This window comes from Vigna unguiculata, chromosome 4 (assembly GCF_004118075.2).
Source record: "Vigna unguiculata cultivar IT97K-499-35 chromosome 4, ASM411807v1, whole genome shotgun sequence".
Classification (NCBI taxonomy): domain Eukaryota; kingdom Viridiplantae; phylum Streptophyta; class Magnoliopsida; order Fabales; family Fabaceae; genus Vigna; species Vigna unguiculata.
Genome location: NC_040282.1, coordinates 31,181,798 through 31,242,745, shown reverse-complemented (window position 1 = coordinate 31,242,745; position 60,948 = coordinate 31,181,798). Strand labels below are relative to the sequence as shown.

At 31.7% G+C, this 60,948-nt stretch overlaps 3 protein-coding genes across 5 annotated transcripts; 2 read left to right on the top strand and 1 right to left on the bottom strand.

The window, feature by feature from the left end:
- Positions 1-10,970: 10,970 nt before the first annotated feature.
- On the top strand, positions 10,971-13,338 carry LOC114182400. The gene is made up of 4 exons (XM_028069269.1): positions 10,971-11,057; positions 11,153-11,450; positions 12,437-12,562; positions 12,824-13,338. The coding sequence occupies exons 1-4, from the start codon at positions 11,007-11,009 to the stop codon at positions 13,105-13,107; spliced, it is 759 nt and encodes a 252-aa protein (XP_027925070.1). The 5' UTR covers positions 10,971-11,006; the 3' UTR covers positions 13,108-13,338.
- Positions 13,339-22,142: 8,804 nt separating this feature from the next.
- On the bottom strand, positions 22,143-25,982 carry LOC114182506 (polyadenylate-binding protein 5-like). Of its 3 annotated transcripts, none has more exons than XM_028069389.1 (8): positions 25,890-25,982; positions 25,494-25,755; positions 23,770-24,551; positions 23,608-23,685; positions 23,357-23,446; positions 22,915-23,157; positions 22,637-22,822; positions 22,143-22,558 (listed from the first exon to the last, which is right to left on the bottom strand). In XM_028069389.1, exons 2-8 carry the CDS (start codon positions 25,726-25,728, stop codon positions 22,343-22,345), a joined length of 1,830 nt encoding a protein of 609 aa, XP_027925190.1. In that variant the 5' UTR covers positions 25,729-25,755; positions 25,890-25,982; the 3' UTR covers positions 22,143-22,342. The 3 variants fall into 3 exon arrangements, with proteins under 3 accessions (XP_027925190.1, XP_027925189.1, XP_027925188.1); XM_028069388.1 differs by having other exon boundaries at positions 22,283-22,558; positions 25,494-25,779; positions 25,890-25,976; XM_028069387.1 differs by having other exon boundaries at positions 22,283-22,558; positions 25,494-25,735; positions 25,890-25,976.
- Positions 25,983-50,195: 24,213 nt separating this feature from the next.
- Positions 50,196-53,096, top strand: LOC114182605. The gene is made up of 2 exons (XM_028069503.1): positions 50,196-50,758; positions 52,602-53,096. Exons 1-2 carry the CDS (start codon positions 50,390-50,392, stop codon positions 52,812-52,814), a joined length of 582 nt encoding a protein of 193 aa, XP_027925304.1. The 5' UTR covers positions 50,196-50,389; the 3' UTR covers positions 52,815-53,096.
- Positions 53,097-60,948: the final 7,852 nt, after the last annotated feature.

The window sequence follows — 60,948 nt, the reverse complement described above, 5'->3', positions numbered from 1 at the left end:
ATACTATATACATAAGTATATAGACATATCTTCTCATTTCCATGCATTCATTTCTTCACATAATCACGAAAAACAAATGGTAGTGCTTCTCCAAATCCATGCGCATAAATAGTTGGTAAGTGGAAACAAATAGAGACTCAATTTCAACCTACCTTCATCTCTTTCTCAACCATTATTTTAATTTTGTGTAATTTTAAATTTACAATTCAATATTTAAATATAATGGTTACAAATTTTAAAATAACCCTAAAAGCAACAAGTGTCATGAAAAAAAATTATAAATTTTATAGCCAATGCATTGTATAAATATATATTAGACATTGTAATTAATGTTGTAAGAAAGAAAGATAATTGAATATGAATCTTATTATGCATTAGTTATAGGTATTTACATATAACAATATCATCTAAATCAGGTATGTATTTATGCACAACATAATTACAAAAGATTTAATAACCTAAAATAACCTAATTACAATTGGCTTAATTTTAGGAGAATCATTCTAAGCCTAATCATAAGAAATCAATTAGGTTAATTACATGAGAATAATTATGATTCTATCAAATGCTTTAGATATTAGTAATTTTGGGTCATGCATATATATGATATATAATTAAATGTGTTAGGGCCATTATTTATAAAGCCAAATAATAAAGTGATCTAACTAAATTAAAGATTTGGCTAAAGGCATATGTCATGAAAATAAATATTTTATAGAGACCATTTAGTAATTTCTAATTTGATGAGGGGCCAAATTAGAAATGCTAAAACTTAAGTAATTCAATTTATAAATGGTTGTGGTCCCCTTTGAGAGCACACAGAGTGATAACCTACTTTTCAAGTTCCTGTTCCTTTTCTCTTTATCCCCATCAAGAGAAAAAACCAAAGGGAAATAAAGGTGTTTTATAGGAGGAAGATCACTGGATCAGTAGTAGTGCTCTAAAGAAGGGAGGAAGATCACTGGATCAGTAGTAGTGCTCTAAAGAAGGGAATATTATCGTTATGGCCAATTCAGGTATGCTTCCGTTTACTATTTACAACATGATTATCAGTATGAGATATTGCTTATGATTGATCATTAGAATCAATATTAGGATCATATTCTGTTTTTGCTTACATGTGGTATCAGAGCCATCCTTACTTGATTCATGTCTGTCTTTTAATAATTTAATTAATTTCTGTTCAGAACCCTAAATCCCTAATTCTGAACCCTTAATCCCAATTCTGATTTTGGGAGAAAAACCCCAAATTGAGAATCCTAAGGTTTCTTAAAAACCCCAATTCAGCGCTACCTTCTTCCTCTCTTGCGTTTCTTTGCCGCCTTCTTCCTCTCTTGCGTTTCTTTGCCGCCTTCTTCCTCTATCAACGGTGACTCTTCCTCCTGCGAATACACCTTCGTTTCTGGTTTTCTGCAAGTTTGTGGAGGTGTATTCTGCAATGGCGTCGTTCTGTTGCGCGAGGGTCTCACAGGCGCGTGTTCTTCATCTCCGGCGAGAATCGCGACGCCGATCTGTTATGCACGAGGGTTTCACAGTCACGGCTTCCATCTCCTGCGAGGATGGTGGTCTGGTTCATCGTCGCAAAACCCCCTTTTCTTCGCTGGTTATGGGTTTCCTGCAGGTTCTGGTTTTTTCTACGCGTCAACGGTGGTTCCTCCAGCGGTGCAATTGCGCGACCTCTATTGCGATGACGGTGGCTTTCTGCAACGGCGCGAAGGTGCGTGAGGGTTTTGATTTGGCTTTGGTTATTGTTCACACGGTGGCTGTTTATGGTTGTTCCGCGTTGCAGATCTGGTGCCCTATTTTCGCGTCGCAGTGGTGGCCAGCGCCGATCAGGTTCACTACGGCAGTTTCGCAGGTCACGGTGGCTAGGGTTCAGGGTTCCCATATGGTTCTGTGCGTGTGAGAGAAGAAGATCGAATAAAAAAAACCTAATTGATTTAATTAAATTAATTTTAATTCATTTGAATTTTGGGTTCAAATAAGATATTTTGAACATAAGGATTTATATTTTGGAATATAAATAATTTTATTTATTTTATATATTTTTTGGTTGTTTAATATATAAAATAAATATATTTGATTTTGGAATAAATAAATAATCAAATTCTGGTTTTATTTAATATTTTAAATGAGTTTATTGAATCAAGAAGTCACCAAAGTGACCTCTCATAGTTCATGAAAAATGTTAAATGTTGGTGTTTATGTACGTTCATGCAGGTATTGATCGTCGGCCCAAAGGAAGATTAATATTTGGCTACATTGCATACACACTTGTGATGATAAACATGTGATAATTATAAGGATTTGCTTTGTCGATGATAAATTAATTCAAAGATTAGTTTGTTGTTGGACGTGCTTTATTATCAATGTTTGATCATTACAACAAGATATCCCTAGTAGTTGATATTACTGTCCAATGTCCAAAGACTTGATATTAATGGTGCATTGGGTGTTTTGGGATGGGTTAAACCATTATTTGAATATATATTTATAATGATTTATTTTATTATGTGAGCATAATAAGTTAATTCCTCTTGTTTTATATTAAGCTACAGTTGCTTCTATATCTACCAATGTGAATTCTGTTCCGATCCTCAATGGAACAAATTTTAAGGACTGGAAGGAGAACATTAAAATTATCCTTGGTTGCATGGATCTGGATCTTGCATTAAGGACTGAGCAACCCTCTGCTCCTACGGTGTCCAGTATTCTTGAAGACAAGAGGGATCATGAGAAGTGGGATCGCTCAAACCACATGAGCATAATGATCATTAAGCGCGGCATCCCAGAGGTGTTTAGGGGCACTGTTTCTGAAGACATAACAACTGCCAAAGAATTCCTTGCTGAGATTGAGAAGCGCTTTGCAAAAAGCGATAAGGCAGAGGCAAGCACTCTTCTTCAGAACTTGATCTCCATGAAATATCAAGGCAAAGGAAATATCAGAGAATACATTATGAGCATGTCTAATATTGTTTTCAAACTCAAGGCACTAAAGCTTGAAATCTCAGAAGACTTACTCATTCATTTGGTGTTGATTTCTCTTCCTGCACAGTTTAATCAGTTTAAAGTATCTTATAACTGTCAAAAGGATAAATGGTCTCTTAATGAGCTCATTTCATACTGTGTGCAAGAAGAGGAAAGACTAAAGCAAGACAAGACAGAAAGTGCTCATTTTGCAAGCACCTCAAAGGCTAAGGGCAAAAGAAAAAGATCGGAGGATCCCAAGAAGGAAGCTGCTAAGGGTCCAGAACAAAAGAAACAATCTCAGGAAAGCAAATGTTTCTTTTGCAATAAGACTGGACACGCAAAGAAGAAATGTGCGAAATATCATGCTTGGCGTGCAAAGAAAGGTATGTTTCTTACTTTGGTCTGTTCTGAGGTCAATTTAGCATCAATACCTAGTAACACTTGGTGGTTAGACTCAGGTGCAACTACTAACATCAGTGTTTCTATGAAGGGTTGCCTAAACTACCGGAAGCCAACTGATTCTGAAAGATGAATATACGTTGGAGATGGCAAATCGGTAGAGGTGGAGGCTATTGGGCATTTTATATTATTGTTATGTACTGGTTTTTATTTGGATTTGAAAGACACTTTTGTTGTGCCGTCATTTAGACGGAATTTAATTTCAATTTCTTATTTAGACAAATCTGGTTATTCTTGTTCATTTGGAAACAATGAATTCAGTTTGTCTTTTAATTCAAATATTGTTAGAACTGGTCCACTTTTGGCTTATGATAATCTATATTTGCTTGATATTGTGACCACCTATAATGAAACCCTCAATACAGAATCTCATGGTACTAAACGTAAAATTGACAATACTCAATCAGGAGCATTATGGCATAAGCGCTTAGGTCACATCTCTAAAAATATATTTGAACGACTTGTGTCAAATGGAATCTTGGAGTCCATTGACTTCACAAATTTTGATGTTTGTGTTGAATGCATTAAGGGCAAACAGACCAAAGTGAAGAGATTAGGTGCATATAGAGCTTCAAACGTCTTAGAGTTGATTCATACGGATATTTGTGGGCCATTTCCTACACCTTCTTGGAATGGTCAACAATACTTTATATCATTCATAGATGATTACTCAAGATATGCATACTTATTTCTTATACATGAAAAGTCACAGTCTTTGGATGTGTTCAAATCTTTTAAAGTTGAAGTTGAAAATCAACTCAACAAAAGAATTAAGTTTGTTAGATCTGACCTGGTGGTGAGTACTATGGAAGATATGATGGATTGGGTGAACAACGTCCAAGACCTTTTGCCAGGTACCTAGAGGAGTGTGGAATTGTTCCACAGTACACCATGCCAGGATCACCCAATATGAATGGTGTAACAGAGAGATGAAACTGGACTCTTAAGGATATGGTAAGGAGTATGATTTGTCATTCCACCTTACCAGAGTCACTCTAGGGAGAGGCACTAAAGCCTGTAGCTTATATTCTAAACAGAGTACCAACTAAATCAGCTACCAAAACACCTAATGAGCTTTGGATTGGGCGAAAGCCTAGTCTAAAGTATTTCCATGTGTGGGGTTGTCCAGTTCAAGCAAGGCCTTATAAGCTAAATGAAAAGAAATTGGACTCCCGAACAATAAGTAGTTACTTTATTGGTTATTTTGAGAGATCCAGGGGATATAAATTTTATGATCCCATATTAAAGACAATTTTTGAGACAGGGACTACTACATTTTTTTAGGATATTGAGTTTGGGAGGAAGAATCAGATTAGGAAATTTGTTTTGGAGGAAGAATCGGTAAAAATTCCAGAACCGATTCAAACAGTTACTTTTGATGAAGTAAGTTCGGAACCTCCATAAAACATTGTTGATGAACCCCATACATAAGATGATTTGGTTGTTCGTGAAGAACAAACTCAAGATCCTCAACAACCTATGCTTCATGAGCTAGCACCTTTGCGAAGATCCATGAGAGAAAGGAGAAGTGCCATTTCAGATGATTATGTTGTATTTCTCCAAGAAAATGAAGATCCTAACAATGGTGTGATGGAAGATGACCCAATCACCGTTCGTCAAGCCATACAGGATCCTAATTCAGAAAAACGAATTGAAGCAATGAGGGAAGAGTATAAATCCATGCAAGACAATAAGGTTTGAGAACTTGTCCCATTACCAGAAGGTGTGAAACCCATTGGTTGTAAATGGTTATTTAAGACCAAACAGGATTCTAACGGTAATGTGGAAAGGTATAAGGCTTGTCTTATAGCTAAGGGATTTACTCAAAAAGAAGGGATTGACTTTAAAGACTTTTTCTCCAGTTTCATCAAAAGACTCTTTTAGGACAATTATGGCTCTTGTTGCACATTATGATTTAGAGCTTCATCAAATGGATGTCAAAACGACGTTTCTCAATGGTGACATTGACGAGACGATCTATATGGTGTAACCAGAAAATTTTGTGTCGGGAGACCCAAAGAATATGGTTTGCAAATTGACTAAATCCATTTATGGACTAAAACAAGCATATCGTCAGTGGTACCATAAATTTCATCAAGTAATTCTCTCATTTGGCTTCGAGATGAATCTTGTTGATGATTGTGTGTATCACAAGTTTAAGGGGAGCAAGTTTATTTTCTTGATCTTGTATGTTGATGACATTCTGTTTGCCACTAATGATATAGGCATATTGCACGAAACTAAGAAATTTCTGTCAAAGAATTTTGAAATGAAAGATCTTGGTGACGCCTCCTCTGTATTAGGAATTCAGATACACCGAGATCGATCTCGGAGTATTCTAGGATTATCACAAAGGAGCTATATCAATAAAGTTCTTAAAAGGTTTAGCATGCATGAATGTAAATCTGGGGATACTCCAGTTGCTAAGGGAGACAAGTTCAGTCTCAATTAGTGCCCAAAGGGAAATTTGGAAATTGAGGAAATGCAGAAGATTCCTTATGCGTCAGTTGTAGGGAGTTTGATGTATGCCCAAGTATGTACGCGTCCAAACATAGCATACATAGTTGGGGTTCTAGGCAGATACTTAAGCAATCCTGGAATGGACCATTGGAAAGCAGCAAAGAGGGTCATGAGATATTTAAAGAGAACAAGAGGTTATATGCTCACATACAAGAGGTTAGACCAGTTGGAGATCACTGGGTTTTCTGACTCGGATTTTGCAGGATGTCAAGATAGCTTAAAATCTACTTCAGGTTTTCTTGGCGCAGTGTCAAGCAAACCCTTGTAGCATGCTATGAGGCATTTAATCACGGGATATGGCTGAGAAATTTTGTCACAGGGCTGAAAATTGTGGAAGGCATTGAAAGACCACTTAAGTTATATTGTGACAACAAATCAGCTGTATTGTATTCCAACAACAATAGAAGCTCGACTAAGTCAAAACACATCGACATTAAGTTCCTAGTTGTTAAAGAAAGAATACAGAGTGGACAGATTTTCATAGAACATTTAGGGACAAACTCCATGATTGCAGATCCTCTAACCAAAGGACTTCCACCCAAGGTCTTTCATGAGCATGTTGCTCACATGGGTGTTTTACAGTTTGAGGAATCTGAGGTTTAGTGGGAGATAGTCATTTTCATATGTTTTATGTTCTATGTTTAATTTCTTGTATGCATACATTGAACTTTCAGACATATTTGGTTATTTATATATGTGGTTTTAATTATTACACTTTGTACATTAAGTTTTTTATATTGATCTCATTAAGTTAAAGTTTGGACCAGTTGAAAATAGATGTTTATATACAGATCACCTTCACATATTTTTTTATGCTACACATTTCATGATGAATCCATGTCATTTGATTGTGTCAGGATTAATGATCATTGTTGGTTTTAGTTGTGATTGATGCAATGAAAAACTGGTTTGGTTCTACATGTTGATATAATCAATGGACGGGACTTTTGGAGTATGCTCGAGTAATATAATGGCAATTTTGATCTCATAAAGTCTAACACATTTATAAGGTTGTAAGGACATATATATTTGTGACAAGTGGGAGATTGTTAGTAATTTTGGGTCATGCATATATATAATACATAATTAAATGTGTTAGAGCCATTATTTATAAAGTCAAATAATAAAGTGATCTGACTAAATTAAAGATTTGGCTAAAGGCATATGTCATGAAAATAAATATTGTGTAGAGACCATTTAGTAATTTCTAATTTGATGAGGGGCCAAATTAGAAATGTTAAAACTTAAGTAATTCAGTTTATAAATAGTCATGATCCCCTTCTGAGAGCACACAGAGTGATAACGTACTTTTCAAGTTCCTGTTCCTTTTCTCTCTATCCCCATCAAGAGAGAAAACCAAAGGGAAATAAAGGTGCTCTACAGGAGGAAGATCACTGGATCAATATTGCTCTAAAGAAGGGAATATCATCATTATGGCCAATTCATGTACGCTTCCATTTACTATTTACAACATGATTATCAGTATGAGATATTGCTTATGGTTGATCATTAGAATCAGTATTAGGATCATATTTTGTTTTTGCTTACATTAGACTCATACTTACTATAAACATCTTTTTGCAACATATCTAGTGATTTCATTTTTAGAAACTTTTCTAATGTTAATATATGATTCATATATTAGAGAAGATTAAATGTAACTCACAAGTATTTTATTCTTCCAAATTAGTGAGATATGTAATTACAGAAAATGTGACAATGTCACTTAATATTTAATCAAACAATTGTAGTAACTTTAATTATATCAATCGAAGTTAGAACATTAAAAGTGTTTCAGAGGTAAGGATGGAACATCTACCAAAATAATTGGCGAAGTCTTCTAATATTCACTCCAGTCATTTAGTCATTCGTTCGATTCCTCCATTTATCTGTCTGATCGGTTGTACTTGCTAAAGACATTTTGATGTTAAAGTCAGCAATGATTTGATTGGGTGAAAGCAATAAGTGTTATAATAAATGTGAGAGAAAAGTCTCAACAACCATACAATAATTACAAAACTGCTTGATTTACTTAGACGTCATTCGATCAGGCTTACCAGACAGCGTCACATCTAACTTGCATAAAAGGACACATGGTGGAATTCTAGGGGAAATACAACTGTTGGAATTGGAAGGGAAAACCATTGGTAACCAGTTGGTGTTACATATCTTCACAAGTAGACTCTATGGCATAATCATGTGATTGTTAATTACATAAATGAAAATATTCTTTAAAGTATTCTTAATCGGCCGACTGTTGGTCGACATGTTACATCAACTGACAAACCACAACGGTCAAGGAGGTCATATCCTACCACAGTTAGTCAGTGGTTGATCGACCAACTGGGCCATATAGTACAAAAAGTAATAAATATAAAAACTAAAATATCAAGATAATCTAAATATTCAAGTTTAATAATTATCTTTGATTCAATACATTAAAAAAGTTTTAAACAAAAGATTGATACAAGTTGATTTTAGAAACAAATATTTGAAGAGTTAAATATGTTTTTTCGTTCTTAACTTTTGGTGAAAACTAGAATTAATACCTCTTCGAAACTTTAGCCTAAGTTAGTCTCATTTTTTTGAAATGCGTGAATTTAATCATTTTAACAAAATTTTGTTAGGTTTATTTGACGTTTCAAACGCATTTCATGATGACATTTGAGTTGTTTGTCTGTCTATGAAAAACATTTGAAACATTAAATAAACTAAACAAAATTATTAAAAAAATCCAAATTCATGCATTTTTAAAGTTAGGGAACTAAATTTGGCGAAAGTTTTGTGGATGAACTAATTCCAATTCTCACATGGAGTTAAGGAACAAAAACATATTTAACCATATTTAAAAATAGAAAATAGATTAATTTAAGATAAAAGATTTATAATTAAAATAAGGGTTAAATATGATTTTGGTCCCTTGACTTTCAGTAAATCTTGGAATTAGTCCATTTCAAAATTTTGAACCAGTTTAGTTCTTCATCTTTCGAAATATGTGAATTTAGTCCTTTTAATCAAATTTTGTTAAGTTTATTTGACATTTCAAACGCGTTTCATAATAGTATTTGACTTAACATTAAAGCAAAAATGTGTCAAACAGTATAAAAAACTCAAATACAATCCTGAAATGCGTACGAAACATATAATAAAGGTTTAATTACTCGGTCGGATGGTACCCACTTTGGTACATGTGTGTCAATCTGGTACCCGCTTTTAAAAAAATATCGATTGCATCCCAACTTTTAAAAAAGTACTTCAATTAGGTTCCTTTCAAACGGAGTTGACTAACGTCGTTAGTCAACATGCCACATGTCAGTCTGTGGTTTTTTTTATTTTTTTAAATTTTTAAAATTTTTTTTTTAAAATTTTTTTAAATTTTTTAAATTTTTTAAATTTTTTTAAATTTTTTGAAAAAAAAAATGCCACGTGTCAGGTCCCTGTGTGTGACACGTGGCATTGTTAGTGCCACGTGTTAATGTCACTATCAGATATCATTGTGTTGATTTCGATTTAGTCCCCATATATGTCTTTTTGTTTCAATTTAGTACCTACTTATGTGTATCTGATTCAATCTTGACCTAATTTTTTTTAATAATTAAAATTCATTTTTTATAAAATTAAAAGTAATTAAGTATAAAAATTTTACAAAAATTAAGTATTTAATATTTATATTAAAATTTAGTGATAAAAGTCATTTTATTAAGTCATTTTTAATAAAAAAAATTAGTATAACATTCAGACAAATAGAAATTTTGGTTTAAAATTAGTAAGAGACAATATTGTTCTATTTTGGAAAAAAAATTAACAAAACATGAGTACTTAATAAAAAAGTAATTAATAAAGTAATATGTTAAAAAGTCATTTTTAATAAAAAAATATTAGTAAAACATTTTATACAAATAATAAATTTAGTCTAAAAAATATTAATAAAACAATATAAATATTAGTACTTAATTTTGCAAAAAAATTTATACTTAATTAGTTTTAATCTTAAAAAAATGGATTACAAAAATATTTTTCTTATTTAAAAAATTGAGACAAAATTGAATCAGATACACATAAGTGGGTACCAAATTGAAACAAAAAGACATATATAGGGAATAAATCGAAATCAACACAATGGTATCTGATGGTGACACTGACATGTGGCATTGCAATGCCACGTGGCACTGACTCACACAAGGGACCTGACACGTGGCATTTTTAATTTTTTTTTTCAAAATATTAAAAAAAAATTCAAAAAATTCAAAAAAAATAAATAAAATAAATAAAAAAAATCATAGACTGACACGTGGCACGTTGACTAACGCCGTTAGTCAACTCCGTTTGAAAGGGACCTAATTGAAACACTTTTTCAAAAGTTGGGATGCAATTGACATTTTTTTTAAAAACGGGTACCAAATTGACACATTTGTACCAAAGAGGGTATCATCGCAGTAATTAAACCTATAATAAACCTACCAAAATTTGATTAAAATGACTAAATTCACGAATTACGAAAGATGATAAACTAAATTGGTCCAAAATTTAAAAGTGGACTAATTCAAAAATTTAATAAAAGTTAAGGGACAAAAACATATTTAACCCTTAAAATACAAAAGAAAGTAGAAAATTTAAAATATAATTAACATGTTCGTGCTCTCAATTATATCTTTTGATTATGAAATAAATTATGCTGGAAGAAATTACTGACCTTCTGCACTTAAGATATTAATTATTACTTTTGTCTACGATTAATCCTTATCAATATTATGATAAAAAAAAATCTTATAATAGATTTAAGTAATTCTCTTGTTGTTGCGTTTTTTTTTTTAAACATTGAAAAGTTGGATATTCCATACATATTCAAACGCCTAAATAATAGATTCATTCAAATAAATTTTCAGTAAAAGAGAAATAATCTCAAATCTTACCATTATCATTTCTGAAATGAAAATATTTAAATATAAACATTTTGATTTGAAAACTATCATTCAAAAAACTAGGCGCCAAAAGAAATATATAAATTCCCCCAATTTTACCTGAATCGTCTGAGAACAAAACTCTCTTTGCATCAAATGTCAACGCTCTTCATCGCTCTCCAATGCTATCAATGCTCCACTATGCAGGTACTCTCTCTCTCTCTCTCTCTCTCTCTCTCTCTCTCTCTCTCTCATTCTCATTCTAATTCTAATTCTATTGTTTATTCGGTGAATGTGTTCAGGTGAAGCAGAAGAAGAGCAGCAACAAATGGAGTTGCGCGGTCTGTAATCAGAAGCAATCGGTTCGAAGAGTCTTTGCCCAGGGATTCATGGCTAAGGACGTCCGCAAGTTCGTTCAGGACTTCAACATGTCGCGCCAGTCCTTCGACGACGGAGAATGGCCTCTCGCCGAAACCCTAGATCCGGCACCGGAAATCTCCGACGGCGAAGTGAGCCGCCAAAAGAGGAGGAACGATTGGTCTGCCTACCTCGACCAAGAGGATCATCACACTCTCGAGGAGCAACAGCTTCATCATGATGGTTTGTTTTACAGATTTATACAGTCAATTGGTATTCTGAATTTTAGAAATTTGTTTTTAGTTAAATTTTACTTATTTTCTTGCCTTAGAATTTCCTGAAAATAAAGGCTGGCTTTGTTCTAAACTGTGTTTTTGTGGTTGTCATTGTGACCGACTATTGCGGTTGTACAATGTTAAACTTTTTGTCTGTACCAACCATGAGAAAGAATTATACAAGTATTTTAATTGTTGGTGTATATTATAGGGTTTGTACTTAACATTAGAAAGTACTATAAGATTATTTTGATCATTGCTGTATCTTTTACTGTTTATGAAATCTCCCACCAATGAACAAACCATAAGGTACCTCATTTGCATTTTTTCAACATTCCATACTACCACACTAGTTTGATTGGTGACACTTATAAATTCAAATATAAATTAAAAATTGTTGTGAATGAGGTGACACTTGTAATTAAAATGAAAATTGAAATTGGCTGTAGGTGAACTGCAACAGATTGTATGACTGAAATTTGGTGGTTGCTGTTATGGACAACTCTACAAAAGCATTATTGTGGTCATAATTGTGATTGCGGATCGCAGTTTAAAATCATATGGTGGAAATTTAAAAAGAATAGATTTTAGAATATAATTTAGAGTTTAATGTTTATATTCAGGTAAAATGGTTTTATATTATCATCCAATCTCATTCATTGTTGGTAAGACTAGTTCTGATTATGGTAAAAGTGAAGAAAATCTTTTCTCTTTAATTCATTCATTCATTTGGTATAAATATATTTACAGAAAACATCTAATACTGAATATAAATTAAACTGGAGAGGTTTAGTAATATTAATTGTTTTATATATGTAGTATGTATGTATATATAAATTGTAATGTTTTTAAGACTATTTTTTTTTTTTAATGTTAATACTATTTTTAACTGGTCTTATATATAGTGATTATATATAAGTTAAATTCCAAATTGTGATGGATTGAACTGCACAGATGATTGCGAAAAGCTTGTAGTGACTGAGTTACAGAAGGGTATGTTCAAGAAGAGCAGGGTGACGGAGAATAATGCTGCAGGAAGTGACAAGTTTTTCAAGAAGACACTTTTCCTTAACTCTCAAGGTGCATATTCCTTTATTCTACAATGTGTTTCTGTATACCTTTTTTTTTATTTCACTTTGCTTAGGAGCACTACCAAGAATTATTGGCTTGTTACTTTATTTGTGAGATTTTATCTACTTGTGCTTTAGGGATTAAGGGTAAACAAAACAAATATGTTGTAAAATTTCATTATGTCATTAAACTAAAAACATTTTAGATTATTAATTAATTCATTAAATAACTTGGACTTTGTGTCATTTATGTGGTTTCACTTTGATGCAGAGGATCCAGTTACACAAAGAGCTACATCAATGATTGAAAACAATCCAAAAAGAAGAAAAAATGACGTGACAGTATATGATCAGGTGACTCAAAAATTCAAGCAAACAAGCACTGAGATAGCCTCCAAATGGAGCAGATACTTAAATGAGTACGATGACAATTCAGAGTTTGGACTGAATAAAAGCTTCAACGTGGACAAAATTTCAGGTCCATGCAATAACATTGTCTTAGAGACCATAGCTAATGAAAGGGTGGAAGATGATATTCACCCGGATTTTATGTGAATTGTATCAATATTTATGATTGTGTGGACCAATTACTAGAAAAAATCTCTACTTCATGAAATGAATATAACAAAGCATCCTACAAATGAATATAAACAGTACTACTTTTTTGGGCTATTTGTATTGTTAGGTTTGTATATATTAGAAGGGGAGATAAAAATTTATGATCTAATTACAATTTGTTAAGATCATGAGCACACTGCATACTGATTGGAAAGAAGGGAGTGTTTGTATATATAGTGTTTATTGTTTAGATTGATTTATTGAAACAATGATTCATTGAACTTTTTTTTATTTGAAATATTCATTGTGATATAGGAATATTAATGTGTACATTTTGAAATAATGAATAATTCCTGGTGCTATACACTACTAGGAAACAAAATGAAAGAAGAGTATGAATGTTGTAAAAAAAAGGACAATTTAAGTTTTTATTATTACTTAATATAATTTAAATCTTACTTATTTAGAATGCGTACATGTTAAATTGTACAATAATGTTTTTATGTAAGAAAAAAAGAGTGAAATTTGAAATATAATAAATAAGATTTGTTCAGAATCAATATTGATATGTTAAATAAAACTTTTTGGTATCACTTTGTATTCTGTAAGGAATATTTGACATACTTTTAATGTTTTTCTATTATAAATTATTATTGTAGTTTTATTGTTTCTTTCATAGATAATTACATTTACAATTAATCTTAAGAGGTCTGGTGTAGTTCTTACAATTTCAGGTGTGTTTGATTTGGCTTCAATTTATGAATGTATTCTTCAAACAATTAAAAATTTGAGAAATGTCTAAAAGGAAAGAGCAGAAGAAAACAAGTAAGGCTATAACATATGAAAGAAATGAATACTATTGAAAGCAAAACTCTAACATATACAGACTTGAGCAAGACGTATGCTATATATAATAGAAACAAAAAAAAAAAAATCAGAAAATTGCACTTAAGTGCAAACAAGGTGTCCTAGAGGGCAGCAAAGAAAACTATAAAAACAGTCATTGTGTTGAGTGAGAGGGCGAAATGGCGAGCGCATGAAACAGAATATGATTTTTTTTGCTGAATTTTGAGTCTCCCTCAAGTTAGGAGTAGATAATTGAGCACTCCCAACTTGGAGCAAAGTTGATGAAGGAAGAGTTTTGGTTAAGATGTTAGCTTATCGAAGGTTAAAGCATATGGATAGAAAATATGTTAAATCACCCATATTTTTTATCTTAAAAGTTTGATCAAGCAAATAAGTAATATTATTAATTTCAGAAATATCATTTCCTACCAAAATAACATCATCAACATAAATAAAAAAAGTTGGTACTTTTAGCTAGAAAATTTTCGAATAAAGATTGATCAGGGGATTGTTTTGAGCATATGTGAGAAAAGAAAATCATAAAGCTTAGCATAACATTGTCCATTACTCTATTTAAGGCCATAAAGAGACTTGTGTAAATGACACTTGATTTTCTTTACTATGTTTCAAACTTGGGGAAAGTTTCACCTAAGCTTCTTAATTTAAATATCTATGCTTAAAATCATTATTAGCATCTAATTGTTTATAATGCCAATTATGTATACAATCTAAACACAAAAGAAGTTGAACAATGGTTAATTTAGTTACATAGGAAAAAGTATCAATAAAATCCAATTCTTCTAATTGAGAATAGTCTTTTGCCATAAGACAAGCTTTATACTTATCCATAGAACCATCGTCATTATATTTGACCTTATATACCCATTTGCATCCAATAATAATTTTGCTTTTAGGTAGAGAAGTGATAGTCCATGTTTAATTCTTTTATGAGGCTAGATGCTCTTCACTCATTGCTTTTCTCCAATTTTCTTGTTAAGAAGCACTTTCTTAATTTTCTGGTTCAATGTTAGCATCAATAGAAAGAACAACCTACTTAAAAGAAAGTGAAAGTCTGGCAAGAGATAGAAAGGATTGAATGGGATATCTGACTTTGTTTTTAGTGTCACAAGATGCTATGAAAATCATGAAATTCTTCAATCTCAGTTTCAGAAACATTTTGATCATTGAGAATCTCAATGGTAGTATTAAATTCTTCAAGAAAATAGTTAGTGAAATTAGCTTGATCATTGAGACAGATAGGTAAAGGAATCCACGAAGAAGTATTGTGTTCCTTAGAAGAATGTGTGTGTGGAAATTGATCCTTATAAAAGACAACATTCCAAGAAACATTGATATTGTGAGACTAAAGATAATAGACAATGTAACCTTTAGTAATTGGTTTAAAACTAAGAAAAACTCAGTTTAAGCATGTGGACCAAGTTTATTTTTGTTAGCAATGATAGTAGATATGTAACATTTGAGTCAAATCAAACACTTCATATAATATTTCAAATGGGGAAAGATTTTTAAGAAAAGGAGTGAGAATAAAATTCATCAAATGAACCACAAAATTGAAAGCATAATTCCAAGATCGCATACAAAGGTTAGATTGAAAAATTAATGCACTAGTGACATTTAAGATTTTGTTTTTTTATCGGCAAAAATAAATATATTGAATACAAGTAACATTTAAGATACGTTGATGTTTCCTTTCTACGATGTCACGATGTCATTTTGTACAAGAGTTTCAATGCAACTTGTTTGATCATGTTGATGTTGAGTTTCAAAATCATCCATGATCATAACTAATGACTCCATCGAATTTTCCAAATTGAATTTCGTAAACGCAATGAAATTAACTAAGTTTATAAGGGTTTCAACCTTGTTTTTTCATAATGTAGAGGCATGTACATTGAGTATGATCATCAACTATAGAGAGAAAATATCCAAATATCAACATGAATCAATTTAAAGGGTTCACATGCATGAGATGTGCTATGAGGAAAAGGAAATTTATTTTGGTTTACAAGATAACAAATGTCACATTTAGTAGACTCAATGAGCTATATATGAGGACGTTTTTGTTTCTTAATAAGTCTTTCATCAGAAGGGTGACCAATCTTAATATGCCAAATGTTATATTTCATAGAATTACAATGAATAATAGAAGAATTAACTTTTTTTATATTGTGTAGAAGTTTTAAGCATATAAAGACCAACATTATTGTCAGCTAAACCAATCCTCTCTCTGGTTTTCTGATCCTGGATAACACATAAATTTGAAGTAAATATATACCTTCATAACTGAGAATAAAAAACTAGTTTAGAAATATAAGTTATATGCAAAACTAATGTATAAGACATCTTTGAAAAAAAAGCATCTCTAAGCATGAGTGACCATAACCTTAGACCCATTAGGTAACCTAAAAACAATATAGGTTGTATTTGGTTATAAGAAATGAAATTCAAGAGAGAAGAAGATAAATAACCAGTTGTATATGAATCAATAATCTAGGTGGTTGAAAGTTCTCTTTGAAATAATTACACAGGTAGAAAACTTGCAAGATGTAACATAGTCGAATGGGTTAACCACATGTAAGTTTTCACTACAAAAAAACTATCAAATTGTGACCAATTTTATGACAAAAAAATATGTTTAGAGACTAATTTAGAAACAAATTTTCTAACTAGAGACTAAATTAGAAATCAATTCTTTTGGTAGCCAAAATCTAGGTAACTAATGTTAGTGACCAATTTAGAAACCAATTCATAATAGAAACTATTTTAGTTTCCAATTTACCAATTATAACTTTTTAAAATTATTTTAGTTACCAATAATTTTTAGTTTAAAAATTGATATTTAAATTCGTTATTATAGTGACTAATTATTTTTTGTCACTAAAATTGATCATTAATCAAGAATTTTCTTATAGTGTTTATTATTGTCAACATTAGACACAAAAAATGCTTGTAACGTCTGTTATTTTTAGCTTTTGACGTCTGCAAAAATACTGACGTAATATATGGTGACGTTAAAATTCACGTCTGAAAAAAACTGTCGTTAGCTAACATCGGAAAATAAGAACCAGACGTCCCTTTACGTTAGTTAAATCCGCACTCGACGTTCAACTCACGCCAATAGAGGAAAAAAAAAGGCTAAAATTGACGTCTGTCAGTGCAAGGACAAACGTCAATTTCAGCAGTTTTTTTTTAAAATTTTGACTGTATTTACATATTCTCACATCTGAAAATCAAAAAATTCCTAGAACATTTACAACAACGTGGTAATTTTAACTCATAATTGTAAAGTTGTCTAAACTTTTACAATTACCACAAAACTAAAACATTCATCAAGAAATTGTTCTACAAAGTTTTTAAAATAAAATTGTAATGTTCTAGGGCCTAACTTCATTGTTCCAATCAATATGTTGTCCACTCTTGTCTTAGTGTCTGGATAGTGTCTTCCAATAGAGATGATGTATTCTTGAAGCGCTGAAAAGATAATACAAATTCATTATGCATGAATATCATTTGTTTAAAGTTTGATATGATTTATAATATCTTAAAGATATATACATATATTATTACCTCTATCCATTCATCTTTAACTGCAGCTCGAATGATTGTTCTTATCCAAGACATGACATAATACCCACATTCCCATGAATCTTCTTGCTTGTTACACTAAAGATGACAAGGAAAATAAGCACATATCAAGTTCATAAGTTGACATGCAAAAATAATAACTTGGTAAATGAATGAGTTACAACCTTTGGGTATAATACTTTAATCTGTTGTGCTCTGGCTTACCCATAACTCTAATGAAATTTTGGAAACATAAAATATAGGTTAGTTTTAATAAGTAAATACATATGATATGAAAAAAAAAGAGTAACACTTACTCTTGTAACATGTTTTTCAAAGCATTTTTAATCTTCCAATGTAATAAGCAAAACCATACAACCGTGCATTGATTTGGAATGATGACCAATAGTTGCCAATGAGACATATCATCAATCACAACTACTTAGTTGAATAATCAACAATAATTCATAAAATATTACAAGCAATAACACCTACCCATCAATGTACAGCGCAATGTAAATCTCTTTGTTTGACTCAGCCATCCATGTTTGCAAATAACTTTTCACGTGATCAGGTGAATTTGCAGAAGCTTGAATGGTCTGAGGTTCAATGAATCCATACATGGAAGCTCGGCATTGTTCCACAATTACTTTGTCTATGTACCTACGATAAAACAGTTAGGTATAAATTAAAAAGTACCATTTTCAAGTTCTAAATGTGAAATACAATTAAATATCTTACATACACCATAGTTGTAAAATTGAAATATTTAACATCTTGTCACCCGTAACGATCTCTAGTGCATCATTTAGATTGATGTACAATGAAACATGATAGTGGAGGCCAAATACTCTTAACTCTCACTCTAGCACTATCGATCCTCTCTTCAATTTGTGTAACCTAACTTTTCTTCTTCTCCGCGAGCCATCTGCCGGCCAGCGCGACCTCCGCAGGTGAGTTTTCGACCTTTAATCTTGTTGGGTTTTCATTTGTGCACTGATTTAAGCATTTTGAACTGATTGGATTTCGTTTTGGTCTCCATTTTACATAAATGCAGGGTTTTCCTTCTTTGCACCGTGAAGCTTTTCGCTGGCATCCCACCCTCCTCCATCTGCATCCTTGTTTTTGCTACAAGAGGTTAGTTTTTCATTTTCCTCTAATTAATGTATGCGTTTATTTTGTATATTTTTTCGGTTATTTTTTTTATTACGAAAACTATGATTTTTGATATATTTGGAATAAAAGTTAGATTTATTATAAGATGTGTTGCATGTTAAAATGATTTTAATGTATTTTGTTGATTTTTTTGGCTTATTTTTTTTATTTTAAATTTTTTGATAGCTGATAAATTTGGAATAAAATTTATATTTATTATTATATTTGTTGCATGTTATCATTTTATATGCATTGTTATTTTATATGTGAAGATTTATTATCATTTTAGTTCACAATTTTGAGCAAACCTTAGTTCCATTTGAGATCTAGTACAAATGATTAAATTTTTAATCGTTTGTATTAGATCTTGAATTGTCCGGTCGGACAGTTTGAAAAAATTTTACAATTCAATTTATAAAATTGTTATTTTTAAACCAACTCTAACATTTGTCTATAAATTATTGATATATAAATAATTGAAACAATATTTAAATAAAGTTTAATGCAAAATATACATTTAAATAAACTTAATTTTGTTAAAAACATCAATTATAATAAAAATACCATTGTAAAATTTATATAAAAATTAAATTTGATATAGGGATGAAATTGATTCAGTTTTAAAAAGATTGGGACCAAATTGAGACAAAATAACAAATTCATGGACTGCATTGAAACTTTTCACATCTAATAGTGACACGTGGCATTGCCACTACCACATCACAATCTCTACCACGTGACACAATGTCAGATTGACACGTGGCAATTTTTATTATTTTTTTAAAAGATTATAAAAAAATAAAATTTAAAAAAATTTAAAAATTTAAAAAATTAAAAGATTAAAAGATTAAAAATTAAAAAATAATAAAAGAAATAAAAAAACCACGTGTTGACACGTGGCACATAGTTAACACTTACTACTAACGGAAAGGATCTAATTGTAACGAACTTTTTAAAATAAAGACTTAATTGAGTCAAATAAAAATGAGGGGACATACTTGAGATTTGGCTACAAATGGAAACCTCTGAAATGATTTAACCTTATATATATATATATATATATATATATATATATATATATATATATATATATATATATATATATAGTTTGAGAAAATTCTTTAAAATTTATTAGTTTACCCTTCTTCTGTGTTTTTGTCTTGTGTTGTTTGTTTTCCTCTTGCGATGATCACCTATTTGTGTTTAGAGTTAAAAATATTTGGTATGTATAATTGATATATTTATATAGTCCGATTATTTGTAAGACTGTATTAATATACTTTATACATTTGTTTATTTGTTTTGATCACTAAGGTGAAACATCATATTTTATTAGTTTTAAACTACTAAAATTTGGATGTTTAAATTTTAAACATCATACTATTATTATTGTGATTTCTTTAAAAAATATTATTATTGCAGAAATGACAAGTTATCTGATTAAAGAATTAGAAAATAAGTGTGAAAAAAGTTAAAAGTAATACATCTCATAACGTTATTATAATTTCTATTAAAAATATTATTACCGTGAGGTAATAACAAAATTATCATATTAAAGAATTATGAAAAATTTCAAAACATCGCGTTATATTTTTGTGATTCCTATTAAAAATATTATTATTGGGACAATAACAAATGATATTAAAGAGTCATGAAAAGAAGTATGAAAAATTCCAAATCACATAAAAAATTAAGTATTAATGGACGAGAGATAATGAAAACACCTAAAAATAAGAACTGAAAAAAGTTCAAGGTAATTAACTATTAAACTACTTAATAATTAAAATTTTCGGAAACGTTTAAAGTGATTGAAAAGTATTATATGAAAATTATTTATGTTAATTATCTAATTTTATAAAAGTTAATTCATATTCTCATAAATGATTGATGTAAGTTGTCAGAATATACACTTTATTTTTCAAATTTATTAGTTTGCAACAAAATAAGAAAATTAAATATTTCATCTTTTAAAAAAATTACATTTTATCATATAATTTCAATTATCTTTTAAGATTTATTATTGTCTAAGATAAGAAATATTTTTGTATTTTCAAATATAAATAACATCCTTATCATCTAAATCTACTTATTTTATAAAATTAAGGGTTAAATATGTTTTTGGTTCCTTAAATTTTAGTAAATTTTGAAATTAGTGCATTTCGAAACTTTAAACCAATTTAGTTTTTCATCTTTCAAAATACGTGAAGCATTTCAGGATTAAATTTTTGAGTTGTTTATACTATTTACATATTTTTGCTTTAATGTTAAATCAAATACTATTATGAAACGTACTTGAAATGTCAAATAAACTTAACAAAATTTGATTAAAAAAATTAAATTCACGTATTTCAAAAGATAAAGAACTAAATTGATCTAAAATTTTAAAATAAACTAATTTCAAAATTCACTAAAAATTAAGACAAAAACATATTTAAACCTAAAATTAATTTTGTAACAACATAAGATATAATATGTAAATATAATATAATATATAATATAATAAGACATTTGTACATATTATGGGTGTCGAAACGCTTTTGCCCGTTAAATTCGGTTTAGGTTTAGACCAAATTACATTAAAAGATTGAACTCATCCCACCACTAGGAGAGCGGCCGGACTAGTAGTTTGAACCGTCATTTTCTCATCCCCGATCACCAGCTCACTTATCAGTGATTATCAGTGATTTCTTCTTCTTCATCATAAACCTTCGTTTTCTCCATCATAATCACACCCTGTACATGACAGGTATACCTCCATACACACAAAAAACATAGACACGAAATCCATCATCTTCTTTTCTGTACTGAGAACCCTCACGCCGCAAAAATTCCAATCCAACCGCAAATTCCAATCTGCAAAAATCATCACAACCAGAATTCTCAATCCACAAAATCAAGACATCCAGAAACTAACCACAAAACATTAGTGCGAAGAAGAGAAACGAACCAGAGCAAAACCATAAATTATTAGAGAACCATAAATTAGGGCAAATGAATAGAAGAAGAGAAACCAACCTAATGTCGCAATCGTGAGTGAGCTTCGCCATCCTGGGTCACCTTCGCCAATATGAAGACTTCTTGTTGTGGAGTCTCGCAGTAGAAAGAAGAAGCTTAGCAAAACAAATCAAAGAAGAGAAAAGAAATCGAAGAAGAGAAACGAACATGTGTTACTATGTTGAGCTTCACCGTCCTGGGTGACCTATGCTGTCTCTCTTTGAGTGAATGAAGAAATGAAGAAATAACACATTTAAAATGGTCCGTGTTGTGACCCGACGGACTGCGAGTCAGGCGGACCGAACTTCTCCGAGCTGATGGGTTCAAATACGTGACCCGACACACCCTTCTATCAGGTTGGCAGGTCGACCCATTTTTACACTTTTAATAAATATACTAATTTTTAAAATAATTAAATATTTTATAATTCTCAAATAGGATAACACCCGAGAAATTATAAAATAGATTAAAACACAAAACCAAATAAACAACGTAAATCCAAAAGATAATAAGTCTATAACTCAGTCCATAACATAAATTTATAAAACTAAAATCCTTGACACCCTTAATAGTCTAAAATATCTAGTCCGGACAAAATAAATAAAGTCTAGTTGGAACCTCAAAATTGTCTCAAAATATCTAAAACTGAAAATTATATCACTTTAGTTTGATCACCAACTTCAGAACCTGCTGCTGCCTCATGAAGCACCTTCATTGCCTCGGACACCTTTGTCTTCAAATCCTCAGGAGATTCAATAAGATGAATCACTTCAGCTTGATCCATTTCCAGCAACATTCCTGTGACTTTTGCAGTCTGGTTACTTGGAGTAAGACGTTCCACCAGTGGATATAAATGTTCACCCAGCATCTACAAGCATTAAAGTTCACAATCATTTCTCAATTATATATACAAAATCAATTACATAAAATCATGAACATAATTTACCCTATGTTGATTCTCCGGACTAGCAGAAGCCAAAGCTGAAGCAAGTGTAGTAGATGATGTAGCAGAAGTCTTGACATCAGTAGGAGGTGCAGTAATGGCAACCGGACTCACCAGATGATGGGGCATTACATATTGATGCATGCCATTTTGAACATTTGGTATTGGAAGTGAATGGTTGAGAGTTACCTAGTTTCAAAATTTCAAAGTTATCAAATTTATCAGTATGTATATAATATTTTGTATGAAGAAGAATACAAGTATAGTATGGATGATCTCACATTTCCCACCCTTCGTGTAGGAGGAACCATCCTTTGTCCAGGAGGACCCTGCCTCTGGAGGGGGTATGGCATCATGAAATTTGGAGGAACCCCACGCATGCTTTGTGGCAACACTTGAGGTTGAAAACCATAGCCTGTTGCCTGAGGTGAAACAAACCCAGTTGTTCCTGGACCAAAATATGCTGGATGATATCCAGTGATGCCAGCAGAGAAAGGTGCAATTTGCATATGAGAAAACTGAGCCTGAATACAATAAAACAATATATATTATTATAAAAGTCTAAAACAAGATTCATACAAAATTTTTAACAATTAAATTTCCATAACTCTCTCTTAATTATAATCTCTTGAACTGATATTTTTTAAATGATTTCTATTTTTATATTTTCTCATAAAGTTATTAAAATTTAGTTGTCCAATTTAAAAACAAGCACACAATCACCTGTAAATTAGCCTTCCTTTCTTCCTTTCGCTGGGCTACTGCAACATACAGAGGCTTTTGTCCAATTATCTTCCCATTCATTTCATTCATCTGAAAATAAGTAAAATAAATAGAAATAAAAAAGTAATAAAATAAATATAATGATTAGTATCACAATCTCACAATCTACTACTCTATATATATAAAGATTAAGAAAGTATATATAGTATTATTATGTCAATCTTATATGATATATATAAATAAATACTTACGGCTCTAGTGGCTTCCTCCGGAGTAGAGAATGCAACGAAACCACAACCTTTGCTACGACCAAGAGCGTCCATCATTACCTGCACAAAAACATTGTATTAGGGATAGAGTAATTTTACACATTCCATAAAGGATAAACCAATATATTACGAACAAAAACATACCTTACAAGACGTCGTTGTTCCAAACACAGAAAAAATCTCTTTCAACTTTTCATCATTAAAACTGTCATCAAAGTTTTTCAGATACAAGTTAGCACCTTGAAGTTTGTCAAATTTATTTCTTTTTTCCTGTTCAAATTTGGCTTTCAACTCTGCCTCTCTTTCGGCCTTCCTCTGAGCCCTCCCTACATACAAAACCTTGTCATTGTTGATTGTGGTTCCATTTAGCCTCTCAACAGCAGTGGCTGCAGAATCTGCACTCTCAAAATTCACAAAACCAAAACACCTGGACTTCCCCTCTGCATCTTTCATGACCACAACACTGGTTATAGTGCCATAGGTACTGAAGAGTTGCTTAAGGTCTTCCTCAGTGTATGTTTCAGAAAGGTTTTTCACATACACATTGGTGAACTTTGGTGATCCATCGTTCCCCGGAGCCCTTTCTTGACGCCGAACAAAAAGCCCAACATACACCTTCTTATCATTTATCAACATGCCGTTCAGTTTCTTGATAGCATTCTGAGCAGACTCGTCATTGTCAAATTGCACAAATCCATACCCTTTTGATTGACCATTCTCATCAACCTGTACCTTGCTAGATAGCACATTTCCAAAGGCAGCAAAAGTATCATACAGTGCCTTGTTATCCACTGATGCATCAAGATTCTTGATGAACACATTTGCGAATCCGCTTTTCCTAATGCTGGGGTCACGGTGAGAAAACATAATCCGAATGGGTTTTCCATTCAGAGGAGTGAAGTTCAAATGTTCCATGGCAATAGCAGCTGCAACAAGCACGTAGAAACGTTGTAAGTGGAGCGAAGAAAGACAAAAAAAACACATCTTCATTCCACACCCACACCATGAAAACAAAATTCACTGGAAATATGTAGATCAACACCAGATCTAAGCTTAGACAAAAAAACCTAATCGGAAAAAACCAGTCTGAACCAAAATAATCGACTTGTTAACCAAATAATAATGATAATACACAGGTGATAATGAATAATGAAACCCAGTACTTCGATATGGAAAAAAGAAATAAAAAGTAATAGCCCTAAACACAATTAAAAACACCACACACCTATGACCCTTACAGAAGACGAAGATCAAAATAATCAAATCAAATGCAAAACAAAAGGGAAACATCTGATCCCAAACAGAAAAATAATAAATAAAAGTGGGTATGTTTTTCTTTCCTCCCAATTCAAATTCAACACAACCATCTAGATATGTATATTCAGATCCAAGACTTCAATTAAAAATAATTAAGACAGCTAGCTATAGATCAAATCACTCAAATACAGAAAAAGAAAAAAATAATAAAAACAAAAAAAAATTAATAAATAATTAACTCAGGATATGTTTTTCCTTTTCAATCCAGTTCTAAAAAAACCCCAAAATCCAAGACACCTCCATCCAACAGAATCAAATCCACAACTCCAATAAAAAACAACAACCAATCATACAGATATCAACATAATTAAAAAAACAATTATAACCAGTACAGTCGGCCACTCTAGGTCAAAATAATCAATGAAGAACACAATTACCCAAAAATAAAAAAAAAATAATTGAAAAAAATATCTCAGGATTTTGTTTAATCCTTTGATTTAAGAACAATCACGCAACTATTTCAACAACAACAACATATACAGTATAATCACATTCAAGACTTGAATACAAAATAGTGAAATAACTAAACGACAAAGGACGATAAAACAAACCATCTTGAACATTGGCGAAATTGACATATGCATAGCCGAGAGAGGTTCGCCTAGTCTGATCCCTGCAAACCCTAATCGAAACCACTTGAGCCACTTGACTGAACAGATCAAACAACTGACTCTCTATCACATTGGCGTCGAGATCCCCGACATACAGAGAGGCATTCCCGAATTGCGCACCATTCAACGCTGTGGCTGGAACCGCCATCGGAGCAGAAGAAATCACCGCCGCCATTGTTTTTCTGCAAAAATTTGAATCCTCCTTGAAACACACCAAAATTTCACTCTGAAATCAATGCAACAGTATAAAGTGTGTCTCCAGAAAAATAAAAAACAAAATGAGAGAATTGGAATAGACAGAAGAACAATTGAGAGGATCGGAAGAGAGAGTTCTACCGGAGAAAAGGAAACTAAGAATTTTTTTTTGTTTTGATTTTACAGTGTTGCTCCCTGCCTAGGGAACAAGAGTGCCAAGGGCTATGCTCTGTGTTGGTGTGAGACTCTGAATAAGATCATGCGTGGGACTTATATACACGTTGCGGAGACCTCGTACTGTTTAGGTTTTCGTGAGATTGCGTGTTTGCGTGTTTGCCATGTTAGCAAATGGTACGTGCCGTCACGAATCATAAAGAGGCACGTGCCATGTTTTTTTGTTTTTTTATACCTTTAATTGCACACGTTGATATTGATGTTGATGTAGGTCACATTTTTTTCACTTCTCATTGGAGTATATTTTCTGACATAATTAAGGAACAGTAAGGGACCATTCACCTTTACACGCAAACTTTAGAAAAATGACACGTCATACTTACATGGGACCAATCAAAAGTGTGTAAAACAAAAAAAAAACCAATGAGAACAAAACAATGAATCACTAGGGTATTTTTGTAATTTACCTTCTTTTTGCTCTTTTACTGAGACAGTGTCGATTCAGGTGATTTTTTTAAATGGTTGTCATTACGATGATGCACCGATATTTCAACTTAAGTCATGAATTTGTGTTTGACATGTATTATGTCCGATACTTTAAAATATTTTAATAATATTTATTAATGAAGTATCTGCTTTATAAAGTCGTAATACACTATAATAGAATCTTTGAATAGTGAACAATTTTAGTGACAAAAAATAATTAGTCACTATATTGACAATTAAAATAGTTTCAAAAAATTATAATTAGTCTCTAAATTGATAATTAAAATAATTTCAATTATGAATTGGTTTTTAAATTGGTCATTAACATTAGCTATCAGGTTTTAGCTACCAAAATAATTGGTCTATAATTAGAAATTTTGGATTCACACATTAACAATCATATATTTATTATACTTGTAAGAATTATTGTACATTTTTCAATATTCATATATCGCGTATCTATCACGTATCGTATCCTATTATTTTGAAAATAAATGTATCGACGTATCGGATACGTATCGTATCCAATACACTTATCGTATTTGTGCATCATAGGTCACTAGTGTTCTTAGGACAATAGTTAAGGAATAATAAATGTATTTTGGTATTATTATTTTTATATTAAAAGTTAAAATAATTAAATGTAGTATTTAAAATAGTATAAATGCACATAATAAATTTTATAAAGACAAAAATATCCTTTTAAATTTTTAGACATTAACTTATTAATAAAACAAGGACTTTGGAATTTTTAAGGTCTCTACTAAAAGGAAAAAAAAATTCAATTAAATCTCAAATTGATATTTTAATTGTTCTTTTTTTTAACATTTTGAGATGTTTAACACTAATTTTTTTTTTGGTTTTTATGTTAATTTATACTTTCTTATGTTTTTTTTAATTTTTAGATGTTTAACACTTTTTTTTTGTTGATTTTTCTGTTAATTTAAAATTTCTTATATTTAATAATATTTAATTTTTAGCAACATTAAAATATAGTTATTTTATTATTTAATTACTTTTTAACTTTTATTTGTGAATATTAAATAAAATATTAAATACACATGTACAATATTTATGGGTATTTTTGTCTTTTAAAGAAAATAAAGTTACATTAATGGTTATTATGTCAGATTTTATTTAATATCACACTTATCTATATACTTTTGTAGAATCCAATATATATTAATTATCTTTAACTAGTGTCCTTAGAGCGATTCACATGATTTTATTTTTTCAAAATTATTTTATTAAAGGTTCAGGTTTTACAGACTTAAAATTCAATTTTAATAATATTAAAATAATAAATTAAAGTTTATTATTGAGATATCTTTAATAATATTAAAATAATAAATTAAAGTTTAAATATTGAGATATCTCTTAATTATCGTTGATATTCTCTAATATTTTTTATAAATATTCTCTTTTATAATTATATAACTTGTACAAATATATACATTTACATAATTATAAACTAATTATAAATTATAATAGAGAATACTCATTGAGAATATTAGATATTATAATAATTATTAAAGATATCTTATTATTATATAAGAAAGTATTGATGAGGAATACCGAGAAATATTAATAATTATTTAGAAATATCTTATTATTTATTTTAATAAAATTATTGTTTATTGACTATTTATATGTATTCTTTTATCTGATATCGAGTGTTCTAAAGTATTTAAAACATAAGGTTCAAGTTTATGATACTCAATATCATGCCATGTCGAGATGCTTACGTTGAAGTTGAGTAGGTTTATAAAACCAAACTATTTATCTCTTTATTTTACTGCAAATTATTGGTACTATATATGTTCTTATCTCTTTTCTTGTTTCTTTCGATTTTATTTATGATGTTTACTTTTATTTTATACATAGGGATGTCAAAAAATCTATATCCGCAGGCTGCGGATAAAACCCGCAACAAATAAGAAATGAATATTGTAAATGGATACCTACGAGTAATGGGTACAATTATTTTGAATACCCGCATGTTAACGGGGCGGGTACGAGTATCATAGTATACATACTCATGGATACCTGTACCCGCTATACTCTAATTTAAATTAAAAAGAAAAACATGATTAAAATATTAACATATTGATTTTGAATGAGTTATTTTTTTATCAATTAGTTTTAAAAAAAAAAATATTTCTTTGTAAACTGTCATTCAACACTATTTAAATGAGTTATTTGGACTTTGTTTAAAATTCATGAATGTCATGTATTGTATGTTATTTGAATTTACGATTAAAATATATTTTTAAATATTTATTTTTATTTTTTTATAAATATTCGCGAGTACCCGTGAATATTAAAAAATTATGCAGGTACTCGCATAACGAATACCTAACCAATATAAGTACAGATACAAGACAGATATTTATCCACTAGATAGAGTACGAGAGAGCTATTACCATAGTTTCATTTCTCATAGTTTTTTTTTTTCTTTCACAGAAAAAAAAAAAAACACCAGAGTTACTTAGGCCAAACTTTATTTACCAAAATAAAAAATAATAATAATGCCATGAGTAATTTTCCAGTAATGCTTAAGTTCTTATATTATTTTTTGGAAGGAATAAAACAACATATGTATATTGGATTCATTGAGAAGAGGAAAAGTATGTGATGCAGGAACATTTCTCATTTGTTGAGATAAGATAAAAGATTATTTTGGAAGTGAGTTCTTAAAAGAATTTTGTTCTTTGTAGTAGATGATTGATACTAACACTAATGATGGTGAGGGGTTGGGATAACAAAAACACTTGTATTTTTATATATCAGTCGATATAGTTAGTATTTACGTTATTATATTTTTTTATACTATTTTTTTATTCAAGGTTCTCAGTTTTTGTTTTGCCACATAACATGTTTCAATGTTATCAATTCATATTGTTTTCTTTCCGTAACGTCTTTCTACTGGAACTCAGTGGCAGTATCATATTTCTGATATGGAAATAAGAGACAACAATAAAACAAGGTTATTACAATATAGAAACGAAGCTAAAATCTTTTAATATTCTTGAAGAGAAATTAATTAAATGTCACAGTTGGTTTGGGTACTTGCATTCTCCTTTGCATTGATTAATCTTCATTCATTCTGGTGAATGATGATTATAAATGTGTTTGATTAGTAATTGAAACTACGTTCAAGGAAGGTGTAAAATGACAAAACATTGATACAAACACCAAAACCTCTATTATTTTTATAAAACACACCTTGCTTGCTATGGTAAAATTCCTTTAGTTAATTGGTTTTGTTTGTTTCTTTGTATAATTGGCTAAAATGTTTTTTTTTTTTCTAAAATTTAGTCCGATTTCTATATTTGCATGGAAAGGGAAAAATATAAATCCTTGGATAAAATCATAATAATATCTATCGATCAGTATTCCAAATAAATATTGAATGACAAGTTTTATCATAATATCTAATTATAGTTTTTTCCAATTGTGAAATAGATATCATATTCATTGGTTATTAACGCAACTAAATCTTGATCGAATTGTTTTGGTAGGCACTATTCTAATGTATTGGTTGGTATCATCCTCAAGATGCACCATTGGTTGAACCAGGAATTACGTTTGACCTAATTCTTAAACAAATAAATCAGCTTCAGATATTGAAATATTTTTTCATTACTTTGAGGCCATGTGTTTCTAACTACTTACCTGTGAAGAGAGTGAATGAACCTTGGTTTCACTTGCAGTGTCTTGCTTAGACAAGCTTAAGGTCCACCACAATTATTTATTTTATTTCATGTATATATGTCATAAGGATAGTGGCTAGTTTTTGGATATTTAGTCCCAATTCTATAAATAGGAGACTTTGGTTTTGCCTACATAGTAATATTATGACTCACGCCCACTTTAATTTAATTATGCTTTTATGTAGATCATTGTGGCTTTTATGACCATTTATAACTATTTTTATAAATCTACTTACTTGAAAATAAATTTAGAATGTTCTTTGAAAGAAAATATCAACCCTTTTTTCATTATAACAATGTCGAGAATTAGCTATCATAACATTATGTCACCACTGTGCCAAAGGATTTTAACGATGGCTAAATTAGGTTTATGAAGACGGTTCTCGAGTCATCTTTGAAAATACTGTCGTTAAAAGCTTAGAGAAATGACGACGGGTCCAGAAACAGACGTCATAGTGGTAACATAACAACAACGGTTTGGAACATCATTATTGAAATCCATCTCGAGTAGAAAGTGGCACAAAAACAATGACGGTCTATGCACAAACCGTCGTCATAAAGCGACTTCCTTTAGTTAAATAACAGCCAAAATTACAACGATTTAAAACTTACCCTCGTTGAAGAGTATAAAATAACGATGGTTATGATCAAAACCGTCGTTATATGTAGGCTTTTTAAAACAAAAAACAAATCAGGTTAGTTTTGTGGATTAACCCAAACTGGTAATAAAAATACATTCAGAACAATTTAGAAATTGAAACAGTTCAGAAAATACATCTAGAGACAGTTCAAAATATTAAATGATCCCTAAAATTAGTATAAACTAACTCTAACTCTTGTTAACATTGACCACGCTTGTTGAACATAAGCTACTGCTCTAGAATTCATTAGACTTGGGTCATTGAATATGTGCAAAAGTATAGGAGAAGTTAATAGTAATACATACATGTAAATTAGTTAAAGTTAGAATTAGTGCATGAAAGTTAACATATTACCTCATCTCAACCATTTTCATAATTGCCTTGCACAATTGTTGTCATCCATTGCATAATGAATAGTCATACTACACTCGTAGTAAGTTATAAATTAAATGATCATACTAACATTAAATGAATTATATATATATATATATATATATATATATATATATATAATCGAGTTATATAAATAGAATTCCTTATTTTTGTGTATATTTTTTCTAAGTTTATCGTGTATTAACTAACAATTTATCAATTTTACCTTTTAACTAACTTTTCTTTTTAATTTTAATCATTTTTTAATTTAGTATCATTTTAAAATTTAATCATTTAAATAATAAAATTATAAAAAATATTTATATTTATTTTAATAATAATATTTTATTATTTTTTGTTAATACAAATAAGTTACGTTTCACTAGTATATATATTACGGAAGTACATTTATTTGTTTTAAGTGAATTTACTCTTTTGGTCCTTATTTTTGTCGAGAAGTGTCAAATTGATCCTTCAAATTTTTTTTGTCTCAATTTGGTCCTGGTTTTTTTTTTTTAAAAGATTCAATTTGGTTATTGCCGTTAGTTTGACCAAACGATGTTGATATCAATGTCACGTGTCAATTTGTGATTTTTTAAATTTTAATTTTAATTTTTTTTACACATGTCATTTCATGGTTGTGTCACATGTCAAAGAAATCTCAATTTGGTCTTCATATTTATTTTTAGTTTTAATTTAATCCTAATTTATTTTTGTAAACATGAAACAATATTGTCCCTTAAATTGAAAGTCACTTTAGTTTTTATATAAATCTTATGGTGGATTCTTACTAAGTTAACATTTTTATTAAATATTTCTAGAAATATTTTTAAATTAGTTTTAAAATCTATACGAAATACATGTGTTAGTTAGAATTTGAATGTGATTATTAAATTTAACGTGAAATGGAACACAAATCATGCATTCAAAAAATACATGAACAAATTAAAATTAATACATTGAATAGTAGAATTCAAGATTCAAGTATTAACTTCATATCAATTCACCCATGTAAGTTGTCCTAAATATTTCATATAAATTTTAAAGTTTATTTAAAAATATTTCTACAAATATTTAATAAAAATATAAATTTTGTAAGAATATCAGCATAAGATTTATACAAAAGGTAATTTGAGTCTCAATTTGGGGAGGGACAATATTGCTTCATTTTTACAAAAATTTGGACTAAATTAAAAGTAAAAACAAATATAAGGACCAAGTTGATACTTATTGACATGTGGCACAACTATGAAATGACATATGTAAAAAAAATTAAAATTTTAAAAACCACAAATTAACACGTGTCATTGACTTTAACATCGTTTGGTCAAAATTAACAGCAATGACCAAATTGAATCATTTTAAAAAAAAAATCATGACCAAATTGAGACAAAAAGAAAACAGGAGAACCAATTTAACACTTCTCGACAAAAATAATGACCAAAAGATTAATTTAACCTTCATTTTAGAGTAAATTAAATTAATCATTTTTCATATTCTCAAATTTTTAAATTGTTTTAAAGTAAATATTGAAAGTAATGGGTTATAGGTGCAATTTAATAATATCTCATATAAAATAGTAAAATATTTCTTGTAACTACTACGATCATATATACATTTTATCTTATTTTATAGGTTAAATCATTCTAGAGGTCCTCATTTTTGTACCAATATCTCAAGTGGGTCCCATTTTGTTGACTCAATTGAGTCCCTATTTTGGAAAATTCATTGCAATTAGGTTCTTTTCGTTAGTAGAACACTAACGATGTTAACTATGTGCCACGTGTCAGCACATGGTTTTTTGTTTTTTATAATTTTTATAATTTTTATAATTTTAATTTTTTGTATAATTTTAAAAAATAAAATAAAAAATTCTACATGTAAATTTGACGTTGTGCCACGTGGTAGAGATAGTGTGATATGGAAGTGGCAGTGCCACGTGTCACTATTGGCTGTGAAAAGTCTCAATGTATTCCCTTTATTGTTGTTTTGTCTTAATTTGATCCCAATTTTTTAAAAATTGAATCAATTTTATCCCTATTCAAATTGAGACAAAATTTTATCTTTATATAAATGTCACAATGATATTTCTAATAAGATTAAGTTTTTAATTTACATTAAACTTTATTTAAATATTGTTTCAAATATTTATATATCAATACTTTATAAACAAATGTTAGAGTTGATTTAGAAATAACAACTTTATAAATTGAATAGGGACTGAAATTGATTTAGTTTTAAAAAAACTGGGACCAATTGAGACAAAATAACAAATACATGGACTACATTGAGACTTTTCACATCCAATAGTGACATGTGACACTGCACTGTCTCTGCCACGTGACACAATGTGGGATTGACACGTGGCAATTTTAATTTTTAAAAAAAAATTAAAGAGATTAAAAATTTAAAAAATTAAAAGAGAGTAAAAAAAAATTTAAAAACTACTTGCTGACACGTGACACGTGACATGTAGTTAGTATCGTTAGTGTATTACTAACATAAAGGACCTAATTGCAACGAATTTTCCAAAATAGGAACCCAATTGAGTCAAATAGATAGAAGGAGACATACTTGAGATTTTGTTGCAAAAATAGAAACATCTGAGATGATTTAACACATATTTTATTATAACAATTTAGAGTAATCAATCAAAAATCCACATTAGTGACGTCTCAAATGAAAATAGTAACAATTTAAATGGTCAAACTATCTAATAAATGTTTCCTATGTTTTACTCCAATTAAGTATAATTAATATGCATTCAATTTTACAAAAAATCATAACTAATTGTGATATTAAATGAAATTTGACCTAATAACCATTAATGAAGTTATTTTATTTAAAAGACATAAATGCTCATAAATGCTCATAAATGCTATACAATTATGTTAATACTTTATTTAATGCTCACCGATAATAAAAATTACAAATTTTGAAAAAATGAATGATTAAGAATAATAAAAAATATTTTCTTAAAAGAAGCATATACATGATGAAAAAAATAAATAAATAAAGAAAAGTTATTAATAAATAAAGGAGAATGTTAACCGATGCCTACTTGTTAAAGAATAATTAATGAACATTGGTTCCATTATTTTAATATTGAAAGTTGAAATAATTAATTTCATTAATTAAAATAATATAAATGCATAAAATAGATTCTATAAAGACAAAAATACCCTTTAAAATTTGTAAGCAATAATTCTAATACAAATAAGCATTTTGAAAACTCAATGAACTCTTAAATTGATACCTTAATTTTATTTTGTTTTTTAACTTTTTAGATGTTTAACACTATTTTTTGTTGGTTTTTCTGTTAATTTAAACTTCATTATGTTTAATTATATTTTAATTTTTAGCAACATTAAAGTATAATTATTTTATGGTTAAATAAGTTTTTTGTCCAATAACTTTGAGTGAATCTTGGAATTAGTTCATTTTGAAACTTTGGACCAATTTAGTCATTCATCTTTCGAAATATGTGAATTTAGTCATTTTAATCAAATTTTGTTAAGTTCATTTGATATTTCAAGTGTGTTTCATAATAGTATTTAACTAAACATTAAAGCAAAGATGTGTTGAATAATATAAATAACTCAAAAACAATCCTGAAATGTGTACGAAACATCACATAAACCTAACAAAATTTGATTAAAAGGACTAAATTCACATATCTTGAAAGATGAATGACTAAATTGGTCTAAATTTTCGAAATGGACTAATCACTGAAAGTTAAGGAACCAAGAACATATTTAATCCATTATTTTATTATTTAATTATTTTTTAACTTTTATAAGTGAGAATTAAATAACATATTAACATAATTGTATAGCATTTATGAGCATTTATGTCCTTTAAACAAAATAAAAATGCATTAAGGATTATTAGGTCAAATTTCATTTAATATCATAATTAATTATGATTTTTCGTAAAATCCAATGCATATTAGTTATCCTTAATGGGCACGTTAGCAATTTGGGTTATATATATATATATATATATATATATATATATATATATATATATATATATATATATATATATAAATGACAGAAGTTTTATAAAGGGGTATGGTCCCCATCTCTGAGCAAAATATGTATTCTTCATGTTCCTTTCTCTTCCTCCCTTCAGAAGAGAAGATTAAGAGGAAACTTTCAAGTGTTTTACAGTTGGAAGATCAGATACCAATTTGTATCTGTTGTTCCCAATGATCAGTTACGCTTCTGCATTATATTCTTTGAGATATTGGGAACAAGACAATAAAGGAAAGAATAAAGGAGAGAAAAATAAACTGACACAAGAATTTAATGTGGTTCGACGTACTGTCAACACTCAATTTCGTCCGGACAAGATGAATAAAATAAAATGTAAATAAAATGATCTTTTAATAATCATAATTATAATTTTCTTATTTCCTAGAAAACTAATTTAAATATATAATAAACTAACTAAAAGTTTTTTTAAAAATAAAATGTAAACGAATAAAAAAGATAAAAATATACTTTTATAATGATGTCGCAACCGAAATCGTAACGTGACGACGAACCAAAAATAAAATTTGTAAAAACAGAGAGTTTGGAGTCGCCACCATAGTTTATTCTGGAAAACTACGGAAAAACCAAAACTATAAAACAAAGTTTGCAAAAAATCGCATTTTGGGTCTGGGAGTCGGTTACGCGTAGGGAAGGTATTAGCACCTCACAGCGTCCATCCTAAGACGGTACCTTCAATTAAACTTGCAAAAAGGATGTGGTTTTCAAAATATTTAATTTTCCCCAAAAGTAACAATAAAAGGATGTACAAAAGAAACAAAAATAATATTTTAGTTTTTTGGACCCGACGAGGATTAATCCTCGCTCCTACATATCTCTATGTGAATGGAGAATCAGGGTTACGTAGTTCTTTATTAAAAAACTATTTGGAAAATTATTCGAAAAAAAATTTAATTTGTTTTATAATTTTAAAAATCTTTTTATTTAAATTTTAGTATTATTTTAAAATTGGTGTCACGTGACGCGAGCGGTCGGACAGACACTTGAAATAAATTATTTTTTCTAATTTTTTTTAATCATTTATAAATTTTTAGTAAATTTTTTTTAAAAATTATTTTAAAGTAGTTGTGGATGTCGTGAGCAACAAGATATATATAAAAAAGTAAACAAAGAAAGCTATTTTTTTATTTTTAGATCATCTATATATATTTTGTAGGAAAAACAAAAGTTAAATTGGATATCATGCGATGCGAACGGCCGGGCAGACACTGAAGAAAGGGAAAAGATATTTTTTATGATTAAAAAAGTAAAAATTGGAAAAACTAAATCAAAAAATGAAAGAATTGAGAGTGACGTACCTTTAAAAAATTTCAATATCTCCTCACCTTTTCTCATTTCTTCTTTTCTTGCTTCCTTTTCATTTTTTTTTTGTGTTTGTTGTTCCAATAGAGATAAAAATGAAAGATGTCTATGTGGGTGGTAATGAGAGAAAGAGAGAGTGTAGAGAATGTTTTCTTCTCTTTTTATTTCCTACCTCCTACAATATGTTCTTCTTTTTTTAAGATAGATAAAAAAGGAAAGGAGGTGTGTATATATAGGAGTGGTGATGGGAAAAAATTAAAGAAATGTAGAGAATTTTTTTTTTCCTGACAGAGTGCGTATTTATACTTACACCTTGCAATATCAATGCAATCTCAGCCTTAATTGTAATGAACAATATAAGAAAAGAATTGGTCATGATAGCATCAAATTATGGGATCAAATCGCAGCCAAACAGAGCACAAAATCAATCATCATCATTAACAAATCAGAGCACAAAATCAATCCAAATTAATAATTAATATTGATTCTTACCGTTTGAAAAGATATTGCTTCTAATTATTAGTATATAACTAATTTCTCTATCAGGGAACAAAGGTAGAAAATATTTGAGTTATTGAGGTCATAACAAATTGGTTTCTTCCTCCTTTTTTTTCTCTTTTTTTTTGTCTAGTTTTTTTCTTTTTTATAACATTAAAGTTTTAAAATATTTGAAGAAAATTGTGTTTCACCTTATTTTTTACTTTTATTTTTATTTTTTGAAAATAAATTTATTCATCCGGACGAAATTGGGTGTTGATAAATGAAAATAAATTTTGAAAAAATAAACATCAGAAACATAAAAATAATTTTTAAAATTAAGAATAAGAATAAAAAAAGAGTTTTATAATAAAAAATAATAATAAATTAAAAATAGAAAAGCCGTCTATTATAATGAAACATTTTAATAAAATAAACTTGAATTTGTAAAAGATAACCAAACTTAACCGTACTAGAAACTATAAAATAATTTATATTCTAATCAAATATATGAAATAATAAAATATGAATATTTTTATCATTAATAGGTATTACCAAAACAAAATTAAAAGAATGTTTTTTGGAAATGAGTTTACACTCATTTGAAATTGGAATTGGTTAACAAAATAATAATTATCTTCGGAAAATGATATATTAAGAACCCTTTTTTGACAACTTCTTTCACAATGTGACGTGGCATATGCTTTTTAATTTTTTTTTAATTTTCATGCTGGCTTTTTGGAAGAAAGCGGGAGGAGATAAAGTAAAAAGTGGGAGGGGAAATTAAAGGAGAAAAATCAGAAAGTGAAAGTGCAAATGGTTGAACTAAAAAGCATTTTGTTTGTCGTCTACAACCATTGATATTCGTCTTCAACCGACATTCTTCATCTTCAACCCCTATTTTTCTAAAAACCCTTCATTTTCCTCTTCGTTGCAATAGTGTGGATTTACCCATTACACGAAAGCTTCGACGGTTCGACGTTCATATCCATTGGGTGGAAAAGAGAGATTTTTCTTGTTGTTTGTAATGCCATCATCGTTGTAGTGGCGTAAATTTATGAGTTTTGTCTTTGTGGTGAAATCTAATCGGGGTCGCTTCTTCGAAAGGTGCGTGGTAGTAAGTTGTATTTATTTCTGCGTATTGATAATGAATATATTTTGTGTAAAAAGCAAGACCGAAGATGGGTTTTTGTTTTGAACGTGGGTTGTTGAGGTTAGGGTTAAGATTATATGTTCTTATTTTGGTTGTTGTTGTTTCTGAAATGCTTCTGCTTACATTTTTCTTGGATTGAGTCAGTAAATTGTAAATCCACATATGTGCTTACTTAAGACTTAATATCTGCGAACCTATGTTGTATGATTTGTACATTAGATATCCCTGGTAGTTATAATGGAGCATGGGTGATTTTGCATTTGTTGACTTATTGAGTAAACTGTAAATCCACACTTAAGATATAATTACTGTGAAAACTTGCTCTATGATTTACACATTAGATATTCATGTTAGTTATAATTGAGCAGGGATGATATTCATTCATTGGTTTACTGAGTAAACTGTAAATCCAAATATATGCTTACTTAAGAGTTCATAACTGCGAACCCATGGTCTATGATTTGCACATTGGTTACCCCTGTTAGTTATAGTTGAGCAGAAATGATCTCTCAATCCATGAAAATTGTAGTCATGTTCTCAAGGTGGAATCTAATTTCGCTCTAATAAAAAGTTTTTTTTGTTATGGAGGTATTGAATTGGCAAAAATAATGTGTTATGGGAACTCTCAACTTGTTTGGCCATCTTGGTGGCTTCCTTGTTGAACATGAAAACATCAATCAATCACAAAGCAGTAATTTGTATCATCGATTGAAGGATCAACCAAGGAAATGTTTCAAGAGCTAAGCCATATGAACTTTGTTTTTTACTTTCACAAGGAGAAAGCGCCATAATTAGAAGAAACTTAAATTACTAAATTTTGTAGTCTTATGTTTGTGAATGTAGCCATGTGTAAAATATATATATATTTTTTGAATGTCTGAAGAGTATGATACATTAGTACTTGTCTTTTATGATGTTAAGTAAAAATTAATTATAAAAATGCTGAAATCATATTATTGGATTTTCCCCTTACTATGTGTCAACCCGTGACATAATAAATGCTAACCCAGGTGCAATGTTTTTCACATGATTTTTTTTCTTTGATAACTTCAATAGTTGCACTTTCATATCTTGAGTTTATGTGATAAAATTAAATCTTCATACTTATATTCCTTTAAGCGGATCTAATTTGTCCCTCTTTGTGTTTTGGAAAAGGAAAATAAAGGTGCCTATATTTCTTGTTCACTTTCACCGTGCAGTATTATGGCTTACCCATGCCTATGTAAGTGCTAACCCATAATATATGTTTTGAACGAGCGTGAAAGGATGTACATAACCTCTTTAAATCTTCACTCTCTTCATTACCAGTGGGGAGTATATGTTGGTGAGTCAAGGAATACAATTTTCTTAATTTAATCCACAACATCATATCATTATATCCCCTAACTATGTGCCAACCTGTGACTTAATAAGTGTTAACCCAGGTGCAAAGCTTTACACATGAATTTTTCTTTCTTCAATAACTTTAGAAGTGACACTTTCATGCCTTGAGTTAATGTGATAAAGTTAAATCTTCATACTCTTATTCCTTCAAGTGAGTCCAAAATTTCCCCTCTTTGTGTTTTGGAAAAGAAAAATAAAAGTGCTTATATTTGTTCATTACCACTGTGTAGTATTTTTGCTTACTCATGGCTACGTAAGTGCTAACTCGTGGTATAGGTTTTGAACATTTGTGATAGATAACCTCTTTCAATCTTCACTCTCTTCATTACTAGTGGGGAGAATATGTTGGTGAGTCAAGGAATGCAATTTTCTTAATTTAATCCACCACAAATATGAATACATCTCCTTACTACGTGCCAACCTGTGAGTTAATAAATGCTAACTCAGGTGCAATGTTTTGCACATGAATTTTTCTTTTTTCGATATCTTCAGTAGTGACACTTTTATGCTTTGAGTTAATGTGATAAAGTTAAATCTTCATACTCATATTCCTTCAAGTGAGTCCAATTTTGCCCCTCTTTGTGTTTTGGAAAAGGAAAATAAAGGTGCTTATATTTCTTCATTACCATTGCACAATATTTTTGCTTACTCATGGCTACGTAAGTGCTAACTCGTGGTATAGGTTTTGAACATTTGTAAAAGGATGTACATAACATCTTTCAATGTTCACTCTTTTCATTACTAGTGGGAGAATATGTTAGTGAGTCAAGGAATGCAATTTTCTTAATTTAATCCACAACAACATATGAATACATCTCCTTACTATGTGCCAACTCGTGAGTTAATAACTGCTAACCCAGGTGCAATACTTTGCACATGAATTTTTCTTTCCTCGATATCTTTAGTAGTGACACTTTCATGCTTTGAGTTAATGTAATAAAGTTAAATCTTCATACTCCTATTCCTTCAAGTCAGTCCAATTTTGCCCCTCTTTGTGTTTTGGAAAAGGAAAATAAAGGTGCTTATACTAAAGTATCACTTCCAATTATACTAAAGTATCACTTCCATGGATTGAGAGATCATTCCTGCTCAACTATAACTAATAGGGGGGTAACCAATGTGCAAATCATAAACCATGGGTTTGCAGTTATGACGGAATATCATCCCTGCTCAACTATAACTAACATTAATATCTAATGGATACGAATGTCGAACCGTCGAAGCTTTCGTCTAATGGGTAAACCCACACTGTTGCGATGAAGAGGAAAAAGAGGGGTTTTTAGAAAAATAGGGGTTGAAGATGAAGAATGTCGGTTGAAGACGAACATCAATGGTTGTAGACGACGAACAAGGTGCTTTTTAGTTCAACCATTTGCACTTCTGCTTTCTGATTTTTCTCCTTCAATTTCCACTCTCACTTTTTACTTTTTCTCCTCCCGCTTTCTTCAAAAGCCAGCATGAAAATTAAAAAAAATTAAAAAGCATATGCCACGTCACGTTGTGAGAGAAGTTGTCAAAAAATGGATGTTAATATATCATTTTCCATTATCTTCTCCTCCAATATCCTCTCTCCAAAAATATGGGTTTCTTTTCCACTCTTATCTCACCAACAACCTGCAATGTATATTTTTTTTCTCTCTCTCCCTTCACGTATATCTCCACCAACAATTTCTCTCACCCGGGATATAAAAGAACACACACACACACACCAATTAAGGGGAGAGGAAAAAAAACACTTTCTAAATAGGTGAAAGCCACCAAGCATAAAGCTCTAGGAAGATTGGAGAGAGAGAACCCACATTCGAGAAAGAACGGAAGAGGAAGAGGATTGTTTTTCTGTGTCCAGTCGTTGAAGGTAAGATTCCAACACTGGTATATGTATATGCGTTTCTGTTCTGAGTTTGTTTGGGTACTAGTTTCCACCTCGTTGCTTTATCTAGAGCCGTCAAAATGGGTTATAACCCGCGAGCCAACCCGACTCATTACGGGTTCGGGTCGGGTTAAAAAAAATTACAAATTTCAGTACGGGTTAAAATTGAACCCAACCAACTAAAAATCCAGCTCATTCGGGTTGAACCCGTGATGAGCCGGGTTGGCTCACCAACCCGCCAATAAATTTTAAATATTAAAATTATATATATATATATATATATATATATATATATATATATTATATGCATATATTATATATGTATATTATATATATATATATATATATATATATATATTATATGTATATTATATATATTGTACCGTCCTGGTCGTCCAAGGTCCGATCTGATTCATGAAACTCTGAGTCCAGGAATTTGGGCCTAATTGATATTTTACTAAGATATCTTTTATATGAGATATTTTGGGTCAGTCGGTTATGATATTTGTAACTGTTTTGCCTATAAATAAGAGATTAACCCTCAGGATCAAGGAGACGATTTTCTGGCTTCAGTGTGCTCTTTATTGTATATATGTATATATTATATATGTTATATATATATATATATATATATATATATATATATATTATATATATATTATTAGTTAACATTATTTTTGTCTTGTTTTATTGTAGATGGGGGTTAAGAAGATGCTTCAAGAGATGAAAATGTTGTGGATTTATCTATTCAAAACTCTAATACTATAGTTTGATAAGTGACAAGAATGATTTGATGTTAGATAATAATTTATATTTTTGTGATTTTGGTTTGTATTTGGAGTTTAACATAATTTGGAATTTTATTTGGATTATACTGAAGTTTATTTAGATTTTAATCGGAATTATAATTTAGTTTTCTTGAGATTGAAGAAAAAAAATTGTGTTTTTTTTTAAGTGAGTCAGTGAGCCAACCCGTTTAACCCGCAAACCCGTGGTGGGTCAGGTCGGGTTCTAATTTTGTTGGCTCGCTAATAAGTGAGTCGGGTTGGATTGACCCATTAAGTGACCAACCCATCACGGGCCGAGCCGGATTGGGTCGAGTGATCCGTTTTGACAACTCTAGCTTTATCTCATCCATACGACAATAAATAAGAAATAGGAGCTTCAATCATCACTCATGGTTCTCGTTTCTTGGTATGTATATACATATATTGGTGTTTTGTGTTTAGTGTTAATAATCTTTGGGATGCTTTTAACTCTCTGTATATACGGGATTCAACGCTTGCTTACTAGTAGAAGGATCCACAAATAGGTTGCTTTATTTTGGTGTGTTGTTACATTCTCTGCTTACGTTTTTTCTTCTTTTTTTTTTTTATTTGAAGGAAATAACAACTTAGTCTTTCTATGCCATGGCTTGACTCTTCTTTCACATTGCTATGAATGCATTTGGGGAATGTGACATTAACTCCTAATATATGTCTCATTAACAACATAATTGCATGTTTTATTTGAACACAATGGCAAAAAGTGCATATGACTATAATTAATGCATGACAAGACATCTCATCCTTTTATATAAAACTTGATGAACGAATGAGAAAGGCGTAGGACCCGCTAGATAATCTTTATCTTCACTTAAGGTGTCCTATAAGTAATTATAGGTATAATATTAATTAATAGTTGAAAAACGTAGGTAGGTACGTGTGCTATGTTTTCTTTCTTTTCTTTTTTTCTTTTTTTTTTTCTTTCTCACTTTCCGCTTTCATTCATAATCATTTTAATGCTTATTTAGTTGAATCTTGTACATGTTTTCATGGTCAAAATTTTATGATTTTGATTATCATGTCTTATTTGATGGTTAAGATTTTATAACTTTAATTATCATGTTGAGTTCTGGGCTCGTTTGATAATCTTTTTTTTCTCTTTTTATTTACTTTAATTACCATGTTGAGTTTCAGATTTGCTTGATAATCATTTTTTCATTCACTTTAATTGTCATGTTGAGTCCTAGACTCGCTTGATAATAATTGTTTTTCATAAATTTCATTATTATGTCGGGTTTCGGACTCGCTTGATAATCATTTTTTTTCGTAATATTAATTATCATGTCTTAAAATAATTTTAGTATTTTATTTTATTATGAGTCTTATACTTGTTTGATGTTTAAGATCTTTCAAAATATTTTTATTCATTATTATGTCGAGTCTTGGACTCGTTTGATAATAATTATTTTTATAACTTTAATTATCATGTTGAGTTTCGGACTTGCTTGATAATCATCCTTTTTTCATAATATTAATTATCATGTCTAGTCATGGACTTGTTTGATAATCATATTTTTTTTCCTAACATTAGTTATCATATTGAGTCTCAGACTTTTTTGATAATTACTTCTTACAACATACAAAATCTCTCTAAAACAATTCAAGTTTATAAACCCTTCCATCTTTTCTAAATAATTCTTTCATTTAGAACTACGTGATCCTTGATTCTCCATCTGAATGGAAATACGTAGGAGCAAGGCCAAGTCTTTGTTGGGTTCACGTTAAAAAAAATTAAAATCTTTTCGAAATCATTTTCCTTTTTTTCTTTTTTACTTAGAACTACGTAATCCCTGATTTTCCATTTTGAATGGAAATACGTAAGAGCAAAGACAAGTCCTTGTCGGGTTCACCTCCCAAAAATTTAAAATATTTTTAAGATCTTTTTTCCAAATAGTTTTTAAAGAACTGCGTAACCCTGATTCTCCATTACAAATGGAGATACGTAGGAGCAAGGTCAATCCTTATCCACCCCAACTAAAAATTTCAATAATATTTTCTTTAATATTTTGTATTTATTTGTTTGTTTGATTTTCTCGAGAAACTAAATATTTTAAAAATTACATTAATTTTGCACACTTAATTAAAGGGAACCGTCTTTGGACGGACGTTGTGGGGTGCTAATACCTTCCCCACACGTAACCGACTCCTGAATCCAAACTTGGTTTCAAAGACTATTCTTTTTAAGGTTTTTCTATAGGTTTCCTCAATAAACTATGGAGGCAACTCCTCTGTATTTTAAAATTATTTTTCATCGTCCCGTCATGACCCCGGTTGCGACACATACAATGTGTATGCCTACGTCCACGACTACACTAGGACGTATTTTTTATTTCAGTGTGTCGCAAGCTTTACATAGGATTTCTTATATAGCAAAATAGAGAACCACATCTTACAATCCTAACCGATGTGGGACTAAATTAGGCACCATAATACTAACAATTATAAGTGTCAAAGTGCATTCAAACCCATGAACCAACTCGGCTCAACACAAGGTTGAGCCGAGTTGAACTAAAAGAAACTTTTTAATATAGGTCAAAATGAACTCGACTCAATTAACCTACAAGTTAAATGAGTTTGAGCCAAGTTTAAAGTGAATTGACCCAAAAATCATTTCTATATGAATTTTGAATCCCTTCACTCAATGATTTTCTGTTTAACTACATGGGTGGGTCAACCTAACTTATAAGAAATCGTTCTTTATTATAGTGTAATAAATGTGTATATTGAGTCAACTCCCTTTGTTGCAATGCAATAAATATAATATGTTTGAAAATAAAATATGTTAGAGTCAATCTTACTAGTCCATTAACATGTGGTTGGTCAGTTGAGTTACAAAACTGTTAACTTACCGTAAAGCAAGTCAGGTTAAGTTGACCTACTTTTAACTTAACTCATGGTGAGTCAGGTTGACCTACTCATAACTATTTTTTCTAACATGATTGCACAATTTACTCATAACCAACTTCCAGATCCAAAATCCGATTTTCTCAGACTATACTTTATTTTTATATTTCTTTTCATAGTTTTTCAGAATAAATTATAGTTCCAAAGCATTTTTTTTTCAAAATTCACTATTTTTTATTCGTCATCTCATCTTGATATCGGTTGCGGTAGAACTTAAGCGAGAAGCAATCTTACACTTAGGGATGATAACGAGGCGGGGCGAGGACAGGTTTCACTATCCCATACCCATCCCCGTAGAAAAAATTCATCCTCATCCCCATATCCAAACCCAACGGATATCAAACTTTTGTCCCATCCCCATCTCCATCCCCATCGAGTAACGGGTATAATTTCGTATCCATACCCGTACCCGTTTTCTTACTACTTCAATATTAATTTTAATTAATTTTTATAAAACAATAAAAAATTACGGTAAAGGAAACATAATATTATCAAATATTTAACCAAAACATTTATTAAATTTTAGATTAGAATACCAAATAAAATTTCATAAGAACCAAACTATTTATTAAATTTGCAAACATTAATGAAACCTAGTTGATTAAATTTAAAAATATTTTTTAAAAACTATAAAAGGAAAATAAATATTTAAATTAAAATATATTTTAAATGTTTATTTACTTCAATTTTTTAAATTCTAATGAAACTCTTTTTTATATACTAATAAAAGTTATAATACATCACTTGATCAAAATGACGCAAAGAACAAATAATAAACATAATAATAAAATTTTAACATAAATCTTGTATCTTTTGAACTACAATATATGTTGGATGGTGATAAAAAAATATTCATGACAATTACATTAAATTTTTATATTGTAATAAATAAGTTATTTATACAATTATAGTGAAAAAAGTACAGTATGATTGATAATGAGTTAGAAAATAAAAAATAATTAGATAAAATATATCGAAATAGTATTCTAGATGATGAAAATAAACAAAAAATTAAAAATTAACAAATTAACAAATATGTGTCTTAGAAATAATTTGAGAGACTAATGAAAGAAATCACACAAAGGAAAATAAATGTATAATTAAGAGTATGATAAGATGAAAAATACCTTAGAGATCTAAGAAAACTTTTCAAATATTAACATATATACTCAATGGTTGAGAAATAATGAAAATTGTTTTAGCGAAACAAAAGAGTTATTGAAATGAAACAAAAATTAATAATAATAAGTAAAGAAATTGTTTTTATGTTACCTAGTAAATGAAATGTTTATGATACTAAAATACTTAAATACTTAAATTGAGAGTATTAAACATTTTCATGTGAAAGGAAAATATACAATAAATAAAAATATTAAAAATAATGGAAATATTATAATGTGAGACATAAAAAAATTTTAATTGACATACATCATTTTAACATAATTACATAAAAATTATGATAAGATGAAAAATATATTGGAGATGCGAATGAGTTTCATGACAAACTAAATAATTAAAAGAAATAAAAATAGAAAGTATATATATATATATATATATATATGGTTACTTAATTAATTATTAATATTTTAATAATTTGAACGAGGATAGAATATTGTGAAACGAGTATTATGACGGGATATGTACCTCTTCATACTCATCCCCATACCAATTAAAAATGTCGGGATACCAATCAATACAGAGATTGTCCATTAAAATGGGAACGAGTTCGAACAATACCTACGGAGATAAATTTATTTACCATTTCTTCATACTTATGAGGAATCCGGACAAAGTGCACATTCTTGTTACTGTCATCATTACTACTTAACCTAAGTACCTAAGTAGATATCCTGAGATTGGGTCGTGAAGAAAAAGACCATTTATAAATACTATAAATTTAGTGCTAGACAACCTTTTAAATTGTCCTAGACCACCGAAGCACACTCTTAAGAATATTTATGTGCTTTGAGCTTTTATTCTTTATTATTTCTTTTAATTCATTTGTCAATTTGAAGTCATGAGCCTCATCAATCGAATTATGGTTTTACAATTTTAATTGTGATTACAAAACCCTTTTATAAATTAAGATCTAGGTAAAAATTGTGATACAACTTACAACGGACAATGAGGGTATGAACTATCAAGTCAACTCTTAAACTTAATGTTCGTTACTTAACAAACCTTATCTAAGAATAACTTGATCTTCTTTAGATAACTTAAGCATTTTCTCATATTGAGGAATTGAGTTAAAACCAATTTAGTAAAACTTTGAATTAATTGCATAATTGAACTTGTTAGCATAAGAAATAACTAATTACATAAAAAGGGTTTCAATAACTTTTTATAACTTCAGAGCTGGTTATCTTTATTATTATTTTTAAATTTGAGTATTTTGATTAGTCATTGTTATTTTATAATCTAAAACTCTTATTTGGATCTTTATTTATTTTCTATTCAAATTGTTGTCTTTATTTTTGTTATCTTCATAAAAAATTCTATAATTATTTTTTTCTAATTAAGTAATAATATAGTAATTATAGGTGGATTTAGTACTTAGATTCTTTGTTTTATTTACTTACAAGAAATTTGTATATTTATAAAAATGTTGTTAATTATCTCTACTTAAATATGCAAAGTGTACAAAACCTCGTTATGCTAGTGCAATTACTTATCAATGCTAAAAAATGTTGTTTCAATTATTTTTTTACATGTCATTATGCTTTTAGGATTACTTGATTTATGAGGTAGGAACTTCAATATTTCTAATTCCACAATTTCATCCATATTGAATATCTTTTTCTTTCTTAGAAACTCCTCCATAAATTTGGCATGAGGTCATATATTTCTTAGGATCTCTTTTCCTTTAAATTCTCATTTATCCACTTATCGATAATAGTTCCTCTTTTTCTAGTAATCAATTTACAATATTTTCAGGTATTAACTTATTTATGATTTTTTTTTAATTTTAAAATTTGAATAAAGTACATAAAAATAACTTTTATTTCTTACATTCATTTTTTTTTATATTTTAAGTACATTTCTACACGTTATTATTAAAATTTAATTTAACATTTTAGACTTATATTTATATAAATAAAGACTAAATTACATTTTATTTGAAAAAAATGCTTAAATACCTTTTTGGTCTTCATTTTCGTAGTGTTTGTTGCGGATGGTCCTCATTTTGACATAATGTTTAAAATGGTCCTCATTTTCACAATTCATGTCTGTAACGTCGTTTAAAAATCATTACTGGAGCATTGTACAAGTGGCACGGTTTGTATTAGGATGTGTTATGTGTATTGTACATGTGGCTAATTAACGTTAATTTTTTAATTTAGGGAAAATTTTGGAATTAGGGAAATTTCTTCATCTTTGTCTTTCTTAAGCTCGGATTTGCAGAGAAAGCAGCTAATACTTGCTATTTCATCATTGGATTGCAGTTGCGCTCTTCATTTCAATTTTCCAATTAATCATCATCAACGAGGTAAGTGAGTTTAGGGTTTTCTGGGTTGTGTTTGCTCGTGGGTTAGGGTTTTCGTAATTCTATCTTGGGGTTTATTTGTCTTTCGATTGTTGTGATGTTCTGCATGGTTTCTAAATTACCTGCTGAGACTGCACCAGATGCCTAAACTGCTGAGAATGCACCAACTGCTAAAACGGTTGAGAATACACCAACTGTTGAAACTCAAACAACTCAACCACCAAGGAATGAAATGGAGAGTCAAGCAGTACCACTACCAACACCAGAAGAACCATCTCAGCAGTTTAGGATGAAATTACAGATTAGGGGGAGGCCATGATAGCAGCTACAACAGTCTTAGTTATTTTTTGGAATTTCTGATGTAGAATTCATTATTGATGTACTGCATTTTGACTTTCCTTAAACTTCGTTCAATTTCACTTTTGCCAAACATTGATGTAGTGCATTTTGATGAGGATGAATTAACTTTATGAATTTAACTTCTTCCAGAATTAGATCAATTTAATTTTTCCCAAACTTAGATCAATGTCACTTACTTCAATGCTCAAATTAAGATGTCATTTTGAACATGTTGGGACTAATATCAACATAATCAAACTAATTCATTTCTTCATTTAACAATAGTACAAAATAGATTGAACTTTAAAATATTACACACAATAACAATACGAATAATACAATGACAACACAAGTGAACCCTATTACTAATTGCAGCCTCTTCTCAGCAACTTTCAATAACTTTCCCATATCATTAATCTACCTCATTTGTGTCATGTGTCATGATGATGACATCCTTTTCATCAACACCACCATTTGAAAAAGTTGCAGCCCACATTATTGGAACCACCACTGTGTAAATCAATAAACCAAAAATTAAAACCAATTTATTATTAACACAAAAATAAAAACAGATTGTACCCAAAATTTTTTATCAATATTCTTTGGAGTTCTTGTCATCCTCAAAGCTGCCATCTTTCCGCAGCTACAATTCGGGGTTAATCCATTTCTCGTTGAACCACCATCAGTGCACGGAGATCGGGACCGTAACATACCTATATAATGGGATTTCAGGAAGAAGAAGATTGCAGCAACACCAATTGGGAATGGAGGAACAAGATTGCCAAAACTCACCGAGTGCCCAAACATTCCTTACCAAAACCCTAGCTCACTTCTTTCTTGTCGCCAAATATCTAATTATCTAATTACCACACCTGTACAGTACACGTAACACACCCTAATACAAACTGTGTGCCACCTGTACAATGTTCCGTTAATGATTTAAACGGCGTTACAGACAAGGACCAAATAAAACACGAATTGCGAAAATGACGGTAGAAATGAGAATCATTTTAAATATTATGTCAAAATGAAGACTATCCGCAACAAACACTACGAAAATGGAAACCAAAAAGGTATTTAAGAAAAAAATAATAATATAAAAGACTGAAACTAACTTAAGGAATATTTTATTTATTTAATAAAAGATAATTTTTAAAAGAATATATAATTTGAAAGAGTGAAAAGATTATTCAGAAGATATTAAACCTGATAATTTATTTATCAACAGTAAAGTAAAATTAAACAAAACCAATAGTGAAAAGATAAGTAACACTTTTCTGAACTTTCTGATTCCTCTTCCCAAATCTTCCATCAACAAAACTTCCATCACAATCCAACAAAACTTCACCCCGAAACGAACAAAGCATATATAATTCCACCAAACATCAACAACAACAACAACCCTATCTTCTTCCTCCAGATCCACGCGCCGCGTCCTCGCCTCAGCCGGCAACCGCACCGATCATGGACGGCGACCTCAAGACGCCACTGGTGGTGGGAGAAATCGAGGAGGTGGAGGCGACACCGGAGAACGTGAGTCCCCGCACGAGCGATCGGGCGAAGCACGTGCGGACGAAGGTCCCCGAGGTGGAGATCCACCTCTACCGGCAGGGCAAGGGCCCCATCGCGGTGTTCAAGTCGGCACTGGGCGGGTGGGAGCAGGACCAGATCGAGGTCCGGGACATTCTCGAGATGCACGGATTGAAGTCGATCTTCGCATTCAATCCCCATGCCGGAGGGCGCGGCGTTCCGGTTCGGTTTCATCCCAGGAATGGGAGGTCCATGTTGACGTATAGAGATGGGGCTGTTGTACACCTTGACGGAGAACCTAAGGTATGTTTTTTGTCTTAAATTCTTTTAGGAACTCTGATTTGAGCTAGGTGTGTGTTTGTTTGTTCAAATTTTAATGAAATATTTTAGTCTATGTAATTTTAAAAACAGAGAGTTTATTTTAGTTGTTATGTTTATTTGTGTTGTGTTTAGATGCCTTATACCTAAACAATGTTAAAATGAATACTCACTTGAAGGGAAAACTAACATGTGGTTGAATATGTGACTGTGACTGCAAAATCAGAGGAAGTTGTGCAGTAAATTATTTATAATTGGTAGTCATGTAAGCGAAGTATTTAATTGTCATAACGTAATACTTTGAAATGAAAATTAACCAAGAACGATGTTGATATGGATACTTTTGAAAGGAAACTAACATGTGATCAAATCTTTGATGAAAATGTAAATCAAATTAGGTTGTAAATAATTTGTAATTGCCAGTCATGTAAGCTAGATTTTTAACAGTATTTGGGAAAGGAAGACTAGCATTGAGGAGAAATTTCAATGATGTTGAGTTAAGGTGGAGGAATATGAAACATTGTTGTGGAATGATATGATATAGAGCATGAACATTTTGTAAGAAGTTGGAATACATGACTTCTGAAAGAAAATTAAGTTCTCTTTTGTGACCGAGTTATAAGAAACCAATTTTGATCTTATTAGGCTAATATATAAAGATCAATCACGTGATTTATTATTTACCTTCTCACTTTTTCTTGACTGTGGTTCTATATCCTAACCCGAATTCAATATCAGAATGGTCTTCCTTCAGCTTTCTCATTATCTAACAACAGTCTAAAGTGTTTTGGTCTATATGATTGTCACGGATAAGAGCATCCAGCTAGTTTGGTTATTGAATCTTGATTGATATAGTGCTTGATTTTATGTAGGAGTATAGATAAGTATGTTGAAGCATTCGAATGATTGATGTATTTCACAGACCGTAACAGAGGCCCAAGGAGCAATAATGCTAACTGTATTAATCTTGGATTGAAAGTTATATCTTTTGAGAGGTCATGGTGACAAAAGGTTTCTTGTATGCTCTGCAAGAATAATGAAGTTTAGAGATAGCTGAAATCATGCAAATTCTGTGAAGTTTATTTGGTACTTTTAGGGTGTTTGATTCCTGAATTGTGCAACATACCCTACCCAACTCATGGTTGGCATAGATGGGGGCTCTTGTACCATAACTATTTTGTACTTGTGGCCAGCCAATATGTATCTTAAGTTTGGAGTTGTATGTTCAATCTGCTTGGCTTGGTTAGTCAGGTTAGCAAACATGATGCAAACTGATTCAGGGGTAAAAAAATAAACTTCTGTTGAAAGAAATTAAAGAATCCTCCTTGTAATTCAAGTAACCTGGACCTTCCCAATACAAACTGACCAATCCGATGCCTCTCCCTCTAACTACCTCACCTATTTATAGTCTGTTCTCCTAACTAACAGAACCTCCATTATTTGTTCTGTTTGTAATTCACAGGGTTATAGCTCCCTGTTGTACCCTTTTTCCTTCTGACATAAACATACTCAGTAGTAGGAGGTTTCGTATTAATTCTCCTATCATAGAACTAGACAGTGATTCATGCGATTAGGTGGACTGGGCAAGCCAGGAGTTGGATTGGGTGAATAGAGAATATGCTGTAAGATTCAGGGATTGAATCACTCCTTTGCTCGAGTGATGTAGATACTCTAAATTTTTTTTTTTCTTAAATTGAAATGCTGTAAACCACCATTTTCATGTTAAATATCTGTCTATGATATGAAGTTCATATGATCCTAATAAAAACATATATAATGAATGTAACTCATGTAATATTTTCGTTGGCTGAAAATTCTCTTTTTGCAGGACTCACTAATTAAACCAGTGACAAGGATCTTGGTTGGGGTTGCTTTAATAATCTTTATGATAACACTAGTTTCGAGGGATACTCCGGATTGGTTGAAGAAATTGAATTTCTCCGGTGTGAACTTCCCTCCATGGATCTTGGCTTGTGTAGTCATTGTCTTCACACGCATGAGGAAGAGAACTAAAGATTTTCTGAAGAAGCGTGGTTGGTGAATGGACTTCAATTGATGCTACGGTGATAGGATTTTATGCATCTCTCAACACTTTCAAGATTTGTTCAAACTGACATAAGTTTTGTTGATTAATTATATCATCATAAGTGTTATAGGTTAAAAATAAGTGATGTCTTGTCTGATGATACATAGATGTTGTTCAGTGAGTTTAGGTCATCTTTCTATTTAGATGATGTATTTATCCTTTTCCTTTGTTGCTGCCCAAACTATGTGATTACTGATTGGAGTGGTAAGAAAATAGTTTTATATCATGCATTGGCAATCTTCTCAGCTAGCTATTCTAATAATGAAGTATTGATGTTTATATAGTTTGTACTTACCAAATGAACATTTTCACTTGCCCTCTTCCAAGTCATCGGCAATGTTTACATAATGTAAACAATTCATTTGCTATATTCTTTTAATTTCTAACAATATCTTTATTTAATGTTAATTAACATAGTAATCAATTAATAAAGTAATATATATATATATATATATATATATATATATATATATATATTGTTCTGGTTCAGAAAAATAAAAGATAATTCCTCACCAAAACAAAAAGAAAGTTTTAAGACTTGCTTAGGCCAAAAAACTCTATCCCTTGACCATGGGAGCAACTCTCTTATTTATATTACAATTAGTTACAAAATATTGATCCCAAAATTCACCAAATAATAACTGAAATAAAACCCCTTATCTAAAAATATCTCTGGAAAATAACAACATCTCTTAAAAACAAAATTATCTTCTACTCCTAAAATATTTAAGGATATAACAACTACCCCTCCTGACCCCCCAAAAATATCGGAAAAAATATAAAACTAATCCCAATAATTTCCCTCATCATCATACCGAGATAGCATACCAAAACGCCTCCCCTCCTTCCCTCGGTTTGACTCCGACTTCCTTTGAAACAGTACCCCAACTCGGCAACTTACCGAAACAACACCCACTCTTTTCTCTCAACCCTAAACCGACTTCCTTTAGTCCGGTACATAGCTCTCCAAATTGTGCACGATCTCGGCTTCAAGGCGAAGAGAGCAGAATTTGTCTTGTCACCCCTGTCCTTCCCTAATTCCCGTAAAATCATCATTACTCCCTACAATTACGCATCCACATGTAACGTATCTGCCGTTACTCCCCGTATTTGCGCCCCCACGTGTAAACCATCCAACGGTTACTCTTTCAACTTCCCCTTTTTGAATATCAAACACTTATTTCCCCCTTTTCAACTCCCTCCATCAATCATTTCCTCACTCTTCACTCAAGCTTTTCACCTCCCCACGCCTTGCTCAACCGCCATTTTCTTCCTCCAGGTACTTCTTCTTTTCTCCTTTTCAAATTCCACGCTTGCATTTTCTGGTTCTTTGCACTGGCTCCTTATACATTGTCTCTGTCTCTGCATTGTGTTTTAGATTGCACCCTCTTTTTCGATCACCCAAAGTTATTTCAAGAAAAACCCCTCCTTGGACATAGTTTAATCGCCCTTCATGAACGACCACTATACCGCCCTCTATTCTTGGGCCCCTCTGACTTTGCGGCGAGAAACCTCCACCATGACCACCCTGACTAGGGTTAGGGCTTTTAGGCGCCACCAGACGCTGTGTAAGAGCAATGAGTCTGACGTAACTGTAATCGCTTGTGAAAACGATGAACCCATTTGCAGGGATGGCAACTTATTCCCTATTTCCCCTCATAAATTTACCTTCATGTACATTACCTTATTTGAAAAATTAGGTTTACGCCTTCCCTTCAACACTTTCGAAAAGGAACTCCTTACTGTTCTGAACGTTTCTCCTTGTCAACTTCACCCCAACAGCTGGGCCTTCATTAGGGCATTTCAAATTTTATGTACCCACTTCGGCATTACCCCCTCGAGCAACATGTTTCTCTATTTTTTCGAATTGAGATCCCCTCATAAGCAACTGCTAGCCTCTCTTAGCGGAGTTAGCGGCCGAGCCCTTCTAACTTTATACAACTCCTCCTATAAAGGTTTCAAAGGCATCTTTACAAAAATAATCGCCCCCGACCAAAGTCCTACCCTTTTAGAAGGCTTTCCCTTGTATTGGTGTCAATCACCTAATCTTCAATCACCTCGGCAATTAGACGACCTGGACCCCTCCGAGAAAAAAGACTGCTTGATGCTGGAACAACTGGATGTTGTTTTTGACACTCGAAAACTTTTAGAGCTGGAATTTCGAGTGGTAGATCTAAAATTCTACATCGGTACTTACTTTACAACTGTTCCTTTACCATAACAAGCTTACTATTGATTCTCTCCTTTTAACCGATCTTATTTCTTTTTACAGAGAACCTGATGGCAATGTCCCACAAAGATATGTTGAAACGAGCTCGCCAACTTAAGAGACAAAAAACCTCCACTCCTGGTGCAAGCCCTTCAGCACCTCCTCCCCGAATTGAGCTCCATGAAGAAATCTCGGAACCCGACCTCGAAGCCTTAAACCGAAGATCTAGAGCCCGGGGCAAGAAAGTCGTCGAGAGTACCTCCCAACACTCGACCTCCCAGACTCCAATAGCTCCGCTTCACACCGCGGACGATTCTGAATTAAGTTTCTGGCACCCTCAATTCCTTCACTCCCAACATAGCCGGAAGCACAATTACCTTCGCCACAACGTCAATCTACTAAGAGCCCAAGATCCCCAAACTCTCCACGAAAACCTCCTGGCTGATCTTCATAGGGCAGAGGCATCTAGCATCATGCTGATGGACCAGTTCAATCTACAATCCACCCAGAAATCTCTTGATCTTGAACAAAAAGATCGAGCCTTGGCTCTTTCGAAAATCGAGACCTCCCGCCTGACCAATGAAGTAGCTGAACTGACTACTCAAATCAAAAAATCAGATGAATTACTAGCCGATCTGCAGAACCAACTGAAAGTCCTTAAAGCCGAGAAGGAAAGCTGGGTTCTCAAAGAGAAAGACTTTCTCCACAATTCAGAACTCCTTAAAGATCAGATCGGTTCCTCGCTAAACATGGGATTCCAACTGGCCCTAGAGCAAGTCAGGGTTCTTCACCCCGATGCAGATTTATCACCAGCGGACATCTCCAAGACAGTGGTTGATGGACAACTTGTTGATATTGACGACTAGGCTTCCCTTTCTCCCACTCTCCCCTTTACTCTTTGAACTTTAAATTTCTATATTTCTACTTCCCAACTTTCACTTGACACATTATGTTTTGAATTTCACTTGACACATTATGTTTCGAATTTCCCTACTTTCTTCTTTCATAACTTATATCAATTACTCCGACTAGATAACCCCTTTAATTCCTTACATTAATTGCCTAAATAATAATTCGTTTATAAACCGATCTCTCGATCTCTCAATCTCTCAAACACTCAAATTAGAACTCGCTTACAAATCAAATCCTTAACAACCAACACCAAACTAAAAACAAAATATAACTCGTTTATAACCCGAACTTCCCAAACCTGCAAACTAAACAAACACTAACTCATTTATAAACCTAAGTTCATTAAACACCAAACTAAACTAAACAACAATTCGTTTATGAACCGAGCTGCTCAATCCTGCAAACCAAAATGAAACTAACACCAACTCGTTTATAAACCGAGCTCTCAACCCCGTTTATTAACCAAGCTCTCAACCCTGCTAACACCAAAACAAAACTAGTACCAACTCGTTTAGAAACCAAGCTTGTTAAACGCCAAACAAAATAAATAAATAAGAACCTGTTTATAAACTAATCTCTCAATCCTGCAAAACACCGAAATGAAACTAACACAAATTCGTTTATAAACCGAGCTCTCAATCCTGCAAACACCAAAATGAAACTAACACCAACTTTTTATAACCCGATTTTGTTAAACACCAAGCAAAACTAATAAGAAACTGTTTATAAACCAAGCTCTCAATCCTGCCAACACCAAAATAAACTAATACCAACTCGTTTATAAACCGAGCTTGTTAAACACTAAACAAAATAAATAAATAAGAACCTGTTTATAAACCAATCTCTCAATCCTGCAAAACACCCAAAATGAAACTAGCTCCAACTCGTTTATAAGCCGAGCTCTCAATCCTGCAAACACCAAAATGAAACCAACACCAACTCGTTTATAAACCGAGCTCTCAATCCTGCAAAGACTAACACCAACTCGTTTATAAACCGAGTTCTCAATCCTGTAAACACCAAAATGAAACTCCTTTTAACCTCGAGTGTACAAACTCGGCATTTTAACCTCGAGTGTATAAACTCGGAATTTTAGCATCGAGTGTATAAACTCGGAATTTTAGCATCGAGTGTATAAACTCAGAATTTTAGCATCGAGTGTATAAACTCGGAAAAAATATTATAGTATTAGAAATCAAAGCATAAATGTTCTTACAAAAAGCAAAACAACTTAACCCAACTTTAACTAAAATACAAGCGTAAATTGGCTGCATTCCATGTTCGCGGAATTTCCTTCCCCTCTAACGTTTCCAATTTATAAGCTCCTTCTCTCAACACTCGTCTAACACGATAGGGCCCAGTCCACTTCGGCGCCAATTTGCTATCCATCTGAATTAATTGCGCTTTCCTTAACACCAAATCTTGTTCTTGAAACTTCCGAGGTACCACCTTAGTCTTGTAACTTCTCTCTAACCTTCTCTTCATTGCCTCATTGGAAATCTGAGCCCAATCCCGAACCTCATCTATAACGTCAAGGTTTGCCCTCAAACCGACCTCAGAAATCTCCTCCTCAAACAACCTCACTCTCCTAGTGTTTTCCATGACCTCAATAGGAATCATTGCATCAGTACCATACACCAAAGAAAAGGGAGTCTCTCGGGTAGTCGTCTGAGGAGTAGTATGATAAGCCCACAGCACTCGAGGTATCTCATTTGGCCATTCTCCCTTTGCCGCCGCCAATCTTCGCTTCAATCCCCTCAATATCACCCTATTAGCTGCTTCCGCCTGTCCATTAGTCTGAGGATGCTCCACCGACGAGAAGACCTGTTTAATCCCTACTTCCGTGCACAACTGCTTCACTTGCGAGCATGCAAACTGAGTTCCATTATCCGAAATAATTCGACGTGGTACCCCAAATCGACATATTATATTCTTCCAAATAAACTCTCGGATTCGCCCACCCGAGATGACAGCAACTGGCTCGGCTTCAATCCACTTCGTAAAATATTCTACAGCCACGATCAAAAACTTGAATTGCCTCACCGCTTTGGGAAACGGACCTAAGATATCTATTCCCCAAGTGTGAAAAGGCCAAGGCGTGTTAATAGAGTGCAGTATCTCTGGCGGAGCATGACTCCAATCGGCATGTTTCTGACATGATTCACATTTCCTGACATACTCTATACAATCACTTTTCATGGTGGGCCAAAAGAACCCTCCTCGGATTATTCGCAGCATCAATGCTCTTCCCCCTACATGGCTCCCACAAATTCCCTCATGGAGCTCGGCCATAAGCCGATCTGCCTGCCTCCTTCCTACACAAATCATCAAAGGTCTGGAATACCCATACCTGAATAAGTGACCATCTATCAGCGTATACCTACTTGAGTTTTTCTTTAATTTCTGTGATTCATTGGAATCCTCAGGTAATTTACCATCCGCAAGATAACTCTTAAAAGGTGCCATCCAAGATTCTTCGGTTGCCAAAATCTCCAGCACTTGATGTTTTTCCTGTGTGTCGACCCGAGGAGCTATTAATGTTTCCCTTATCACCGATTTATGTTGCCCCGGTTTCGAACAACTAGCCAACTTGGATAACAAATCAGCCCGGGAATTCTGCTCCCTCGGGACATGTACGAACTCAAGAAGAACGAAGTTCTTCGTAATAGCTTGGACAACTTCTAAATACTTGGCCAATTGTGGATCACGAGCTTGAAATTCCCCGTTCACCTGACCTGCCACCAATGCAGAGTCACTTTTAACCAACAATCTAGTAACCCCCATCTCTTTAGCCAGAAGCATACCAGCTATCAAAGCCTCATATTCTGCTTGATTATTACTGGCTTTGAAAGCAAACCTCAGTGATTGTTCGATTAATACCCCTTCTGGTCCTTTCAAAACGATACCAGCGCTGCTACCCCTTAAATTAGAAGCTCCATCCACTAACAGTATCCACATTATCTCCCCTACACCCTGGTTCTCAACAGGTGGCTCAGACAATTCAACCACAAAATCAGCTAAGAACTGGGCCTTGATTGGACCCCGCGATTCATACTGTATTCCATACTCCAACAGCTCTATTGCCCATTTAACCAACCTGCCCGATATATCAGGTTTTTGTAAAATGTACCTAATAGGAAGATCCGTTATCACCTTGATACTATGATTCTGAAAATAATGTCTCAAACGCCTAGCAGACACAACTACGGCCAATGCAGCTTTCTCTATAGTGGGATACCTCACTTCGGCACCATGGAGCACTTTGCTTACAAAATACACCGATTTCTGCTCCCCATCACTTTCTCTGACTAAGACCGAGCTAACAGCATGTTCGGTTACCGATATGTATAATGACAACTCAACACCTTTTTCCGGCTTACATAACACCGGCGGCTTGCTCAGATACTCCTTCAATTTTTGGAATGCTTCCTCACACTGATCAGTCCATTGGAACCGATCATTCTTCTTCAAACATTGAAAGTAAGGAATACCCCGATCCCCACTTTTGGCAAGAAAACGGGACAAGGCCGCCATTCTCCCCGTCAGTCTTTGTACTTCCTTCACGTTACTAGGACTCCTCATATTTATAATAGCTGCACATTTATCAGGATTGGCTTCTATCCCCCTCTCAGTGAGTAGAAAACCCAGAAACTTTCCAGCTTTAACCCCAAAAACACACTTCTCGGGATTAAGCTTAAGTCTGTATTTGCTGATTGTAACAAACAATTTCTCCAGGTCTTCCTCATGCTTCTTCTCTTCCACCGAAGTGACTACCATGTCGTCCACATACACATGAACATTTCTTCCCAACATGGGTGCTAAGATCCGATCCATCAACCTTTGATAAGTAGCTCCCGCATTTTTTAATCCAAACGGCATTACTCGATAACAATAATTAGCTGTACCTCCCATAAACGCCGTTTTATCTTCATCTGACCAATGCATCTTGATTTGATTATAGCCCGAATAAGCATCTAAGAAGCTTAGCAAGGCACAGCCCGATGCGCTATCAACTAGTGCATCTATATTAGGCAAAGGATACGAATCCTTTGGGCAGGCATCGTTCAAGTCCGTGAAATCCACACACATCCTCCATCTTCCATTAGACTTCTTCACCATCACCACATTTGCTAACCAAGTCGGATACTGTATCTCTCGGATATGGGCCACTTCTAATAATTTATGTATCTCCTCAGTAGCTGCCTGAGCACGATCTCCACTCAACCGCCTACGCTTCTGAACTTTAGGTTTAGCCAATGGGTTAATATTAAGCTTGTGGCATAGAAAGTCGGGATCAATCCCCGACATATCAGTCACATTCCAAGCGAATGAAGAAAGATTTTTCCTCAGCACTTGGATAAGCTGTTGTTCTTGCTCCTGACTCAGATCTCCCCCAATTCTCAACTTCTTCCCGTCTATAAGCACCTCCTTCACCTCTCCCACAGGCTGAGGTCTTCTCTCAGGATGCACCAACCTTGGATCCAACTCGGGATCCAGTACTACTCCAGTTGTGCTTACTGAGTATGCTACTTTCCTCCTTAACCTCAAACTGTCTTCGTAACATTTACGAGCAATCTCCTGGTTTACAGCTAAAGTGAGTACTTTCCCCTCATCAGAGGGAAACTTCATCTTCAAATGTATTGTTGATACCACAACCCTTAATTTATTGAGAGAAGGCCTTCCCAACAACAAATTGTATGATGAAGGAGCATTGACTACTATGTAGCGTATAAATATGGTCTTCGCATCTTCTTTGTCTCTAAAGGTTGTTCTAAGATCAACATATCCTTTAACCTCCACTTGATCCCCAGAAAAACCGACAAGCACTCCATCAAATGGTTTTAATTGGTCTATCGGTATTTGTAACCCTACGAAAGTACTCCAAAACATCACGTCAGCAGAACTCCCCTGATCAATTAGTACCCTGTGGACATTCCTTCCCATCATGATCACCGACACGACTATGGG

Coding starts and splice junctions, on each gene's coding strand:
- LOC114182400 (XM_028069269.1), top strand. CDS start 11,007: ATGTCAACGCTCTTCATCGCTCTCCAATGCTATCAATGCTCCACTATG. Junction 11,058..11,152: donor ATCAATGCTCCACTATGCAG/GTACTCTCTCTC, acceptor GAATGTGTTCAG/GTGAAGCAGAAGAAGAGCAG. Junction 11,451..12,436: donor GCAACAGCTTCATCATGATG/GTTTGTTTTACA, acceptor TGAACTGCACAG/ATGATTGCGAAAAGCTTGTA.
- LOC114182506 (XM_028069389.1), bottom strand. CDS start 25,728: ATGGCGGCGGTGATTTCTTCTGCTCCGATGGCGGTTCCAGCCACAGCG. Junction 24,552..25,493: donor TTTCGCCAATGTTCAAGATG/GTTTGTTTTATC, acceptor TGCTTGTTGCAG/CTGCTATTGCCATGGAACAT. Junction 23,158..23,356: donor AAAGGAAGGCTAATTTACAG/GTGATTGTGTGC, acceptor TATTGTATTCAG/GCTCAGTTTTCTCATATGCA.
- LOC114182605 (XM_028069503.1), top strand. CDS start 50,390: ATGGACGGCGACCTCAAGACGCCACTGGTGGTGGGAGAAATCGAGGAG. Junction 50,759..52,601: donor ACCTTGACGGAGAACCTAAG/GTATGTTTTTTG, acceptor CTCTTTTTGCAG/GACTCACTAATTAAACCAGT.